Source organism: Mauremys reevesii, linkage group 3 (genome assembly GCF_016161935.1).
Source record: "Mauremys reevesii isolate NIE-2019 linkage group 3, ASM1616193v1, whole genome shotgun sequence".
Lineage (NCBI taxonomy): Eukaryota > Metazoa > Chordata > Testudines > Geoemydidae > Mauremys > Mauremys reevesii.
Genome location: NC_052625.1, coordinates 139,719,631 through 139,791,719, shown reverse-complemented (window position 1 = coordinate 139,791,719; position 72,089 = coordinate 139,719,631). Strand labels below are relative to the sequence as shown.

At 39.7% G+C, this 72,089-nt stretch overlaps 2 long non-coding RNA genes across 6 annotated transcripts; one reads left to right on the top strand and one right to left on the bottom strand.

The window, feature by feature from the left end:
- Nucleotides 1-26,358: 26,358 nt before the first annotated feature.
- On the top strand, nucleotides 26,359-38,785 carry LOC120401586. Its single transcript, XR_005596575.1, has 3 exons — nucleotides 26,359-26,694; nucleotides 38,076-38,125; nucleotides 38,661-38,785. It is a non-coding gene; the product is annotated as an uncharacterized LOC120401586 (long non-coding RNA).
- A 1,800-nt stretch (nucleotides 38,786-40,585) lies between these two features.
- Nucleotides 40,586-63,723, bottom strand: LOC120401585. 5 transcript variants are annotated; one of them, XR_005596573.1, is made up of 3 exons: nucleotides 63,625-63,723; nucleotides 54,723-54,989; nucleotides 40,586-42,049 (listed from the first exon to the last, which is right to left on the bottom strand). It is a non-coding gene; the product is annotated as an uncharacterized LOC120401585 (long non-coding RNA). The 5 variants fall into 5 exon arrangements; XR_005596571.1 differs by lacking the exon at nucleotides 63,625-63,723 and adding an exon at nucleotides 63,457-63,478; XR_005596570.1 differs by lacking the exon at nucleotides 63,625-63,723 and adding an exon at nucleotides 63,423-63,456.
- Nucleotides 63,724-72,089: the final 8,366 nt, after the last annotated feature.

Sequence of the window (72,089 nt, the reverse complement as noted above, 5' to 3'; positions counted from 1 at the left end):
CTGCATGTCTCCTCTTCATCGGGGTGGGGAGGAGCAATCAATAAAGTCTATGCACTTTGATGTTTCACAGTGGCTCATTTCATTTCAGTGGATCTTTTGATGGGCAGAAACTCTAGGAAGCCAGTATTTTACATTAATTAATGCTCCTTTCCTGTCTGATGACACAATTACAGAGGATTACAATGCAAACACTTAATATAACCCTATAACCCTAGGGTACAGATGTTAGCAGTGAGATTAATACGTGCAGCATCCTACAGGCATTTCATAAAGTCTAAACACGAAACACATTCCTATAAACTTACTATCTATTTTACCAATACTAACACACAGGTGAGCCAGTCTGGTTTTCATCTATGTATTGGTCAGTGTTCAGTTGAGGCCTAGGGGCCTTGTCATGAGCTGGCACCTGGCCTGCCAGATCACACCCACTGCTACCTGCTCCCCTCCAGAGCCTAGAATAGAACCCAAGATTCCCGAGTATCACCATTTTTATGCTGTCAGAAAACATCTGTAAAATCTACTGTTAAAGTGTCATAGCCCCCTCTAGTGCTGGTCTACATAAACAATGACAACCTACTACTGGTATCAGTTACTCCATTAGCTTAACTGGAAGAGATCTGTGGATTTAAAGGTGATGACGCATGTGGGTGTCAATATGATTCTATATGATGGACTTTATTTTTCTTTTCTTTTTTTTCCCAGTTTTTTATAAACTTTAGAAATTACATACAAAAATTTACGGCAAAAATAATGTTGAAAGTCAAGCACTCAGAAGTTAGGAAATGCCAAAATTAAGGTTTCTGGAAACCTCAGTTAACCCCTTATTATGTATTTTAATAGATACAATCTTTAATTATATGATCATGTACTATATTTTCCACAGGACTCTTACCACAGTCACTGCACAAGACAAATCTGCTTGGAGATTAATCAAGGTTGCGTAGTGAAGGAAAACTGTTGCTTATAAGACCCCTGCCTTATTTGTTGCAGAAGTTGTAAGTTGTGTAGTGGATGAGATGGACTGCTGAAAGAAATAAAAATGGTCTTGTGCTTAATGCAGTTGAATCCTACCCCAGAGAACTAGATTGTATCTCTGCCTCTGCCGTAGAGTTCTGAGGTGATGCTAGGCAAGACTCTCAAATCTCAAGATGGTCACCAATTGTGTGTCTTTCATTTTCTGAGTGCCTCACTTGATGCCCTGGGGTCTGGTTTGCAGTAATGCTGAGCATCCTCTGCTGAAAGTTAAATCAGTTGGAGCTGTGTTTTGAATATACAAAATGCTACATAATAAAAAGTACTCTGAAGAATCTAGTTCTAGATGTTTCAAAATGGGCAATTTAATGGATATTTCTGACCTTAATCTTTCTGTGCCTCAGTTCCCAATAAGCAAAATGGGAATAATAAAACCTCACCTCAAAGTTCTTGTGAAAATAAATGCATTAATATCTGTGAAGCACTCAGATACTATCGTGAGGAGCACTATAGAAAGGCCAATTAGGAAATTAATGGTTCTGTCTTCAGAACAAGTTTTGAATAGTGTGCATTAAATCAGGCCATTGAACAATGATGAGTAAACAAAATATTGAATAGCTGTTCATTCAGTGAGCACAGTCTCTTCTGTGCACTGAATTAGGTGAGGGCCCAAAGGAAAAAATAGTATGAGATCATGTAATTAAATATTTTATCATAAGGCATAAATATGTAATGCATGCATCTTGTGCTGTTATTGTTAATAAAGTTAGTTCAAGACTAATCCTGTGTTTTTGGTCTCATACGACAACTTCTCATCAAGAAAAAAGCATGCTAATTACACTGTAAAATTGATTATTGTTAACATTGTATTCAGAAAAGTGCAGTTAAGTAAAGTGTCTTTGCTACATATCTAAAATATTGCCTCTTCACTGTAAAACCCTTCTGAGCTAAGTAAATAGAATTAAAATGTAATTGTTATCTTTTGACATGTATACCATAGTTTACTTAATAATGACAGAAAAAAGCAATGAAAAAATTAAGCAAACCTTTACAATAAACAGCTTTAAGTTACTAAGTCAGATGAAAAGTAACACTTGTAGATACTATATAGTTCCAAGAAAGTATCTATCTAGACAGACCAATTCATTTTATTCCTCATCCGAATACTACAAATGTCCAATAGCCTCTTCTACAATCTGAAATTAGACATTAGACACAATTAACCAGGGTACAAAAATGATTTGTAGCTATTAAAATTGATTGCAAGTACAGAATTGGACATTTTAGCAATTATATCACATTACAGAGAGTGTACAGTCACAAGAGTTCTTGCCATGTGGTGTGACATAGGGATACTGTAACAGGACACCATCAGACATAATTATAACTGATAATTCTATGCGTGGTGCCAGAAATAAAGGATTTTTTTTTGTTTTAATATAAATAGCCCATGAAAACATGTATTTGGCTTTGTCACTAAATACCTTTGACAATTATTTACCAGTACAGTAGGTTTTACTGTACACATGCATTGAATTTATAAATAGCAGTTCAGAGGATTTGGACTGAGACACATTCTGGCCTCTGGAAGTTTAAGAACTTCTTTCTCTCTCTGTCTCATTTTGTATAAAGAGAAAACTCATTAACAAAAAGAAGAAATGTGTATAGCACTTGGCAGCTGCACTAGTGATTTGAAAGAAGTACTGGAGCTTTACACCCACTAGGGACATGCCTTCTGTGAACATGTTAAAGTTTAACATGGAAAATAGAGCATTTAGTGTTTTGTTATGTTTGTCTAAATTATGCAATGGAGAAGTTGATATATTGTTGTGTCAGCTTGATATAACCCCCTGCCTCTTGGTACACAATGCTTCTCCTTACATTTAAAACTCAAGTAGCCACATTTGCACTGGTTGAAGGATCTTAATAGTTGACACGGATATCTCACAAAAAGGTCACATATGTGAAGAGCTCCAAAAATATAATAGGCTAAATTATCCTCTCAGTGACACCCAATAAGGTTAGTGTGAGTGAAGAATTTGGTCCTTTTCTGTTTAAGAATATCCTTAAATTGCTATATCTATTCCTTAGCCTGCAGGAATCGGCTACTTCTGTATCTTAAAATTTCTCACATTTCCATGCACATAAGATATTAGAATATCTTTCTAGGACACAGTCAACACTAATGTCCATTTATCATATTTGCAGCAGTTTACAGAGCAATGGATGTAAAAGTGTTAATATTAGATATGTAATGAAAGACATATAATATTGAACCAGCATTTATAATATACTATAACCATAACCTATTCCATTGCATCTTTTTCAAAGAGTTCATAGGAAACATGATCACAGTGCTTGGAGAGCAAATTTAAGCACCTGGCCCATTGTGCACTGGTAAAACTCTCCTTGACTTCAGGGGGAACCAGATCAAGGCACCTTTATATTGACGACATCTGTGTTCGTTTATGATAACTGTATCTATTTGTCTCTGTCTCCTAAATATAGGGCAAAATCTTGACTTAATCTAAGAAATCCACTCAAGGTGGGAATGGAGTGGTTCCAGCCATCTGTCTGGCTTAAGAGCTATCTCACATTTGCATGGCAGGATATCTGAGGGCAGGATAACACAACACACTGCTGGGTATTAGTTATGCTTCCTCTAAGAAGAAGTACAGTGAAGTATACCCGGTTAATGCTGCTAGTGCCTGAAGCTTGTGTATTAGCCAGCTGGGATCCTGAACATGCCTCCCAAATGACAAACTCCTTCTCCATCCCCTAAAGGATGTGATGTATCTTTTGGCCTACTAGTTGGTGAACTTCCTAGTTCTCTCTTCACATGAGAAGGGTATATTCTTTGCCTCTCAGGAAGAGGAAGTGTCTCCCTGTGCCTTTTTTCACCATCTATTTTGCACATGAACATGGGAACAGTTTACACATAGTAAAAAGCCAGAAATAATGGGAAACAAAACAAAAGGCTCAGCCATTGGAATACTTGGGTGCACTGGTTCAGGTTAAAGAAGAGACAATGTATTCTTGAGGTTAGAGAAAAAGGCTGGAAATGAAGCGATATGAATCTTTGTCCTTATGCCATGCTCATTACCAGGATATCCAAGCACTTCATACTTTTTAAAAAACTAACTTCTATATATTTAAGTGATTTCATTCCCTCTGCACAGAGAGATTTTTGATTTGAAGAAATGTAAGTCAAATCAATGTGTTCTGCATTTTGTTCTGAAGCCAGAGAGACTTTTGGTCATTCTAATGTGTGCTAGGAGTGGGTTGCACAGTCATGGGTCACTTGTCTCAGTCTTGCATTTTCCATTTCTACTATTACAGGGAGATGATTCCTCATTCATTTGGGTAAATAAATAAAAAAAAACTTTTTTAGGGACCAACTCACATGTCCATTATGTCATCTTTGAGCCACACCAGCAGTGCTAATGAGCCTGATTGTATGGATAAAGGCCCCAGAAGAATACACCTAGCTCAAGAGAGTTCAAATAGAATAAAGCTCTCAACTTTTCATCCCATACTACAGGGTGGAGTACCACAATGCTCTGGATATTCTTGGCTGTGGAATGGCCCTCTTGAGAAGCCATTCTTGCTGAGTATTGTTCTAAATTGGGCCCTGAGACTGCTTTAGATTAATCCAGGGCCAAACTGGGCTCCATTTGGCTCAAAAATCCAAGAAGCATGAAGGAGGCTTTAATCACCTTTTCCCACCATAGCTTCTGTACCAAATGGAAATGAGACAATTTTTCCTCTCATTCACACCAGTAAATTCACAGTATCTCCACTGATGTCAATGGAGTTACAACAGATTCACCACATTTGTCAAGAATAGTATTGTTGAATAACCTGAAATGCCAGAGTGTGATGGTTTTTGGTAGGTAAATGCATTGCTATCCATATAGTAGCATGTTATATTAATGTATTTTAAATAATGTTTTCTAGTGAAAGCATTTCAAAGTTCTTTGCCATAAAAGTAGATCAAAGAACATGAAAGCACAATCAATAAATCTTTGAAAAGCTAAATTGAATAGATATTTTACATGAGTTTTAAATACACTAAAAGATTTTCAAGGCTGAAAAGACAGAACTTCAATCATAACTTTGGTGCTATACATGGCAGCTCTCCAATCAGTAATAGCAAGTCAAGATATAGGGGACAGCAAGTTATACTAATATTCCTTCAATATTCCTTTATGTAAAAAACGGGGGAGGTGTTTGTTTTTAAGCATTAATATCAAGAGGGGATGGAGTTAATTATTTTGTTTGCAGGCTCAGTTTAGAGTAAGTGTGTCATGCCAACTATTAAATGGAGTTAGGTAAAAAGCAGTTGAAATGAGACAACCCCAACATTGAAACACTGTTTCTTAGAGCAATGCTACTAGCATAATTATTGAGGACAGCAGAAGATCTCAACAAATACAGGCAAAGCAGCTGAAAAGAGATTCTAAGAGAAAAGTGTTTAGCCAAATCTTGCTAAAAAAGTGCTTTCTGAAGAAAAAACACACCACCACCACCACCACTAAAGCACATATGATTGATGATTCTATGATTCTGTAAGATGTAACTTAATGTACACGTTAATTTATTATCCAGTTTGAAAGAAATATCTCCTTTCCAAATACTTTCCACTCTAAAATATATCAAATATTTATATCTAAAATATATATTTGTTTTTTGTTCATTTTCAGTATTAAATTAGCTCTCTGTACACACACACACACACACACACACACACACACACACAAATTCTGATTACAACAACTGGTTGAATACTTTCCTAAATAATAAAAACAATAAATAATGTTTTACAAAAAATAATAATGACTATATTCACAAATTATAGACCTACTCTGAAATTATTATATTATATTATATTATATTATATTATATTATATTATATTATATTATATTATATTCACACACGTGTTTGTGTCAGTATACAAATAGTGTTATCCAATATATTTATTTTTTATTCTTCTACTGCTATTCAGTACTGTACTGGAAAGAATAAACTACAGTCAAACTAGTATCTAGTTTTTCATTATAAGTTTTGCTCATATTTGTCTTCTATAAATCAATGATTTAGTGACATTGTTTAACACACATACCATAATTTGAAACTCATTATCTATATCTATATCTATGTTGTCCCACATAAGTGACATTACCAAGGGAGCATAACAGAGATAAGTAGCTATACACAGATCTATCTATCTATCTATCTATCTATCTATCTATCTATCTATCTATCTATCTATCTATCTATCTCATGATTTGAAACTCATTATCTATCTATATAACTCTTTAATCTATTACCATTATTTAACCAGACATCTTCATGTCTATTGTGCAGGTTATCTTCAGTAGTCCCAGCTTATCATTGAAAGTTTCATTTACCAACAGCATTAACTTGTTGTTAAAACCCTTATATTATTTCATAAGATTTAATTGACCCATAATTTCCTAGACAGACTTCATGAAGGCATTCTAAAGTCCTGAACATTTGTTGCCTTTACTATATTTAGGAGAGCAAATGTTTAGTATTATTATTATTATTTAGTTCAGATTTTATACGAGTTTCTCAACACTGATGTCAGATAATTGACTTCAGAATTAATTTTTGTTCTTCACCAGTATATATTACAGAGAACAGAGATTTCATGGGTGTCCTCTATTTCAGAACAGTTAACCATAAAAAACAAAACAAAACAAAACAAAACAAAGCCATGAACTCCTGAGCATTAAACATTTAATCACAATGTGAATTTCAATGGAGAAAGTAGTGTTAAAAGTTTATTCATTCAGTGCACTCTTTAGAGATGATTAACTGTCTTTATTATATTAAAGAAAACCCAAAGCCATCTGCCAAAGGCGATTGTGTCCAAGCACTGAAACCATTTCATGTGAAAACTCATTTTCAGGCTCCTAATTATTTTTCATTATAGTGGCAGTGTGAAATAGATTGGAATTGGACAGTAATTGCCAGGTCTGAGCAGTGTGGACCATTGCAATGTATCAGTTTAGATGAAGTGTGACAAGGATACATCTAGCTACTATATAACTTCCATTAAGCAACTTCCCTGTCCCTGATCATGTAACACTTCATAGAATGTGGTCAGCACAAGGTCATAATAATGGCTTTCTGACTGACTTCAAGTATTTTGTACAAGCACAAGCTGTTAACCCTCTCTGTTAGTATTGCTCTAACAATGTCCAGTTATTACAGTTGTCAGGGATATTTACAGTATTTCTTCAAAAGGGAGGAGGACTTTAGAAGGTTCCAAAGTTTTAAATATAGTATAGAACTAATATATATATATATATAGTAGAGTTTCATGAAATTAAAATGTTCTGATGTGGAAAACAAACTACGCAGAATGAGAGAAAGAGAAAGAAAGAGAGAGAAAGAAGCATTTCTATAAAATATGAAGTGGTATGGTTATTTATGTCCTGAAAATAATGAAATAGAAATTATCTTAGGTTCAAGCTTGTTCTTAGTGAGAGGGATCTTTTAGCAATATCTTTTAAGCTTATATCTCACTCTTCTACCCACCTTATCCCTCAGGTCTTAGGAAAGACTCCCACTGACTTCAGTAGGCCTCGGATCAGATATTAAATTGCCTTTGCTTTCAGAGTGTAGCGTTTCACTATCCACTCTTTCCTCCCTCCATGGTGTGCACGTTTCTCTGGATCTGCCTCCCCCACTCTCCCTTACCCATCCAGATTAAGTTCCCTTCCCTGTCTTCCCTTTCCCTTTCATACCACTACAATGTTGATACTGTTCCTGCAGATATAGCTACTCATCTCTATTATGCTCCCTTGGTAATGTCACTTATGTGGGAAAACATGCTTTCTCATACATTTAGGCCCACATTTTCAAAAGCCGCCTCTAGTTTGGAGTACCCTCCTACTTGCTTCAAGAAAGGTCATGGCCACTTTAAAAAATGTTGGTCTTAATATCCTACAGTAAGTATGCTTGCTTTTACTACCTCAGTATAACTGTGGCATCAGAGGCATTGAGAAAAACATTATATATGTTTTCTTCATAGGATTCAGATTTTTTTTAAACACTATCCATTGATTCCATGACAGAAATGCATCACATGATGCTCCTTTCCAAAAGGTGAGGCTTAAGCACTTCTTGTCAGTTCTTATAGGGCCTGATCCTGCATACACTGAACGTTTGTGTCTCAGTATTTTTATAATATGAAGGGGAAGCTGTACTATATTAGCAGTTTAGATATTTCACAGAGGTATAACATGTCCAAAAAATACACTCTTACTGTTAGAGTAGTTGTTCTCTTAGCTTGATGCTCTGCTTCTCAGCACTTGAAAACATATACAGACTGCCATTGCAAATGTAAGCTGATTACAAAATTATTGATTTTATCTTTTCTGAATAGTGATAATCTTCTCAAATTCCAGTAATCAAGATATATCACTTTTCTTCCTCAGTACTATTTACAAGAGAGACTTTGGCAAAATAAAATAAAATAAAATATGAAATACAATTAATAAAGTAATATATCATCAATGAACCTGCAAATTGGAAATACTTAAAAATGCTCTGGAAAGCTTGTGAATTCATAATAAGACCTACTAAAATTAGCAATTTGATTTTTTTTCTTCTCTCAGGATTGTGCCAGTTAATTTAACTATTGTAATGATTTCAGACAGTCATTTTGGTAGAAGCTGAACTTAAACAATAATAATACCTTACTGGATTAATAGTAAAAAGGAACTGTAAATTTAGCACTGCTATAAGAAAGTAGAAATATTTTGCAGAAACAAGTCACAATTATTATATCAATTATGAAGGAAAAATACATTCCCTGTACAATCAAATAGCATTTTATAGAAGTGACCTTTTATCTAATAGACATTTTCATAACTTTTCATTATTTTGTAGAAATTGTGTCCTGAATATATAAAATTAAGTTAGATCCATTAAAATAAGCTCACACATATTCAGACAGTAAACACCATTACTAGAGAACATATTCTCTCTCTCACACACAAACACACACCCAGCAAAATGCAATCACCTTTAATTTATGGAGTATCTCAGCTTTAATTTTTTGTGTGTGTACTTTCTCCTAGAGTTAGAATAAAGTCATCCTTAATTACCATTTAAAAATGTATGAATGAATGTTTTGACATTCTTGTCATTTACTTGTCATTGCAAATTAAAAACTTGTATTATGTTGGATTATGAGAATATTGCAAATAAGGTATTTTATTCATTAGAAAAGGATGCACAGGCTTCTGTACTATGAAAATCTGATGATGTCCATACTCAGATGGCTAGTTCAGTACAAATTACAAATATTCCCATTCTTTTCTGCTCCCTTACCATGGTACTCAGTAAACCTGATGATTCTTCAGATAAATACATTCTGGGAATCATATACTGGCCCCACTGAAATCAATGGCCAAACTTCAATTGACCTCAGTAGGATCAAGATTTTCCCACAGGTGCATATTAGCATTTATCATAATGGAACAGATCAATAGCCCACCTAGTGTTTGACAAACAGCCAAACCTCTATTCCTTAGAGGAAAATGTAACTCCAACCGGCCTCCACTGATGCACCAAGTTGTTAAATACTATGATATAAGAAGGGGGATTCCTTCCTGACTCCATCTAGCATTCAGGCTGTTCCTTGAACCATGATGATTGATTGCCCTAGAATGTTTATTCTCACTCCTATAACTGACTCATATATTACTCATGCCTCATGCTTTTCGAGTCTTATTTGACTATATTTAAAGGGGAGGATTACACGTTGGTGTCTTTGTAGGACCACAAGCCATTACCTCCTAAGGATCATAAGATGTCTGCACAATAGGTGTATATTGCATTGAGATGGCTTAAGAAAGTGAATGCAATGTTCTTATTCAGTGCTAAGAGAAAAGAAGCCTAAAGCTAATTCTTTAAAAGCAGCAAAGAATCCTGTGGCACCTTATAGACTAACAGACGTTTTGCAGCATGAGCTTTCGTGGGTGAATACCCACTTTGTCGGATGCAAGTAGTGGAAATTTCCAGGGGCAGGTATATATATGCAAGCAAGAAGCAAGCTAGAGATAACGAGGTTAGTTCAATCAGGGAGGATGAGGCCCTGTTCTAGCAGTTGAGCTGTGAAAACCAAGGGAGGAGAAACTGGTTCTGTAGCTGGCAAGCCATTCACAGTCTTTGTTTAATCCTGAGCTTTCCTTATTTTTAATCTCATATTGTGGAGTATGCATTTTAACTTAGCATTCAGTATGACTGATGTTTCACACACAGTATATTAATGCTGACTGGAACTTTTCAGATGTCTGTCTAAGATATGCTTATTTCCCTTCATGTATTTCAAAATTATTAGCCATCATGTGACTCATGTCTAACACACCAAATGCCATACCTTTGTAAGATTGATTTTTGAACATCATTTGATTTTAGTACAGTCTTCTGTATAATTAGCCTTATTAAAAGGGACATTTTGAGAGAAGCTGGGAGGGGAACAATAATTAGGACCATTTAGTTATGCAGTTCATTGAAAACCTGTTCTTGCTTCCTTATTTATTCTCAAAGTACATTAATCATTAAATGTGATTACTAAATAGCTCCTGACTACTAGACTAGATGTTTATGTCTCAAAGATGAAATGTATCTTTATATAATGAGGCACATCCCATTCTGCAAGCCCCCTGTATGCAGAAATCCCAATGAACTCACTGGCATTGAGAGTTTTTAGTATTGGACCCTGTTACTCACTATAATGCTTTATATTTCCATCCCACCTGCCATTCAAGGATCTAAATAAAAGCAATATTTTTTGGCAATGCTCATATTCAAAGGTGCATGCTATTAGCAGCATACTTAACATGAGTTAGCAGTAGGTTTTCAAAGTACTCTTCTTATGCAATGTTTTATTTTAAATCAGGAGCATGACCTCCTCTTCCTCACCACACCTCCATTTTGCATGACTGCACCTACCTTTCTATTAGTTTACCAGCCTTGTGCAACCCAGAAACACCTGGGGAATGCATGTCTCCATATTTGCTTTGAACACAGAGTGTTGCATATTTGAGGTGTTTTACATTACTGTGCTTTCCGTGTGATGTAACACGCTCTTTTTCTGTATGCAGCGCCTTGAAATGAATAGGATAATCAAGCCCCTGGAGTCTAAAGAGGAGGACACAAAAAGATGAGTGAGAAGGAATAATGAAGATCAGGTTCACTAGCCTTGTACTGCATAATAGCTGTCAAAATGAAATAGAAGGTATCAGAGTGATCATATTAAAGGAGATAAGCCCCAGCCAAAGTCCCTATATATCAGTGTCAATGCAATATCTGCAGTGAAAGTGCAAAAGTCAAGTAATGAGAATTTTCCAAGAATGCACTGATCCTTGCAATATAAGGAAAGAATAACCCCTGTAATTTATGTAAACTATCATCTCCTTACTCACCTAATCTCAGAACAGCTGTGTAGCTATCTGTATTCAGACTCAATCATATAACTGCTATTAATAGTGGAAGAGGAATATAATTTCATGAAGTGTTCTTATAAAACAGGGTGATTGACTCTCACCACCTGTACAGAAGTGTACAGATACTTCTTTCTGTGTATCTAAGCTTCTTCTATTGTTCCCTTCACCATGGTTTATGAGCTCCTCAAAATCTTTACTTTATCCACACCCGGTGATGTAGGGATTTATTGTACACTCCATTTTACAGATTGGAACCTGAGTCACAGGGAGACTAAGGGCCAGATTTTTAAAGGTATTTAGGTACCTAAAGATGCAGAGAGGTATCTAGTTGGATTTTTAAAAGTGCCTAGGTGCCTAACTGCCATAAGCACCTTTGAAAACTTGAATAAGCACTTATCTGCCTTTAAAAATCTGGTCCTACTCTACCTGGGCTGAGGAATGTAAGTCTATTGGCCTGATCCTGAAATGCTTGCTTATGGGAATAGACTTTTTAAACCTGTAAGAATTAAACTACTCTCATAAGCACAGATTGCAAGATCAGACCCTGCATTTGTTAAGATTTTCAGTAATAAGTATCACTCTTGTAAACTTCCCCACATCAGCTGACAATGTGTCTCAATCCTGACTTGGAGAGATCAGCTATTATAGTTAATGTTACATGAGATCTGTGTGTAAATTTCAAAGAGCGGTAATTCCATTATTTAATGGTACCTAAACAAAATAATTGTAAATCAACTTATGGTACACATGCATTGTGTCCTGAATATAGAGTAAATCAGTACTAACTAAAGTTATTGGTTATTGTATAGCAGAACCTTGTTTACTGTTAATGATCCAGTAGCCAATAAAGATAAGTTGCCTCTTTACTGTACATATGTTGAAAATCCCAATTCCATTGCTGCAAAGAACAATTTTATATTTTCCATTTCTGAATTTCCCCAATCTGCTTCCTGTCAGTTATAAGCCCTTTGTGCTTTCAGTTAAAATTTCTCATTGGAATTGGGGGAAAGGAAAGTGCTATTGACCCCTCCTCCTCCCCCGGAGGAGAAGTTTTGTCTGAACTTCAAGGGAAATATTTCAACTGGAGCCATAAGCACCCAGTGATGCGAGGCTGACAGCAGCAATAGGCATGTATATAAAGTAATTTGTACTGGTGAGGTTTTAATTGTGGCTAAAGGGAAAGCAGTATTAAGGACATAAGAGCTAAAACATTGGGATGTATACTAGATCAAGAAGTAAAATTAATCTCTCGCATACTGGTAAGGATCCTGGCATTTGTCATAAATTATTTTAGTTTCTAAAAACCCTCACTGACATCTGAAGGGAAAGCTGTACCAAAGTCTTATAAAATTCCAAGTGTACTAGGCGCTTTATCGTTACACCAGTGAAACTTAGAGGAAAATTTAGCCCAAAGGATTCAGTAAAACAGAAGAGAAGCCACAGAGCACAGAGTAAAGGTGAGGATGGAGCGGTCCACAAAATGGGGTATGTAGAATAGTGCAGAATGTCAACTTGAAGATGAAGGCCATGAATTCACGGGAAAAATAGGCAGGAAATCAGTGGAAGTATTCAAGCAGGAAAAGTGATATGATCAGAGTGGCATGAAAGGAAGATGATTTTAGCTTACCATGTGTTTTATGGGTTGGAGAGTTTGGAGGTGGGGAGGACAAAGTAGAGGAGGATGCACTAGTGAATGCAGGAGATAATGAGAACATTGACCAGACTTTTAGTAATGGTTATGGAGATGGAGGGAGGATTTTGGAGATACTGGATATATTGGAGAGGCAGATGTGACAAGATAGGATGAAAGCTGATTGAAAAGAGAGAAAGCTATTGGCCTACAATCCTAGTGGATGGTGGGGGGAAGCAGTAAATATGAGATACCTTGATTTGAATAAGGCTTTAGATATGGTTCCTCGTGACATTTTCCTAAGCAAAGTAGGGAAACGTGATCTAGATTAAATTGCTATAAAGTGGAGTGCACAACTGGTTGAAAGATCATATTCAAAAAGTAGCTATCAATGGCTTGCTGTCAACTCTTCCTTTAAATTTCTGCTTAACTAGTCTCCTCATTTTTTGTGTAGTTCCCCCTTTTGAAGTTAAATGCTATTATGGTAGGTTTCTATGATATTCCCCCCCCCCAACAAGGATGTTAAATTTAATTACATTATGATAACTGTTACCAAGCATTTCACCAATATTCACCCCTTGGACAAGGTCCTGTGTGCCACTTAGGACTAAATCAAGAATTGCCTCTCCTCTTGTGTGCTCCAGGACTAGCTGCTCCAAGAAGCAGTCATTAATAGTATCTAGAAATGTTTCTCTCTTCATCCCTTCCTGAGGTGACTTGTTCCTGGTCATTATGCAGATAGTGGAACTCTCCCATTATTATTTGTGTTTTCTGTTTTTGTAGCCTCTCTAATCTGTGTGAGGTGCTGTACAAACACATAACATATAAGGTGGCCCTTGCATCAAATGATTTATAATCTAAGGCCTGGTCTACACTAGAAACTTATGTTGGTACAAATATGGGTTTTCTGCACCCCAAGCAACACAGTCAGTCAGTCAGTCTAGGCTGCCAGGGACCTCAGGAGGTCATCTAGTCTGATCCCCTGCTCAAAGCAGGACCAATCCCCAGATTTTTACCTCAGCTTTCTAAGTGGCCCCCTCAAGGATTGAGCTCACAATGCTGGGCTTAGTAGGCCAATGCTCAAACCACTGAACTATCCCTGCTCCCCCCTTGGTAACCTAACTCCTTGTGTAGACAGTGCTTTGTTGGGGGCTTCTCCCATCAACATAGCTACCACCTCTCAGGGAGGTGGAGTACCTATGCCAAAGGGAGACACTGTCCTGTCAGAATAGGTAGCATCTTCACTAAGCCCTACAGTCATGAAGCTGCAGCACTGTGAGTGCACGCAAGCCCTAAATAAAAGATAAGAAATAACCAGTGAAGACTGATAGATGGGATTGTAGGAGGAAATCATGAGACAATAATGGCCAGCTTGCCAGCAAGTGGGAAATTTTATGTAGTGGATTCATTCATTATTTTTTTTTCACACGTTTACCCATAAAAGCTGAGCAAACTGCATGGAAGCTGTACATTTACAATGATTATTTACCACATCCTCATAAGCACTCCTGCAATCTGCATAGTGAAGTCAAAAGTTGAGTCTTAAATATTTGCCACTCATTTTATTACATACAACCACATTACAACATAATTATTATTAAAATAATACATAGGTAGTTGTGAAATTGTCTTCTGAGAGTATGTAAAGTATGAATTAACGATAGAAACTATGGTTATTATTAGTTCAATACTAGACTGAACCGATAATTTCAAATAATCTGTCATTACACATCCTCAGAATAATTTCTGCACTTTGGGTTGTGGTGGGACTGTGGAGTTTCAGAAGTCCTTATTAAGCAGTGCCAATTGATGTATTATCACACAGGTTGTGAACAGATTGTATTTCCATTTTCAAATACTCCATTATTACAAGAGTTATACTAGCAAGCTGAATAATTAACACCCATACTTCATGTTTATTACTTGCCTGCATAAATTTTAATTAGGAAGCTGTTTTAATTATTCAGGCAACTACTGTATAAGCAAAATAACAATTAAATACCTGATAATGCAATTATAACCCAATTATCTCTTGTAATTAAACGAATTAGTCAATATTAGAAAAGTGAGAATCTCTTAGAAAAGCTTCTCCAAAATTTGTTATAAGAGAGTTCTGTTGAACAGATTCCAAAGGTAAATCAGCAGTATTGACTTCAAACTTAGTTAAGCTATTCAGTGCAGAAATATAAGAATGTCGTGGTACAACAAATGGGTGAATTCTGCATGAAGGAATTGTTACCTATTAACAAATATGTTTGATTAGAGTTCAGATGGTAACGAGTTGTCAGCACCTTTCAACCAACACTAGACATTCAACATAAGAAAGAGAAAAACACCATTTATGGGGAGACCAGAAGAGATCGCTTCGCTGACAGAGATGCACAAAATGAGATATTTAAAGAGAGAGAACTGGAATAACTGGATATGAACTATGAGAAAGATGTGACACAAAGGAAGAAATCCTGGTCCTGTTAAAGTCACTGTCAAAACTCCTATTATCTTCTACAGGGCCAGGATTTTACTCCTCAGAATTTATATATATGTGACTACAGTGGTTACCCTTAAACTTTATTCCCTCTCCTTCAAAATTGGAATTAATGATGGAACTTCAAAGTATTTTTATCTTTTGAGAGATCATGTTTTTAATTGAAAATACTGAGTGGGGTAATCTTTTTTTTTCTCTTATGTTTCCTCCTCTGTTACATCAATATCTTATTTCTGATAATATCGATAAATGTATTAGAATTTTGAAACAAATATTTCTTGCTAATCTACATTTTCACATATTACAGCTATTAAAAAGATATTGCATTTGCATTTTCAGTATATGATGGATATATTTTATTACCACATTATAACTTATTACAAATTATTGTTGATTAAGCAGCAAGGAGTCCTGTGGCACCTTATAGACTAACAGACGTATTGGAGCATGAGCTTTCGTGGGTGAATACCCACTTTGTCGGATGCGTTGTTGATTACTATGTTTCATGTAGTAGGAAAAATGATATGAAATGCTGTGTGCTTGTGTTAACCATGGTAACTGATCATTTTGTTTTCCTTTATATATATTTCTAATGTTTAATAAGGTAGCATAGTGTAGTGGCTGCGACCTTAGGTTAGGAGTCAAAAGACCTCTATTCTTCTCACGGTTCTGCCACCAGCATTGTGATGATTCATTTCCAGTCTTTGTTTCCCTCGTCCCCCTCCATTTGTCTTGCCAATTAACACTGTAAGCTCTTTGGAACTGTCTCTGACTATGTGGTCTATGGTGCCTAGCAACTTACTGACTCAACATATGATTTTTCACCAATCATGAACCTGGATTTTTCTTATGTATGTAGCAATAATATTCACTAACCTCAATACGACTAGTTAGTGCAACATTTCTGTTTGTGACCACTTGCTCACACATATCACCTCCCCCATTGACTTCAATGGGATGTTTCTGTGGGAAGGTAATATTCCGTGTGAGTTAGGGTATCTGAATCTGGCCCATCGGCAGGATACGGTTTTAAGGCCCTTATTCAGCAGAGCACTTAGGCATATGATTAACTTTAAGCACACACTTAAATCCATCCCTAGTCAGTAAAGCATCTAAGCACATGCTTAAGTCCTACTGAAGTCAATGGAGCTTAAAGATATGCATTATTTTAATTTTATGCTTACGTGCTTTGCTAAATAGGGTTGGATCAAAAGGAAGGAAGGTCAGGAGGGCTGGTTTACTAGCATGTGCTTAAAGTAAACCACATACTTAATTATTTTCCTGAATCAGAGCCAAAATAATGACTGTTTGTGCTTTGGGATGCCTAGATGAAAGGGTCAACATATTTGAAAATTATGTTTAGTAGAAGATTCGTGAGTAGAAATATATACGTATTAATAAATATTGTGTTAAACCCAGGACAAATAGCTACAAAGGGCGACGGGGGTGTGTGTGTTGTAATTAGTCCCAGGGGATTAAAAGGCCTCTCCCAATTCACTGAGGAGAGAGAACCACAGAGAAATAAGGTACAGCTGGAACAGGGGTTCCTAGGGAACTAATTAGGTTCAGCTGGCTCCAACTGCTTGTGATCTTTTTAAACCCTCCCCTGCATGGAAGGGAGGTTGGGGTGGGGGGATGAGAGAGAGTGAGAGAAGCAGGGAAGCTGCCAGTAGGGTGGATGCAGCAAGACACTGAACCCTCCCAGGAAGGAAGGCTGCACTCCCTCCCCAGGAAGGAAGGAAAACAAGCACAGGGGACGGACTGGGGAAAGGAATAGCCGGACCCCGTGCTATCATTAAGGATTTGCCTTGCCCAAGCCTGTGTCTCCAAGGCTAAAAAGTACTGAGCCTGCTGAGGAGAGGAAGGTACTTTGCCACAGTATATATTTAGTCTTCTTCTTAGAGGGTCTTCCCCCGACAGATCAAAAGCCCCGATGTCCTCAGTCAACAGTTTCAATTTCTTTTACCTATTCTTTAATCTGTTGAGGATAAAATATATGTCTCCTAAATCAGAATTAAGCACTGAATGTGCTGAGGTGTAGGAGCCCACATCTTTTCTGGTGCTCGCACTTGAGGAAATCCTGTTTCATGCTGACAAGAGCCTGGAGAAATTAAAGTCTAGTCTTATGAGAAGAAACATTTCATGAAGACACTGTGCAAAATTGCCCCTTGAACCTAGGCTAAAGGAGGTGTGAGAAGGTCTCGGACTAATAACAACATTAAAGCCCATCACATTTTCATGGTTGATCATCTAAAATTTTAACTAGATAAAAAATGGAAATGGTTCATTGATTTCAAATGATTCCTTCACATAAATTGGGTTGGCAAAGAGAAATTGTATGAGATTATTATACATTGGATATATATGAAACCCCTCTTTTAAAGCCCTTTCTACACTACCTTCTTTTCATTTTGCTCAAGGGTGCACGGTCATAATTTTAAATGCCACTGTGTAATTATTACATACAGACTGTGCTGCTGGCTCTGTTTTTTTTCTTCATCTTCACCTTTCCAATTAAACAACCAGTGAGGACAAATGCATTCAGAATTTGCAAATGTCTGAAATCTAATTTTAGTTATCTGATGCTGATATAGTATAAGAATATTTGGTCTATTTAAAAAACCATTTTCTACTTGCATCCAGGTGCCTCAAGGCACAAGTGCCTTTCAGAAGAGCTCCTCATTCTTTTGAAGGGTTATTCAAATCAATTCTGCATTTCTGTGGTGTAAGCATGGCACACAGTAGTTGTGGCATTTGGCCTAGCAGTAATTGGTGTGATTAATAAATGCTGATGGAGCAGCCAAATTGTTTACTCTGTTGCAGTTCAAGGTTTTTGAGATTACTTCCGAACTCTTGGGTGCTATCGGTGTAATCAGTTCAGCACAAAATAAGGCTGTGAAGATGATAACATAGCAACACTTTAAAATAAATTATGACACATTATTTTTCCATAGCAACAATGCAGGTTCGCTGAACTCCTTGATGAAGCTCATTTGATATTAACATGCATATAATATGTAACAACAGGAATTTCATTTTAACTGAGTTTTAATGAATGTACACTAATCAGAACAAGCGCTCCATTTTCTTCTGAAAATTTGAGGCATCAGTGGGTTTGGATCAGGCCCACAGCGAAGTTCTGAAGAAATTGGGTATTCTGCTTTGGTTCCTAGCCCCCGAGACCTTCCTTCATAAAGTAAAAAGGAAATTTCTTATATAGCCCAATGACCGGGAAACTTTCAATAAGAACTCATGAAGAGCAGGCTGTGTTCTGATCATGGGAATTTTAATCAACTCCTCAGAAAGGGTTCAGTTAAACTTCACAAATGTTTTATCTTGGTTTTCTCTTATTTTTGTTTAGATAGTAACACTGCTAAGATGCTCAGCCCCTTGAGGAATAGATCATTAATTATGGCAAAATTATATAGCATTAAGTCTGACTATTCTCAATGGCATGTAAAATATTTGTTGAGCAGGCCTGTCTTAGCCACCTGAGTGTGAGCTGTCAACCAACTCTTCCTTTTGATCCTATGTTACTTCTCTATGCTAAACTTAATACCTGAATCACTCCTCCTTTCCTTTCATTCCTTTCCCAAGCATGCAGCCACTATCACAATTTCCATTGCTTTGTGAACATTGAGGAGGCAATCACATTAGTACTATGTTTCTAAACAAGATCTTGCACTTATATACGAACTTTTCATCCCAGGTTGTCAATGCCCTTTACAAAACATGGTTTTCTGCAGATCTTCCCTTGTCTCAGGCAAGGCCAAGCCCGTTATTGGAAGGTGATTATTATAATCTCCAGTTATCTGAGTGTGGGATCCCAAAGTTCTAGTTCCTGTGGAATGTGAAGTGTCTCTTGAACTCAGACTTCCTGCATAGCAGCGTAGGGCAGATACTGTGGAGAAGGTCTTTGAACATTCTGACTTGCTCATTCATCTCCAACTTCTGAATATATAACTTGTTCACTGATCTGAACTGTAGTGTGCAGTTATTAGTTAGTTACCTACAAGAGGATGGCAATTTATGAGACCTTTCTGTGTAAGTGTCGTGGTTGCCATCTTGGCCGACACACCAGGGATTGAATGAAGGACTTCTGTAGCTAAAATACACAATCCACTACACTTTCAGCTAGAGAGCTAAACCTCTGGAAGCATATGCTATAGCAACTCATATCGTCTGAGGATCATCACAGAGAGGCATCTCTAACACACATTCACCAGTGGGTTAAACAAGTAGCCACTATGACATACATATTTTTTAAAAGATATGTCAGCACTCCCATTGACTTCAATAGGAGCAAGTCTGGGCCAATCTAGTTTCATTTTTCCCAGATGAGGATCTGACCATAAGGACCAAATTCATCCCTGGTGTAAGTAATACAATCATTCATACGAAAAGTAATTTTGATTCTGCTACTTCCTTCAGCGTATGCACAATGGGTATTACAAAAGGTATGCTGTTGTTGGCAGTATCTTCAACACATACAACAGACATTTTAAACTATTTTAAGAATAGATTTTAAATTAGGTCAATAAAAAAAAGGTAGACAAAGAAGAGAGTGTGATAGTTAAGAGGGATGGACTCTCTTCTTTCAATAACACTCCTTGAATTGTTAAAGACACCATTAAGATACACACTTTTAATACCTAATTCAATATTGATACCTATATTTAGTGTATAATTAACTTTTCTTTCCCCTCATAGTATTTCAGTGTCCAAGTTTCAACAAGCGAGATTATGAATAAGCAGTGAATATGTCTGAAGCAACTTTCAATGTCCAAACTCATTCAGACTGCCTCTCCCTATAATGCTTTGGGGCTGGGATCAGCATGTCTCCAGCAGTGGCAGCTCACAGTTCTGGACTGGTGGTTGGATCTCTCAGGCATGACTGACTCATGTTTAATCAAACCCTCTGCCACCAAAAAAAGCTGCCAAATTTCATCTTGTACATACACATATACAATAAACCAGTTCACAGATTGTAAAAGTGGAAACATATCCAAGGGCAATAATTCAGAGGAGTGTGAGCCTCAGTAAATAGGTCTTTGCTGCAACCATACACAAAGCTATCATTTTCCTCAGAGGATTGATCCCTGTAAAGTGGCAATATGGTAATAATATATGAGGCTTACTTAGAATTTCAAATATTAGAAAAATAGCTAACTCACAGTCTGTATACTATAAAGGAGAGAATTACACAGGGCAGGTAGTAGAGGATGGTTTCTCTGTTCATTCCATCTGGGGCACCTGGCATTGGCCATTGTCGGTAGACAGGATACTGGGCTAGATGGACCTTTGGTCTGACCCAGTATGGCTGTTCTTATGTTCTTATAAGCTAGTAATATTCAGATTGAGAACCAAATATTGTTTACATGCAGTAAGTACTCTATAAAAGGTATTTCCCTGGTGCCTCAGGATGAAGCCTCTATCTTACTGCAATTTCTCTACCAATGTTTCAGTAGATCTCTACATTTAGCAGTAGGTGAACTAAATTCACTAATGAGGAAATCCTTAAATTTTAACTGAGGCAAAAGTCCCATGGAAGTCTGACCACTTGCAGTAGGAATGGGCCCCTACAGAAGGGCCTCATGTACTCTGTGGCATGAGAACATATTCTGTGCAGGGCCGGCTCCAGACCCTAGCACGCCAAGCGCGTGCTTGGGGCGGCATGCCGCGGGGGACGCTCTGCCTGTCACCGGGAGGGCAGCAGACGGCTCCGGTGGACCTCCCGCAGGCATGCCTGCGGATGCTCCACTGGAGCCGCGGGACCAGCGGACCCTCCGCAGGCACGTCTGCGGGAGGTCCACCAGAGCCGCAGGACCGGCGACCGCCAGAGCGCCCCCCACGGCGTGCCACCATGCTTGGGGCGGCGAAATTCCTAGAGCCGCCCCTGATTCTGTGGCAAACACTACTATATTCACCAGCAAAAACTCCTAAATTCTTCAGCAATGTTATTTTATTGTACCTCAATGAAATAATCTTTGTTCCCATCCCTCCCAAATACTCATTCACAAACAATTCATCAATGATGGGTCTCAGCAATAGATTTGATAATTGATTTATTTAAAATTGTATTTATTTTTTGCACTTCTATGGGTTTTGTACATGACAGTGTTGCCTGGGTGGGCCGACTGCTGCAGAGGAGCACGTGAATCAGACAGAGACTTCTCTTAGAGGAGAGTCTATTGATAGAGATTCTCTAGGTTTTAGTCAGGAGGAGAGGATGGAAGAGGATAATCTAGGGGCCAGATCAGAGGAGAAACATTCACATAAAAAAGAATCGGACACATCAGAAAAGGGCAGACAAATAAACAGTGAAATTTTTTTAAAGTGCTTGTATATAAATTCTAGAAGTCTAAATAATAAGATGGGTGAACTAGAGTTCCTCATGATAAAGGAGGATATTGATATAATAGGCATTACAGAAACCTGGTGGACTGAGGACAATCAATGGGACACAATCATTCTGGGGTACAAAATATATCGGAAAGACAGAACAGGTCATGCGGTGCAAGGGGAGGGAGTGGCAATATATGTGAAAGAAAATGTAGAATCAAATGAAGTAAAAATCTTAAGTAAATCCACATAGAATCTCCATATGGATAGTAATTTCATGCTCTAATAGGAATATAACATTAGGGATCTATTATCGACCACCTAAGGAGGACAGTGGTAGTGACGATGAAATGCTAAGGGAAATTAGAGAGGCTATCAAAATTAAGAACTCAACAATAGTGGGAGATTTCAATTATCCCCATATTGACTGGGAACATGTCACCTCAGGACGAAATGCAGAGACAAAATTTCTTGATACTTTAAATGACTGCTTCTTGGACCAGCTGGTACGGGAACCCACAAGGGGAGAGGCAACTCTCGATTTAGTCCTGAGTGGAGCGCAGGAGCTGGGCCAAGAGGTAACTATAACAGGACCACTTGGAAATAGTGACCATAATATAATAACATTTAACATCCCTGTAGTGGGAAGAACACGTCAACAGCCCAACACTGTGGCATTTAATTTCAGAAAGGGGAACTATTCAAAAATGAAGGGGTTAGTTAAACAGAAATTAAAAGTGACTAAAGTGAAATCCCTGCAAGCTGCATGGATGCTTTTCAAAGACACTATAATAGAGGCCCAACTTAAATGTATACCTCAAATTAAAAAACTTTTAGTAAAAGAACTAAAAAAGAGCCACCGTGGCTTAACAAGCATGTAAAAGAAGCAGTGAGAGATAAAAAGGTATCTTTTAAAAAGTGGAAGTCAAATCCTACTGAGGTAAATAGAAAGGAGCATAAACACTGCCAAATTAAGTGTAAAAATGTAATAAGAAAAGCCAAAGAGGAGTTTGAAGAAAGGGTAGCCAAAAACTCAAAAGGTAATAACAACATGTTTTTTAAGTACATCAGAAGCAGGAAGCCTGCTAAACAACCAGTGGGGTCCCTTGACGATTGAGATACAAAAGGTGCACTTAAAGACAATAAAGTAATCACGGAGAAACTAAGGGATTCTTCGCTTCAGTCTTCATGGCTGAGGATGTTAGGGAGATTCCCAAACCTGAGCCAACTTTTGCAGGTGACAAATCGGAGGAATTATCACAGATTGAGGTGTGACTAGAGGAGAATTTGGAATTAATTGATATACTTAACAGTAACATGTCACCAGGACCAGATGGCATTCACCCAAGAGTGGCATTCACCCAAATGTGAAGTTGCAGAACTATTAACTATGGTTTGTAATATGTCCTTTAAATCGGCTTTTGTACCTAATGACTGGAAGATAGCTAATGTAATGCCAATATTTAAAAAAGGGCTCTAGAGGTGATCCCGGCAATTACACACAGGTAAGTTTAACGTCAGTACCAGGCAAATGAGTTGAAACAGTAGTAAGATTGTCAGATACATAGAAGAACATAAATTGTTGGGCAAAAGTCAATATGGTTTCTCTAAAGGGAAATCGTGTCTTACTAATCTATTAGAGTTCTTTGAAGGGGTCAACAAACATGTGGACAAGAGGGATCCAATGGACATAGTGTACTTAGATTTCCAGAAAGCCTTTGACAAAGTCCCTCACCAAAGGCTCTTACATAAATTAAGTTGTCATGGGATAAGAGAGAAGGTCCTTTCATGGATTGAGAACTGGTTAAAAGATAGGGAACAAAGGGTAGGAATTAATGGTAAATTCTCAGAATGGAGAGGGGTAACAAGTGGTGTCCCCCAACGGTCTGTCCTAGTACCAATCCTATTCAACTTATTCTTAAATGATCTGGAGAAAGGGGTAAAAAGTGAGGTGGCAAAGTTTGCAGCAAATGCTAAACTGCTCGAGATAGTTAAGACAAAAGCAGACTGTGAGGAACTTCAAAAAGATCTCACAAAACTAAGTGATTGGGCAACAAAATGGCAAATGAAATTTAATGTGGATAAATGTAAAGTAATGCACATTGGAAGAAATAACCCCAACTATACATACAATATGATGGGAGGCTAATTTAGCTACAACGAATCAGGAAAAAGGTCTTGGCGCCATAGTGCATAGTTCTCTGAAGACGTCCACACACTGTGCAGCAGCAGTCAAAAAAGCAAACAGGATGTTAGGAATCATTAAAATGGGGATAGAAAATAAGATGGAGAGTATCTTATTGCCCTTATATAAATCCATGGTGCACCCACATCTTGAATACTGCATACAGATATGGTCTCCTCATCTTAAAAAAGATATACTGGCATTAGAAAAGGTTCAGAGAAGGGCAACTAAAATGATTAGGGGTTTGGAACGGGTCTCATATGAGGAGAGATTAAAGAGGCTAGGACTTTTCAGCTTGGAAAAGAGGAGACTAAGGGAGGATATGATAGAGGTCTATAAAATCATGAATGATGTAGAGAAAGTAAATAAGGAAAAGTTATTTACTTGTTCCCATAATACAAGAACTAGAGGCCACCAAATAAAATTAATGGGCAGCAGGTTTAAAACAAATAAAAGGAAGTTCTTCACACAGCGCACAGTCAACTTGTGGAACTCCTTGCCTGATGAGGTTGTGAAGGCTAGGACTTTAACTGTGTTTAAAAGAGAACTGGATAAATTCATGGAGGTTAAGTCCGTTAATGGCTATTAGCCAGGAGGGGTAAGAAAGGGTGCCCCTAGCCTCTTTCTGTCAGAGGGTGGAGATGGATGGCAGGAGAGAGATCACTTGATCATTGCCTGTTGGGTTCGCTCCCTCTGGGGCACCTGGCATTGGCCACTGTCGGTAGACAGGATACTGGGCTGGATGGACCTTTGGTCTGACCAAGTACGGCCATTCTTATGTTCTTTATTCAGATATTTCTTTTCACCATTCCATACAAGCCAGAGAAGGGGAAACCTGGTACTCAGCTGCAGCAGTTCATCTTCAAATGTCCTTAGAATGTTGCTCTATTCTTCAGGCAGCCTAGCTACCCAACCCACAGTTCTTGCTCCCTTGATCTCTGGCTGCAAAATTAGATCCTAGTCCAGGCTCTCTAACTTCCCTCCTGCCTTCTTCTATAGAACAGTGAAGGGAGCATATACTGCAATCCATTTAATTCTCCATGGAGTAGAATGAGGTGAAAGAGCAAGAGACAGCCAGAAGCAGGTCCCAGCATGGCAGAAAGACAAAAAAACAGAATTCTGGGTGCCTGGCTACAGCAAAATAATTAATTATGTCACAAAAATGTTGAATTCTAATGTAAAAAAGCTAAATATCACAGCTGAAGCATCATTGAGGCCCTGGGGCCCTGAGAGAGGTGGCTGTTGCTGTTCACACCTCTTAGAGCAGGGGTGGGCAAACTTTTTGGCCCGAGGGCCACATTGGGGTTGTGCAACTATATGGAGGGCCAGGTAGGGAAGGCTGTTCGTCCCCAAACATCCTGGCCCCCGTCCCCTATCCGCCCCCTCCCACTTCCTGCCCCCTGACTGCCCCCCTTCAGAATCTCCAATCCATCCAACCCCCCTTCTCCTTGTCCCCTGACCGCCCCCTCCTGGGACCCCCTGCCCCCTATCCAACCTCACTGCTCCCTGTCTCCTGACTGCCCTCCCAACCCCTATCCACACCCTCGCTCCCTGACAGCCCCCCCGGGACTCCCACCCCCTATCCAACCACCCTCTGCTCCTTGTCCCCTGACCACTCCCTCCTGGGACCCCCACCCCAACTCTCCCACTGGGATCCCACCCCCTATCTAACACCCCCTGCTCCCTGTCCCCTGACTGCCCTCCCGACCCCTATCCACATCCCTGCCCCCTGACAGGCCACCCGGGATTCCCACTCCCAACCCTCCCTGTTTCCCATCCCCTGACCGCCCCCACAGAACCTCCACCCCATCCAACCACCCCCTCTTCCCTGACTGCCCCCAGGACCTCCGCTCCCTTACCCAACCCCCTTGCTAACCGCCCCCTTACCAGCAGCAGGAGTTCACAGCCGTGACACCCGGCTAGAGCCAGCTGCGCTCCCCATGCTGCCCAGTGAGAGTGGCGGGCCAGAGCGCGGCCCGTGCGGCGGCCTGGCTGCGGGGCAGGGGTGGAGGGGCTGAGGACTAGGCTCCCCCATTGGGAGCTCAGAGGCCGGGCAGGACAGTCCTGTGGGCTGGATTTGGCCCGCAGGACATAGTTTGCCCACATCTGTCTTAGAGACATTGTTTCAGGCTCTCTGCTGATTCAGACAGGCATCATTTTACACATTTTCAAGGTTCTCATTCTCACATTGTAATTTGTTTTCTTTTAGAATATTACCCTCTCCTCCCCAGCACCCTTTCATCTCCTCATCTCTCAAGGGAGAAGAAGGTTGCAACTATTTGTGTACTTTTTCCAAGTAAATGTGACATATCATATCTGCTCATCTCTGCCATCTTGCCAAATGGCCCCATTAGAGACAGGTCTGCCTTGGAGATGCTATGAACCGCACCACCCAAGTGGAACTACTGAAAGCATTGGATGAAATCCTGGAAGTTATGCCATTTACAATGGGACCAGGATTTCACCCATTGTGTCTTCACAGGGGATACTTCTGTCCAGAACTCTTGGGGAGTAGCTGGAGTGCCAACCCAGGGAGCATGGAGTGTGCTCTTTGCCTCTGGTCTCTTTCTCAAAGTCTACCTATTTGAGGTAATTTATTCAGGTAACATTTAAAAAAAATGATGCACTCAGTAGATTTTAACCTTTAGGCATAACTTAGCTGACAGTCACACCTAAACACATGCAGAAATGTTTCTATTTCACTAAGCTGCACAGGTTTTTATTTATCTTAGCAAAAAAAGACAATCAATTTTTTCTGGCTATATTTTTTATGCAGACACCACCGTTCTGTAATGGTTCAGCTGAACACAGAACGCTGACTGCCTCCCTTGGACAGCTTTAGACCAAGTTCACAGTTTAAAAAAAAAAAGCTGTTATTTCACCTGAATTCCAATAAAAACAGCCCTGTAATCGGTTTTTATTCATAAAGCACATTAATAGGCATTGCTTCTTCAGCAGTGTTCTGTAAACCAAACAGAAGTTCCAATAATTTTTCAGAGGCAGTAAAAATCAGATTTTGACAGACTAAAATCAAACAGTGATGGCCTCAATCGCCAATGCCATTCTTCAAGTCAGACCCAACAGAGTCTATTACCTTGATTTGGCTGTATACCCACAAACATATTATGGGCTATCTGAGTAGATGACTGAATGTGAAAAAATATCTCTTTTAAGACAAAAATTGGGATTTTGGACCTGAGTGCCTGTCTATTAATGACAAAAAGTGCTGACAAGCAGAACAAATAGTGAGAAATGTAATGTCAAGGCCGCTGGTGAAATGAAGTTTCATAACTTCACTAGAGTTGATGGATGGGTAATGAGGATATTTTCAACTGTAAAGATATACTGTATTAGGAACTGCATGAGGTTTTCTATCACAGTGTGTTACTGTTTTGATGCTTATAGTATATGGTTGTACAATTTAAATAGTCATCTATTTATAAATCTTTAAACAGACAAATACTCTGTCACTCTTTAATATGCCAATGTATTTCACATTTCTGTACTTAAGAATTTAGGCTAGTATTAATTTAGACAGTGAAAAGGCAGTAGAGAATTCCACAGCATCAAAGACTCAGAAATCTGACATTAACAGCATTGTAAATCTGACATGAACAATTTATCAATTTTGCAGTGACTTCAGAGGAAAACTTTGCTAAAATGCATTCCCCTGGGTGTTATCTAACTAGGAAATAATCCTTTAGGTCTCTGCAAAATGTATCCCACCTGACTTGCCTTAGATTACATTGCAGATATAGCCATCATCTTTAAACCAGTCAATTGAGAAGGAATTGTATGTCACTAAATTATTTCTTATCCTCAAAAACAGATTGCAGAAAACATGAGGGAAAGAACTGATGCTTTTTAGTAGATACATGTTCTCTTCTGTTTAGGCTTAAAGAATAGACTGGCATGTCTTGGAGGGTTTCTCCTCCTGGCCTCAAAAGGAAAGAAATGCCAGCATCAAAACACACATCAGGGAACTCAGGATCACAGTTTATTAAAGCTATTTGTAGGAGGCTTACGGATATATTTCCAGCATCCAAAAACACATCAGGGAACTCAGGATCAAAGTTTATTAAAGCTATTCCTGGGAGGCTCACAGATACATTTCTAGCAGAGTGCTTGGGAATTAGAAGATCCATTTCCCTTTTGGGTACATGAGTTCCCGGGAAACATTCTGGATATGAAAATGTACAAGACGTGGGGGTGTTCACAAAAGAAAAAAAAATCCCCCAAAATAAGGATAACAACCAACCCAAATTATCAGTACCTTTTCCAAATTCAACCGTACTTGTCCTGGGTTCACCTTTTACTAGATGACTTTGCAAGTAAGGTGTAAGATTTTCATTCATGCATTTGTCATCTTGAGATCAGTCTGTGACCAGTTCTCTGGGATGGACCATATTGAGAATGCCACATTCAGGGCATACTGCAAGAAACAGGGCGGGCAATCCTCCAAAACTGGTGGTGGTTCTATAATTAGATTCACCAACCAGTAATTAGATCCACCAAGCCAGCTTCTGCAGTACCAGACTGGTTAACTAGAAGCCAAACACAATCTGCTGTGACTTGGTTACAATCCAAACAAACAAGTCTAATATTCTAGTGCAAGTGTAATTGACTTTAATGAGATTTTGATCAGGCCCTTTATATATACCAGAAGATCATTCAGGAACTTAAGTTAGTGCAGAATATGGCTGCCCACTTATCAAGCAGTGGTTCACATGGAAAGAACATCACAGAGAAGGCAGATTTGTTTACTTTCCAGGCTTTAGTAGAGAGATAGGAGGTAAGTGAGGGAGTTGCAATTTTCTTGAGTAATTTATATTTTGGGAATGAGGCTTCATTTGGTTGGGTAAATAAGTAATATTAGGTTGGGGACTTTGTATACTGTATACTTTAGGCAATTGTACATATATTTAGAGTTTTGGGGAAAGTAGTTTTAAAAGAAATATACGATATATACTCATTCATTAGCCCGTTCGTTTATAAGCCAACCCCCCAAGATGGTTTGGTAAAAATAGCAAAAGCTGTATGACCCTTTCATAAGCTGACCTTATATTTCAGGGGTTGGCAAACTTTGGCTCCTGGCCTGGATATTTTCTTTACTTGGAGCGTTCACAGGCAGGGAGCCCCTCAGCTCCTAGTGTCCGCGGTTTGCCATTCCCAGCCAATGAGAGCTGCGGGAAGTGGCACACCACTTCCCGCAGCTCCCATTGGCTGGGAACAGTGAACCATGGCCACAGGGAGCCGCGGAGCTCCATGCCTGCAGGCGCTCTAGGTAAACAGTGTATTAGATATTCATTTAAATGCTTCCATAGAGTTTAAAATCAAATTTTGATATTGACCCATTTATAAGCCGACCCCCTCTCTTTGTTGCATCATTTTTTTACCAAAAATATTTGGTTTATGAACAAATATGTACGGTACTCTCTTATGCAGTCACCAATAAATATATAACTAGTGTTTTTTTTGTTTGTTTGTTTTGTTTTTTACACATTGGCTGCTTAGTTATCCTTGGGTCTCTCAGAACCCGGTAGTGCTTATAAAATGTTAATATCTTGCGTGTTTTAATAAAAATTCTACTTGGACCTGTGTGCTGGTGTGCTAATGCATCTCTGCCTCCCTTTGGTCAGAAATACTGTGGCACAGAGTCAACTCAGTCCGGTGGGGCAGTCAGTCAACCCTTCTTCCTTGAGTCTGTATGGTAGTCCTAGTCTGGATTATAAAGGGTGTTAGTTTCAATGCCTCTGGAGTGCATGGGGTTTCTCATCATACTTTGCAGGGTCTAGCTGGAAACCTCTTTTGGTTCTTAAGTCCCTGTTGAGGGATTGGTGGGGGAACCCAGGCTCACTCACTCCACTGGGTTCCAGATCAAGGCTCTTCAACCAGGTAGGAAGAATCAACCCTCAACAATTTCCCTGCTGTACCCTGAGTTCCTCTCTTGGTTCTGTGGTTTTATTCATCCAGTAGTTCCAGTCACCCTTCTCTGGGGTGTGGTTAGGGTGACCAGATGTCCCAATTTTATAGGGACAGTCCCAATTTTTGTGTCTTTTTCTTATATAGGCTCCTATTACCCACCACCCCCTGTCTGGTCACCCTGGTTTGGTCTCTCTGTGGTTTCTCACCAGTTCACTGGCAGGACACTTCTCTAGCCTGTTTGCTCCTCTGGCAGTAACCCCACTTATCTGCTCCTCAGCTCTTTTATTCTACCAGCTGTGGTGAAGTTGCCAATCAGAGCTGTCTGATAGTCACTTCATTAACTTCTTAGTTGCCAGGCCAGCATGGGCTATATATACCCCAGGACACTGCAAAACATAACAGATGATATGTGAAAAATATATCTATAAACATATGATTCTCCAAAATACTGCATGGAATTTCTTTAAGGGAAATTCAGGAACCTAGAGTGATCAGCATGGTTCTTTCAAACTCTGTTGGTTTTGTAATAAGAGAGGCCACCATTAACATCCAATGTATAATGCCAAATCTTCCTCTTCTAGTCCAGGGAAGAAATATAGAATGCCCTAAAGCAGAGTTTCTCAAATTGGGGCCGCCGCTTGTGTAGGTAAAGCCCCTGGTGGCTGGGCCGGTTTGTTTACCTGCCGCGATCACAGTTCCGGCCGATCGCGGCTCACACTGCCCTAAACACTGCCCTAAAGTACTCATTACATCTACCAAAGTCAGCATTAAATAGGTCTACATTTTTAACATATAGCACTCCCCCTCTTCCAAAAACATGGTATGCCCTGTCAACTTCCATACATTTTACAGTAAATTGTTTTAAACTGCTACATCCTGCTTAAAGAAATTAGACACTTTCTATGCTCAGTCTGGAGACATGTGGAAGGCTTTCAATTTTTCTTTTCAATGAAATGGAATCCAAAGAATTAAGTTAATTGGGGGATTTTAATTAACAATGAGAAAAAATCAAAACACAGGTAATAGTATTAGGTGTATTTAGATTTAAAGACATATATGAGAAATTATTTTAGAAGAAGGCATGAGGCTTGAACCCTCTCCCATTGCAGCAACTGGCAAAAGTCCAACTGACTAAACTGGGAGTGGGATGAGGCCTAAGGGATGTTACCATCACTCTTCTTAAGTCTTTTATTGCTTTGTTAGGATTTCAAGTTGTCTGTCTACCTCAGGAATGAGAAGTGTGTATTTTCCTAGTAGCTAAATGTATATTTCATTGATTTAAAATGTGTTTTGAAAAGCTGTCCCTGTCACCATTAGACTGATCTATTTATATGCACTTTCCCCTCCTGAATTCTATTTAGAGAGCTATAGAAATATCCTTCTATGCTACCATAGCATGTTATATAGCCAGACATGGTTTTACTTAGTATTGTCACAACTTCAAGACTGTTTTCTGAGAGGGTTACCAAGTGATAAATTAATCTCAAGGCACTGAGATTGACATCACAACTGTGGAATGACTGAAAATATTCTTCTTTTAAATCCTTCCTCAGAATTCTTCTTTATTGATGCCCACAAATGCTAAAACCCATCAGTAAAAAAAATACAGTCATTCATCCAACATCAAGAAATAAATGTATCATTAAAGCTGCTTTTAGTCAGAGCCACCCTTCTGGGTCTCTGAGGCCTCCTACATTTTTGGTTGCCTATCTGTTTAGACTCTACATTCTTCAGGGCAGGGACCCTGTCTTGTTCAGTGCTTAATAAAGTGTTGATCCTTAGCAAGCAATAAATAGTGGTAGAATAGCTAACCAAAGTGGTTCTAATTTCCAATTTTTTTTTTTTTTTGCAAATGTGATACTACTCTAGCAACACATTACCTATGCAGTTGCCTGGAAGTACATATGATATCTTATAAAGCCATTTGGCAAGCATAAGGCACTATTTCCACTGATACCCACAGGGAACTGAGAAAATATCACACTTCTCTACTTGGGAGCTTGGCATAGGCAGTAATAACACTTCCAACAGTTATCCTACCATATTGTGCTTTGTATCTTCTACAATTATTCTTTTTGCATGTTAAATCTTTGTGGAGATACACATTGTCTCTAGATTTTTTTGCTTCCTTCCTACATTAATTAGAAAAGGTTACCAGAACTGGGAAGATGCTCAGAGTAATGCGTACTACAATGACAGAGATATGGGGTTAAAGTGGCAAACACATGACATAACAATATAGCAAAATGAGGGTCAGCCTTGGAAAATGGAAACTAATAACTTACAGCAGCATTTCTCAAACTGGGGTCTGCGGACCCTGGGGGTCCACAGGAGTACTCTAGGGGGTCCATGGACCCTGCTGATTAACTCCTCCTCCTCCCTCCCTCAATTCCTCCCTCTCCCTCCCAGCATCTCCTGCATGCTGGGGTACAGCTGTTCAGCAGCATGCAGGAGGCTCTGGGAAGGAGGAGGAGGAGCGGGGATGGGGCGCACTCAGAGGAAGGGGAAGAAAGAGGTGGGGCAGAGGAGGTGCAAGGGCAGAGAGGGTTGGGAAGAGGTGGGGTGGGGTTGGGACCTCTTGGGGGAAGGAGTGGAGTGGGGCAGGGGCTGAGCAGGGGACGTGAGAAAAATTAAATAAAAATGGGGGTCCTTGGGTTGCTAAGGTTTGAGAAACGCTGGCTTAGAGAAGTCCTCATTCCACAAGAGCCCATTGTTTTCAGTATTCCTCTGAATGAAACATATATTCTTAAATGAGGGTGAAGTTTGGCCCAGTGTATCCTATATGGAAGAACACAGTTCTTGTTCTGAATCAATAGAGTGTTCACATTTAAGTTTGTTTTTTTTCTTGTTGCCCAATTGATGTAGGACACAGTCACGTTAGAATTTTGCCAGTGACTCCAGTGAAAGCAGGATCAGGCCCACAAACAGCTTATGTACTATCTTTTAATTTGACCAGTACAATACATTTTTGAAGTTATTTGTTCAGTTGTCAAGGAATTGTAATCTGAACTAAGCAAGCAAAAAGTGCTAAAATAATAACAATAAAAAAGTTTCCAGGCCAAAAATTATTTCACATATTTTATATAATTTGAAATTCTGATGTGAAGTGTAAGATAAAAAATTCTCCAAAGAGCAATCCCTAGGAAATATCATGTCTGCTGTTCAAGATAAATATTTAGCAAAAAGCTTAGAGCCAGTAACTTTTTCTGCTGCTGAGAAATGTGAAACACTTTCCTGTATCTGTCAAGCAAATACATCAGCTGAGAACACCCCCAGTTGATCTTCCAAGTCCCCAAATATTACACACAGTGGTATATGAAGCAATCAAAATTTTGAAACATGAGTTTAATTCTAATTTCTCCATTATTGTATTGACAGAAGAGCAATAAAAACAGCCCTACTTGGAACCTGCAGTAAACTCATCTGGTAGATTGAAAACACTGTGGCTCAAAGGTGTCCCCACAGAGAAATAAAAAATAAACCAGGAAATGTTAGAAGGGACATACTCATATTTCTTCACGTGTATAAGGATTTGCCTGCTTTTCTGGCAACTAATAATTATATATGCTGGGCCTGATCCAGTGGTAAATACAACTATATTTCCTCTATGTAGTGTTATTAAGGAGTCAAATATCTTTCTAATGTCCTGGGACCGACACAGCTACAGTAACACTGCATATGCAGTGGTATGTGAAACAGTGTACAAAGAGGTAATACTTAAGTATTGTAGTAGGCCACTGCAAGATGTCTTTTCTGGTTGTTGTTTCCTACGTCCACCCATAGCTTTCTCAATAAAGGGTCCCACTTATTTCAGTAGGATTTCTGGTGAATAAAGTGACACTCAATGTAAGTGTGACAGGATTTGGCACTATGTAAACAACATCTTTCCAGCACAACCTCCTGGGTGTGGTGTTCTATCCCATCTAGTGGCACCAAGACCACTTAGAAAGAGCTGATCACCATATGACTTTTAGCTCATGCATTCAGCTCCAGAGGTCCCAAGTTCAATCCCACCCACCAACAACCAGGGTATGTTATAAGTGGGGGCTCATCCAGGATTTCAACTGGGAAGTCTCTGAAGCTCAGGATACACTTCCTCAGCTGGGGGAAGTATGTAACCCACACCTCCTGTGGTGTTCTGTCCCATCTAGTAGCACTGAGACCACAGAGAGAGTGTGAGTGAGAGAGAGATTAATGAATCTGCTCTATAGCTTTAGCTAATAGCCATGTGGCTTTTAGCTCATGCAGTAGAGCAGGGATCGGCAACCTTTGGCATGTGGCCTGCCAGGGTAAGCACCCTGGCGGGCTGGACCGGTTTGTTTACCTGCCATGTCTGCAGGTTCAGCCGACTATGTCTCCCACTGGCCGCAGTTCACCTCTCCAGGCCAATGGGGGCTGCAAGAAGCTGCATGGGCCGAGGGATGTTGCCGATCTCTGCAGTAAAGGCTCGTGCATTGAGATCCCAGGTTCAATCCCACCTGCTGACAAACAGAATCTGTTTGTGATACACTAGTACTACAAAACATGATGGATGAACCTCAAAAGGTTTGGGTTCACAAGGGTTCACATCCTAAACTGTCTAACCCAATTATCTGTGCTCTAGAATCAAGGGGGGAACTTTGGATTCAGTCCTGTGAGGATGCAACAACTCCCACTGCTATCAATCCCCTCAGAATCAGCATCTGCATAAACCTTTTTGTTCTAGTAGGATTAGAATTTTTTGGATTATTTCAGTTTTACTGCTTATCCCCAGCCCAGAATGGGAAGAACTAATATAAGCTGTATTTTTGATTGTTTTAAGACTAGACATTTTGGCACTTCAAAAAAAGACTTATGTTTGATTTATTTTGAATTTTGTTTGGGGCAAAGGCTTACATCAGTTCTTTGGCAATGGACTACAGCAGGTGTCATAATAAATCTTTCCTGTTTTCATATTCTATGATTCTTTTTCTGTTTGAAATTCATTCTATAAATCCCTAGTAACAAGTACAGTTGGCAAATCATTAACTATTAAACTAAAAAGCTACATAGATTTTCAACTGGGTCCAAAATGGACCCAAGCTGAATAATTTTCATTAACATTTTTTGTGGGTCTCTGCATATCCTGGCTATGAAACCCAACAGAAGCAGAAGTACCAAGGATAAACTTGATGATTGTATGTTTCTGGTGCCATATTTCTGGTATGATTAAACCAGGAAGGCCGAGAAATCAGAAGAGGAAGTCTGTTCTCATGAGATTTCAAGCTTGTAATATAGACCAGAGAGGTTCAAATAATTATTCAAAATTCCTGGATACTTATCTGAGCCACACCAAACCTTTTCATGTGGTGTAACTACTGTACCATTCATTAAAAGGTGTGAAAATCTTATTTCTTCTAGTTAATATTTAACAGATAAAAAGTCGTTGCCTCTTCACTGAATTTCCGCTCTTCACCATGATTACATATTTAAGGCTATTCTGTGTCTTAGACTATATACCCATGTCAGGGAATAAAAACCTCAGTTATATTGCTGAGCAGGCTACTTGCACCTTGTGTCCGAGTGCATAGAAATAAGCAAACACAGAGCTGTTCCTAAAGTTGTAGTTTAGCCGTTAGGAGTTACAGCTAGACAATTAATAATGGTTAGGTTGAGGAGCATTTGGGGACTATTGATTTTTTTGACAGATTAGTTTAAATGATTCACATTTGATACCTAGTAGAATTAATGCTAAGCATATATTATAAGTCCTGCATCTTTAAAAATGAATGAGCTGGCACCTCCAGTTGATATCTCCAACCAAGACCATTAATATGCAAAACCATGGTACTTAGGAGAATGAGAGAAGACAAGGAAAAAGGCACTACTAGACTCATGATAAACATCTGTACCAGGGAACCAAAGGCGTTCATAACTACAGAGCAGATGTGACTAACCCCCTTGCAGTATGAGATGAAGACCATACACACACACAAACCATTTGAAGACTACTTTTTGTGTGCTGAGGAACCCACTTAAGGGATGATATCATACCAGATCAAAATGCAGATGTCTGGTGATTTCTACCCAGGGCAGTAGTAATTTACTATGTTTTTTTTTCTTCAGTTAGTTACACAATTTTCCCAGGATATCATACATAGTAATATAGCTGGACCCTGATTTCCTTTTTAATTTCCACAGGACACACTCATTTCTGCTTTATAATCTTTTGACGACCATCAGCACAATCTTATTTTTTGTGTTATACCACTTATTAGGTTTTAACTTGTGTTCAAGATTTCAAGGCAGTTTTAGTGTTAAATGCCCATGATTTTAATGCACATGCCATTGAAACATATGGCCCAATGTTTATATTGTATACCATATGCAACATCAGTTTTATATAATGCGTTATTTTCCTGAGGCTATTAATCTTATGAGACTATGCTTATTTTGATATTTACTTACTCCAACATTTTGTGGGAAACCAGTTTAACATCAATCTGCATAATGATTGTGAACTGTTATTGCTTTGCTGTTTAGCAATCACTAGCTCTAGCCTTTAGGTTTAGTCCTGAGTAAGGGCTAATGCATAACTGTTTCACCCAGCAGTAGCCCAAGGAAGGATCTATGTGAAGAGTCACAATTCCTCCCTTGCCTTCTTGACCCCAGGACAGCATTGTTCCCTTTTGGTCCAAGGGCAGCCCTATCCCCTACTCCCACATAGCCACCTACTCTAGCCAGGAAGAAGGGGTTATTTTCCAGGCCTCAAACTATTCTACAGCCCACCCTCTTGTTGACAGTGAGGAATATCTAGGAAGCAGAGGCTGCACTCCATGCCAGACCCAGATCCAGGTAGTCTGAGGAAAGGAATTGGGGAGAAACTTACTCCCCTGATGTGTACCCGAGTAAGATGAGATCACAATCTAATCATTAGTAAATTACTCCTGCAACCATATCATGTAATTATAGAGCAACATTGATAAAGAACTTGTTGCATATCTGCCTGCCTGTACAAGAGTTTGCTTATTTGGATTTGTTTGTGTCTGTGTTTCATTTCTTGTAGGAGAGATGGAAGAGGGAAAAGAACCTTAACTTTTTAGTCAATGTTAATAGATGATGTGATGATTACAAATCTTCTCTCAAATAAAGTCAGAAAAATAATAGTATACTGACTTCTGACACAATCCAATACCGTGACTGTTGTAAAGTTTTTAGAAATTGCTTTCATGTTTCTCTGCATTAAGTGCTCCAATTTTGGAGAATTTTTAATAGGCTTAGGCTATCCACATAAAGATATGAGGAAATTTAAGCTATCAATCTAACTCTCCCTCCAACCCCCAACATGCTACTGTTATGCTGGTAAAACATTCTAAAAGGATAAAGAAATCTTTGATTTCATGTACACTGCAGTAAGACATGAAAATCAAAAATATAACTATGCTTTTAAAATGCAAGAACATGATTACAACAATCTTTGGTACCATATATTTTGTACGTGGAAATATCATTGAACTGGTAATGAATATTTAGATGACTAAATATTTGTAAAATTTGTTCTATTTTTCATTAACTCTAACAAAGCTATTAACTGAGAGTTAGAGATGTTCAGAAATATATTTTTAAAAAATATATAGGTATATCTTCAAAGTTGCTGTTACTTACAGACAGAGCTGGCACTAGACATAAGCAGACTAAACAGCTGCTTAGGTCCGTAAACAGCTTAATGCCCCCCATTCACTTTTTATTAATTATTATTACTGGAGGGAGATATTCATGCTTGGGGCCCCAATGGGCTATCACCATCTCTAAGTTTCAGAAAAGTATCCACTTTTAACTATGTTTCCTGTTGATCTTTGTGCACCGGCAGGCTTGCAAGTCTCATTTGAAGTCTTGCTCTATCTGCTTTTCATATTTGAATGATGCAGAAATGACAGTGGGGGAGATGCTCTCTCTGCATGTTATCAGTACATACTACTAAATAATACATAAAATAATACTAATAATTAATAATAATATTTAGCATGTTGTAGAATTCTCAGAGAATCCTAAAAACATGAGTAAATATTATCCCAATTTTCTTACAGATGGTGAATTTGAGGCACAGAAGGGGAAAAGATATTTCCAAATTCACATAGTAAGTCAGTCATGGAGTGGAAACCAGAAGACATGTTTCTTGCTTCATGATCCATTGCTTGAACCACTAGTTGACACTGATTCTATATACTGTTTGTAGTGTTTATAGGGTTTACTTACCTTATACATGGTTGTGCTCAGGATGTAGTAAAATGTAGTAGCCACTGAATAGTACCCTCACTGTAACTAATGGTAGGTGAAGCAAAGTAATATGTGCATTTGAAAGATTTTTCTGTGATTAACAGCAGCTCTAAAAATGTAAACCAAAATAAGTCTCCGCATGCTAATCTGCGACTAACAACTGTGTTAGGTTAAAAGGTGGATAAATGTACAAATATGTATATTACAGAGTAGGTCTGCTTAGGGCCAAATAGGCTGTGAACCAATCATCCAATGGAAATGCTGCCATTCATGGCAATGGGTTTTGGGGATTCCACAGCTACCCTATCTAGCTACCCATTGTTATCGATATTAATCTCATCCTCCCTCCTTGTTCCCTCTCATTTGTTACACTTTTTCATTTTATCTTATCTTAGATTGGATTGAAATTGCATTGAGGCATGGACCATCTTTTACTCTCTCCTTTTGTTTATCTATGTATTTATTTATTTATTTATTTTTGTTACTGTTGTCAGCACAATGGAGCCTGAGTATTGACTGTGGCTTGAGAGTGCTGTCAAACTAAACACACTGATTAATAATAAAGACGTTTCAACAGATCACAGTTCTGAATGAAAAAGTATATCTGATTTGTTTTACCGTATTTCATGTAATTAATAAAAAGAGTTTAAATATGAAAGTTGGGTGTTGCCCTAATAAACTTGTTTTTTGCAAGCACAGCATATCTCAACAGTATTGACTTATTTGGTCTGTTATTGTTTAGGTTTTTTTCTAGGCAATACAACAAAACGATGTTAGGGCATGTAATAATGTTATTTTAACCAATCAAAATTAAGAGAGAAAAAAAATCTCTCACACATGTACATGTGTATGTTCTGTAGCACTGAACTCTACAACTCCATGCCAAATCTTGCCTGCGGCCATAGTTATAGCATCATTAATAGCAAATGGAAGTGTTGACAAGCAGAAATGTAATTGCAATATCTTCTGATTATGTAGAAAATACTGTAGCTTATGGCTAAAATCTGCAAGAGCCCCTGAGTTATGTAGGAGCCTATGACCTTCTCTGTGTGAGAATTTGCACTAGTTTAACAAAAGGTATGATTTTTAAACTGGTACAAAAGGATGCACAATTCTGCTTATTTCTGTTTAAACTAAACTGATTTCATTGCAGATTAGGGTAATTAGGATCATGTTTAAATTCAATTGAAGGAAGCCATTTTTAAACTAAAATAAAAGTGTCCATACAGAAGTTTACACCTGTTTAACTTAACTTACATTAAACTGGTTTACATTAAACTGGTGCTGCTTTCTTGGGTAGATAAGGTCTAAGACTCATCAACTTTCAACGAGACTTCAGGCTCTAAGTGATTTTGAAAATTCAGCCCTATGTGTCCAGTGTACATATTTATACCTCCCACACTGTTACATTTTATAGGAAAATATTAGGCTTAATCACATCCTGTAGGAGGAAAGGAGGCCTCTGTGCAGATCTCTCCTCCTGCACATAAGGCGTAAGGGGCAAGATACCTATGTAGCAGCATTCCCGCACTGAACCCTAGGAACAGGCTCCCAAAAATATTTGTGCATGGTCAGGGAAAGGTGGTGAGTGATCAGGCCAGGGGCAGGGCTAGGGCTAAGGGAAAGGAGAAGCATTATCATCTCACTGGGCTTGCAGATTAAGGACTGCACTGGGGATCTCCCTTTGCACGGCCAAGCCCAGGGCTGCAGCAGACCACATGTCAGCAAAATTTCATTAGAAGTACACTACACAGGCAAATTGGCTGCTGTTGGCACAGAGCCAACACAGAGGGTCCCAGCATAGGTTGCTTCCTCTTGATCCCCAGGGATATATGATGGTCCTGGAGTTCTGGCTGGCTACCCCTGACCCACTGACTGTTCATCTGGGGCCACACAATATGGGTAAGAACGCCACAGGGAGAACTTAACAGAGATTTTCTTCTCTTTTACCACTGCCTAGTGGTTCTCTAGTGTGAGAAGTGATCCATCCCTTTGCCATTTAGGATTTATGGGCAGACAGTGGGTGCTTAGATTCTACAAGTATGGGTGGTAGTATAAAACCTAAGAGACATAGAGCAGCTGCTGCAGAAACTGATTTTCATGAAGTTATTCTTAGACAAGATCTCATCTTTCCCCTACCCTGACCTACATTATAAGGTAAACCTACTTCCTCTGCTGCTAAAATAGTATTCTCCTGCAGAGGAGAAAGACCAAAATGAAAATCATGTGACAGGCCAGCAATCTCTCATAATGAAATGTGGCACCATTTCAACAGAGGCTAATGACCTTCTATGAAACATTAGATTTATTTGCACTCATTTGGTCTGGATACTTTATCTATATACACTACAGCTTGGTTTCACTCCACCACTAATGGAATTGGCATACAATTGTGTAAATAAATTGTAGGGTTTTAAGGAAAGCCATGCTACATTCCTTATACACTACATTTCTCTGCATTACACAAGCCATTATGATTACTATTCTTCATAGCTATGCAGAGTAGCAGTAGAGACTCTTTTAAAAATGACCATCTTCTTGTCTGTCCTCTAGAGGAAAGTGCATGCCTGGGGCAGTTTCTGCTGCCTTATTGTAATTCTGGTCTTGCAGTGTAAGGGCTCATTTACAGTGTTAAAAATGTAAGATTCTAGTTTTCAGTGTTATGCAAATTATATTGAAATCAAACCTTGGACAACCTCAGCTTAAGTGCCAAATCTCACCTTCTCTAGTGATTCATTACTGGGGTCACGGTAAGCGCCTCCTGAGGGACTACCCACTTTTGTCCAGTCCAAGTAAGCTTTTCTGAAACAAGGTCTGAATTATACATACAGCAGTAAACACTTGAATTGGCCTTTAACATACTTTAAAAGAAGATTTAGTGCAGACTAAATAGTTCAAAATTTGAACTATCTTGGAAGATGAGATTTTATTTTAAAACATGTCACGGCTATGCTCTGTGCTTGTTAAGAATCTGAAATCATATTTTAAAATATTCCAGCTAGATTACAGATCTGGGGGCAGTAAGTGGCAAGCTTGCAATATTTTGTTGAGACACTGCATACAGCTGGAACAACATTTCTCTCACAGAATTCATTACAAGTGCAAATGTGACTAAATGGGGACGGGGTTGTTTAATGTGAATGCATTTTAGTAGCTGAAGTGTTTTGAAAAGAATTACTTGCTTGAATTTGAATATATGGATCAAATTCACCTTCAATTTCACTACAATTAGCTGAATGAGCCAGATGCTGCCCTTTTTTACACCAGTTTTGTATGCTGTATGTCTGAGTGGAAATCAATGAAGTTGCAAGGGTAGTGTTAACACCAGAATCTCATCCAATAGCACTTGCTACAGCATGGAGTTAGAAATCTTCAATATCTCTGTAATCTCTTTGCAACTTGTTAACCTCATTTAAAAACTATGTTAATCAATTTGGTTTTGGACATTATTCTTCTGTGGATGAAGATGTTGCCTACTATATTCTTTTTCCAGGAACTTATTTGTAGATCTTTTTTCATTGGTGGAAGAATTTCTTCTTCATTGCTGAAAGGTTCCCAAAGGATATTCAAAGTCAGAAGTAGGTTATAACTGAAATATCCTTTAAAGGTCACATCTCATGGCATGGGAACAAAAAGTATTCTCCTCCTTTGCTGGAAACAAGTAATCTTTTGCAGCCTCTGAAAGAAGTTCACTTGGTTGCTGAGAAGAATGGTAACCATGCCACAGTTATTTAAAACCTTGTCTTCAGTCTGCTGCCCAGCAAATCAAGCAGTGATGAGCAATCTAAAAGAGAAAACAAACAGTTTGTCCCTGCACACTGAAAGTGCCGTGTAAGCACCAAGCTGGTAGATTCTAGTGTCATTAATCTTTTTCTACGGGGCTCCCTGTCACCATCTCGGCTCTGGTGACATAGTCAAGTCTGCATTGAAACTGAAGAATCACTTTGCATTGTTTTGAAATCTGTCCAGCTTCATGGTTGTAAATGCCCTCTTTTTTTTTTTACCCTGGCAAAAATCAAAACAAGTCCATGATAACACATCACAAATTTAACTGGAAGAATCTCTCTCTCCCCACAATGCAACCTAGACCACTTTGTGCCTGTCTAATGTATATGCTCTGTGACTTAACACAAATTTACATTAAAGTTTGGCAAACCTTCAAGTAAAGACCTTCAGGAAAACAAACAGTTACAGCTGTTTCATTTACTATATAAACCTGAAGCACTTTATCTCCTAAATCCCCCCACTTGTAAATATTACCTAAAAATAAATACATAAAAATGAAGATGCTTTGGGACACCTCACTAATCTTTCTGCATGACATGATTAAACATGTCATGTTTGAGTGTTCTGCACAGGAATCATCATCTCCCAGGATACAGTGTAATTATTGATCAGCTATGCCACATGGGTGTGGGGTTATATGGCAGCAGCATATCCTTTTTTTAATCCTGGCCCCAAGTAGAGATACTCCTAACATTCCACTGAATAAGCAGCAAAGAATCCTGTGGCACCTTGTAGACTAACAGACGTTTTGGAGCATGAGCTTTTGTGGGTGAATACCCACTTCGTCGGATGCAAGACTTTTGCTGCTTTTACAGATCCAGACTAGCACAGCTACCCCTCTGATACTTGATTCCACTGAATGTCTTTTATAGGGGAATCAACTATCCTCCAGCAGACCCAATCAAGACTCTTGATACAGCACAGGTGAGCTGGAAGAGTTCCTTTAGTAGTCAGGGTTGACTGGCCCCAGGCCTCCAGCCCTTAAGGAGAAAGGCATTCTGTAACTGAAGGACCTCATCCCCTTAACACCCCCTAGTAGGCCACCACAGAACCACCGTTGTCCCTGCCTCAGTTTTCCTTGTCTCATTCAGGCATGGAACCTATATCTCTCAGTCTTCATCGATATCTCCGTTCCTCAGCTGGGTTACTTGTCTCTCTCCTCTTTCAGGACTGAAATGAGTCTCATCCCATCTGAAGCTCTACCAGTGCCTTTAGTAGACATTTGCTCCCAGGAGCTTGAGGCTTTGTCTCAGGGCCTTTCCTAACCTCTTTTCTAGAGCTGCCTGCTTTATAGGTTTCTATCCATCTTTCTTCAAGAGGGCAGAAATAACCTAAGTTAAAGCAGGAACACAAAGGAAAAGTCCTACATCCTTGTTATTGTTGCCACCTCAGATCAGGATTCTCAGCAGTCTGTAACCCCATCTATGCATCTCTCATTTAGTTCCCAGCCCAGGGACACTGACTACCTGCCTGCATCTAAAGGCCCCTTTCCCAGCCTGAGTGGAGGAGCCACTAAGCCCAGGGCTGAAATGAGATTGGGGCAACTAATGAAAAACATGGTCAGGAGTGAGGTCATAGGATCAAAATCAAAATTAGGGAGCTTGTGGACACAGCTCAGAAGAAGTCTGCCCAGATATGTGACCTGATGAAGGAGTGGAAATATGCCCCACATTCGCAGAGCACGTACCCACCCAACAGTCGCCTCCTGGTATGATGGATGACCACCCTGGCTAGTGCCAGGAGCAGGTTGACAAGGAGGTCTTGCAACTTCACGGGGCCATAGATGGGGTGAGTGTAGATCTGGAGATGTGGGGAAAAGTGTAGCCAGAACCTAAGGAGAAAGCTCTGGAGGAGCCAGAAAAAGGGGCTGCAACCTGGTGCACTTAATGTAAATGTGTGTCAGGGTCTCCCTCATGCCACAAAAGGGGCAGGTGTTGGGAATGGGGGGGTGAATCGCACCAGGTACACACCTGTGCTCACGGCTCTGTGAAGGAGCCACCAACTAATATCCCTGGTGGGTCACAGGACCAGACTGGCCCACCACAGCTCCTTTTCCTCCACGGATGGTAGAAGGTCCCACTGCTTGGTGTCAGGGTGGAACCCAAGTGCAGGGCCGGCTCCAGGGGTTTTCCTGCCCCAAGCAGCCAAAAAAAAAAAAAAGAGCCGAGATCACGATCTGTGGCAATTCAGAGGGAGGTCCTTCGCTCCGAGCGGGAGTGAGGGACCCTCCGCCGAATTGCTGCCCAATACCTGAAAGTGCCGCCCCGCTCCAGAATTGCCGCCCCAAGCACCTGCTTGATAAGCTAGTACCTGGAGCCGGCCCTGCCCAAGTGTCAGGAAATGAAGGATATGGAGCATGAGCATGTACAGCTGTTTCCTAGGTGTGGCTCAAAAACAAATAGGCTGCAGGTCATGCAGCCAGCTCAGGTGGTGTGGAGGGGGTGGCTCGCAGGGCAGGGGCCAAATGGCAAGGTCCAGAGAGCCAGGGGAGGCAGGCAGGGAATATCCTCCTGTAGAACCTGCTCAAGGAAGGCCTGCCAGGGGGGGAATTAGAGGATTGGGCCAAAAGAAATCTGATGAGGTTCAACAAGGACAAGTGCAGAGTCCTGCACTGCTACAGACTAGGGACCGACTGGCTGAGCAACAGTTCTGCAGAAAAGGATCTAGGGGTTACAGGGGATGAGAAGCTGGATATGAGTCAACAGTGTGCCCTTGTTGCCAAGAAGGCTAATGGCATTTTGGGCTGTATAAGTAGAAGCATTGCCAGCAGATTGAGGGACGTGATCATTCCCCTCTATTCGACATTGGTGAGGCCTCATCTGGAGTACTGTGTCCAGTTTTGGGCCCCACACTACAAGAAGGATGTGGAAAAATTGGAAAGAGTCCAGCAGAGGGCAACAAAAATGATTAGGGGGCTGGAGCACATGACTTATGAGGAGAGGCTGAGATTGAGAGGAACTGGGATTGTTTAGTCTGCAGAAGAGAAGAATGAAGGGGGATTTGATAGCTGCTTTCAACTACCTGAAAGGGGGTTCCAAAGAGGATGGAACTAGACTGTTCTCAGTGGTAGCAAATGACAGAACAAGGAGTAATGGTCTCAAGTTGCAGTGGAGAAGGTTTAGGTTGGATATTAGGAAAAACTTTTTTCCCTAGGAGGGTGGTGAAGCACTGGAATGGGTTACCTAGGGAGGTGGTGGAATCGCCTTCCTTAGAGGTTTTTAAGGTCAGGCTTGACAAAGCCCTGGCTGGGATGATTTAGTTGGAGATTGGTCCTGCTTTGAGCAGGGGATTGGACTAGATGACCTCCTGAGGTCCCTTCCAATCCTGATATTCTATGATTCCAACAGCCACACTGTTCTGGCTGGGCTGTGACCTTTTATCCTTGCAGTGGTTAGCCTACCCACAGGCTGCAGCTGGGGAGATGATTGCTCCCTTATAGGGATTTTAAACCCCCTCCACACACCTTGTTGTACAGTAGCATGGCTCTTCTCCTTGGTCCCTTGGAGGCAACTGCCTGTGGTGTGTTTTATGATAATCTAAAAAGCATAATCCAAAGCTTCCTTAAATGTCATCTGTATAGTATGTGCTGATCAACGCCTATAGTGGAAAATGAAGATGATTAAGCTATATCACCTGTTGAAAGCAAAAAGAGAATTGTGTGCTGAGTATTTAAAAAAATCCAGATAAATGCAAAATGGGCCAAATTCTGTTTGCTTTACTCATGTGAGCAGGCCTGTACAATGCATGTAGTACATTTAATATTTTATGGTAGAATTTACACTATTTTGAAATTGTGCTAAGAAACAAAGTGGCTTAAATTAAAAAATGTTAAATGTTGGTGTGTGCAAAATCCACATTTCACTTTGCTTAATTTTGAGGAAAAGAAGGGAAATACCAGATGTACCATTTCAATTTTTAAAAGACATACTTTTGCTAAAACATACTCTCCTTGGTGCTTCTTTCTAAAGTGATGGGTACATTAGAAATACATAGAGAGCAGATATTTAGGTCAGCCACTATAAGGCTGATGTGTGCAAATGCTGTGCACTAGTTTCCTGTTATAAAACAAGGAAACACATACGATTTTGTTTATTTTTAGTAGAAATTACCAGGTGTTCAGCAAGCCCCAGATTTCTTTTTCTCTTCCTCTTTCCATTAGTATATCCCTAACTTGGGTTGTTGAGTTCAGTACTTGTTTTTCTATTATTTCTTTTTGATGGCGGTGTGCATGTATTTATAACTATTGCAATCACCAGATTGTACAGGGTGGGTTCTGTTATTTATTTCTCTGTCCTAACTGCTAAGAACCCCAGGAACAAGCATAGCAGCACTAATTAAAAAGTAGTGAGACCTATACAGCCAGGAGTATGACATCATGGTTAAGCCACTAAATGAAAATGTCTGATTGATCATCAGTAGTAAGAAGGAATGAAAAGAAGTGTATTTTTTGTTAATCAAAAGCAAATCAAGTTCAGATTCTAATAGTTGGCACTATTCAGCTTCTAGGTGAAAGCATAGAAGCAACAATTGTAGAACCAGGAAAACTACTGTACGTACAGTGAACATACCTGGCAAGCTATTAAAGCCTCTTTTTTCCCTAACCTGGCCTTGACCTAGTGAGGGCAATACTTTTGAATACTTTACATTCAATACAGTTAATTAATTGAGAGTTCTCTGCATATAATTAAGATTTCATAAGTCAGTTGTATGCTAAATGAATACTGATTGGTCACTGAAGTGACATTTCTTGAGGATTAACAACTACAAAATACGTAATACATCTAGCCTTGCAGAAAAGTCCTATGGACTTCAATAAGGATACAACCAAGAGTTTTCTATATAAATTAAGTAGTGTTCTAAAAAAACTTGCTCTGCAAATCTATAGAACTTAACAGCGATATTCTTTCTGTGGAAACGAGAATGTTTAAATCTCCCTACAGAATTGAATGGAGGGTTATACTCTTTCTATAGAATTCTATGGGTTGGTTTAAAAATTCGATAGACAGGATATTATTGTCCATGAAATTGTATAGGATGTTTCCATGAGATTATAAATATTTTATTCTGTAGTGAACCGATGTTAAATACTCATCAAATAACTATTCAAAACATAGCATTGGCCCTGTAAAAACGAGATTGTAATTTTAAGTATTTCCATTTGACATGCTTAGGGGAGAATGGTCAGGATTTCCAGACTACAGGAAATACTTCAGCCTGTGCCTTTTTTAGACCATGAAAGTCAGATGAATCCAACTATCCCCAGATTAGCCACATTTATTTTCCAAAGCTTTCCCAAGTAATGAAAGTAAGGTCAAGGTCCTACAGCTTTGCAGGTCACATGTTCCTGCCCTGATGTGGCTGTTGGAAGCTGCATCAGCAGGACTGGAATTGGAGAAAAGAAATTTCAGACTAATCACCTATATGCTTTCAGCAGATTGTGGCCTTGTAAAACATAAGCTTGGCCCTGACTGGTCTATTAATGTTCAAACTCCAACAAATACTGAATCCTGAGATTGTCTATCTGCATGTTTCATAGTGGTGCTCAGTCATCACTGTAGTCTGAGCATAGTCCTAAACCATAGCCTAAGCCTAATAACCCTGCTTTTCCTCTGACTAGGGCTTTTCTGGCAGAAAGAACAGAGAAAATGAGAGGCTTTTGTAAATATAAAGCAAAACATAAAGCAGGACTTTTGTGTGATTTAAATGTTTCATTCTCTGATATTTATTTCAATTTTATTGTATCTGATAAAAGTCAATGAAGCTAACGTGAGTTGTTCCCTTCAAACAAAAGCAAAGCTATCAGCTCCCCAAATGTTTTAGTCCTGGACATTTTGTTTTGTTACATATGGTACCAGTCAGGAAGGTAAAGTGTGGTAAAAGCATTAACCTTATTCTGTGCATTTACATTTCTGCAGATAGGCATCACGGTCTGAACTTAAAACAAATCTGTAGAGAGGAAGGCTGGTCTTGCAGTTAAGGCTCTGGAACTGAGGAGATCTGAATTAATTTCCCAGCTCAGCCATAGACATCCTGTGTGATGTTGTGGAAGTCACTTACTCATTCTGTGCCTCAGTTTACAGATCTGTAATAGGATACTTCTTTCTCCTACGCTTTGTCTGTCTTATCTATTTATGGCCTGATCCTGTTCCCACTGAAGTCAATGATCAAATTCTCATTGATTTAATTGGGAACAGTAGTAGGGCTTTTGATTATAAACAATTGTGGGCAGAGACTTTTTCCTAATATGTCTATTACTCCTAGCCCAGTGGGACTTGATCTTGATCTTGATCAGTACCTTTAGATGATATCATAATACAAATAAATAATTATTATAATTATACAGTTATAATCAATGATAAAAGTAGAACTGCTGTTGTTCTGCATACCTCTGGCATAGTTTTGGAAAAGAGCAATTAGTATAACAGTATGGGTACATCATCAGTGGAAATTAAAAGAAATATTGAAGAAGAGAAACTTAAAAAATGACATACCTAAAAAAGAAAACTGACATGCCTAAAAAAGAAAACTGCTGCTCTCTTCTGTGTTTCTGAGCCAGCTCAGAAGAAGAAGAACGAAAGACTTCATGCAAACAAAGGAAGTGTGCAAATGCAGTTCAGTGTACTGTACCGGCAGCTTGGTGGTCATGCAGTTGACTAACTGTGGCACTCTGTACCTCAAAGCAGCACCCTGAAACCCCCATATTCACCACTATTATATAGTTATTGTAAGTTTTGTAGGAAGTATGCCTTGTGAGGTATCATTTTAAAAGTCTTGATCTGTTGAATATTAATATCCTGTTGGATTGTATGTGCTATCATTGTATGTGAACTAATGAAGTTTTGCTATGTGTGAGTTACTGAAATATGATGTGAGGTTAGGAACATCCACAACCAGTTTTTCAGGTGCGAAAATGGAGTAGCCAGATGTGCTGATGCCGCATTAAAGAGAATTCCCTTTCACAACAGCCATATCTCAGGAACTGTATACAATGGAGTGTGGAAGTAGAGCAAGAACTGACAGGGATTTGAAGGGGATTTCAATGAATGACAATCTCTGTTAGCAAGTCAGGCTAGCTGTAACCCTAATAACACAAGACTTGTAGAAGTGAGGATTGTGTGAGGCGTATGGGAAAGAACTGGGTGAGAAGTTGTTGCGACCTTGTGTTAGATATGGAACGTAGACTGTAGTCTAAATAGAAGTGAGAAAAATAAGATATCAAGATGACCTATGTATAAACAAAATGCAGCTGTTGCTTATTATTGTATGTAACAAAAGGTAAAAATGCTTGCTGTAATTGTTTACATGGAGAGAGACCTGCCTAGGAGGGGGAAACCCTGTGTCCTAGTGCACTCTCTCCCTCTATGCAATTTGCTTGAGAAATAAAGTATCTGACTTTACTGCACCCAACCAGAGAATGAGAACTATGTTTTTCTTTGACAGGAGACTTCTCAGAGAGAGCATGTGGACAATGGAGACTGCTTGACCCATGCATAGATATTTCCAGCAAGTTGGAAGAAACTACAAAGAGGGGAAGTGACATCATCACTTGGCTTCACTCCCCCCACAACTCAACATCTGGAAACAGGTCTGGAAGACAAAGATTTTGAACTGAGGACGGTGGTCTCAGGCTGGAGGAGAGTTCCAGCTTCTGTACTGAAGATTTGTGACCTGTTTGTACCATCTATTGGAGTGAGACACTGCTTGGTTCAAATCCTGTTTAGTTTCTAGAAATCAGATTTGTGATTTTACTTTTATTTCTTAGGCAACCCACTTTCATCTCTACACTTAATACTTATAATCACTTAAAACCTATCTTTCTGTAGTTGATACTTCTCTTTTATATTTTAACTAAAACAGTGTATTTTGGTTGAAGTGCTCGGGAAATCTCAGTTCAGGTTACAATGGCTTCTGACCAGGGCAAGACAGTACAGTTCTGGGGTGCACGACTGGGGATCTGGGGGGAATTGGCTGAAGACTCTCTATTGTGGGTTCATGAGTGGCTGGGAGAAGCATTCATGTAATTCAGTTGGATGTATCCCTGCCTGTGGATGTCTGTGTAAGTGCAGTACCTGCCAGAGGTTTGTAGCTTGTCACAGCATCACAATGTGAGAGGGATGCCTAAGGTTGGTGGGACACAGGGCTCAGCAGTCCCACAGTTCAGGTTGCACCCTGGGAACCCCATCAAACTCACATGCCCACAGGCCTACCACTTAAATCTCAAGACATTGCCTAAACAGTTATCATTAGGAGCATCTATAGGGTGCTTATCATCATGATATTTGAGTGTACTTTAACAATTAACATTAGCCAAGTAGATCAGATGCTAGAGATTCTAGAGAACAGTGCAGCAAAGTGAATTTTGCAACAAATTCCCCAATCATGAAATTGCAGAATTCACAGGACTCCTAGTCATATGATTGACATTTGGATTTATCCCTGCCTCTCAACAAAAGTCTGGAGTAACTTAGACTCTCCAACATTACAGACCTTTGGTTATATTTGGAAATCGAAAGCAGCACAAAAAGAATAGAGGAACAGAAGAAACTGAAAAGTGGCAAGGGGGAAACCCAGCAGTGGAATGGAGAAAGTCACACACTAAGTTAAAACACACTAAGAAAGAAAGACAACCCTTATAGTCCAAGAACAGAAGGCATTGATGACTGTGTACAGATCTGAAGGGAGAAAAGAGTCTATATAAGGATGCAAATGCTTTACCTTGTTTCCCATGCTTACTTTCTGGAATTCAAAAACTGAAAGTCAATTTCTAAAAATCTAAGTTTTATAGGCAAGAAGTATTTTTTCACTTTGGCGTGAAAGACATTGTCAAAACTGTATTGGGAATAAGAGTGCTGTAGTGTGTCCAAATCGACATGAAAAACAGAGACAGAAAAAAGCCAAACAAAACAAAAAAAGCCAGAAGGGTCTCAGAACTGATATTATTAAACTAGGAGAAATTATAGAGAGAAGAACTGCATCACTTGCAGAAAGGAAAAAAAGTGTCATTCTGTCCAGTGATGAGTAGGGATAGAAGACAAGAAAACTTGCTATCACAAGTAGTCAACAGGGATGGTAGGGAAACCCAATAAGCTTTTTTTTTTTTGCCTAACAAGAAAAAGAAAACCAAACATATCTTCTACATTGTCAACATGGACCCTGGAATCACATAAGATTAATATTCTGTATGATTCCAGAGCCAACTGAGAAAGAAAATCCATAAATTCATTAAGAAACTTGTGATAGCTCATGGAGGGCTGTAAATCGAAACTATTGTGAAGGTTTCAGAGGTAGTACATGAATAAAAAAGATGGAAGAAACCCAAGCTTGGTGACTTGTTGATTTGAGTGAAGTATGTTAAGATGTCTGAGAATTAGATGCCATACATCTTCCAACCCAGCTCATAAATCAAATGTGTTGTGTATATAAACTCAATATGTCTAGAACAGAATTCAGTTTATATAGTGGCTTTTCTACTCTTTCTATTACCAAATGTGTTTAATATAGTGTGTTAGACACTAGTAGTATCATGACTATGGCCCAGATGTAGGAATGTATTTAAACATGAGTTTAAGTCTAACCCTTTTCTGGACAGAACTTAAGCTTGTGCTTATATCCCATTAATTTTGTTGAGACTTTAAGTTAAGCAACTTCCCAAGTGCCCTCTGGAATAGGGACTCTTTCCTGAATTAGGGTCAATGTGTGTAGGTAGATGTAACAGCGCATATTTTTTAAGTGCTTTTTGTCTGAGTATTTTGCAACTCTATGGTCATCTTATGTTTATCTCTGATTTGGTGTTTTGAATCTGGAGAAGCACTCTGTCTGTTTTAGGTATTATAGTGTCACATTTTCAATGAAACATTCTCTCTTCTATAGGGTGCAATTTGCATCTGCAAATATTCACCTGAATTTTTGCACACACAATTACATGTATCTGAAGAAGTGTGACGATTTGGCGAATCTGCCTGAATCATTTACAAATTCTGGTTGATGCTGTAAAATTATTATGAACATTGCAGTATTACGGACCATTTACTGCCACCATTTACTGAAAAAGGTGTCTTTCTTGGACCAGATACAATGGTGAATTGTTAAAACTTAATGGCCACCTATTCAAATAGCAGTGATGGGACATTAGGACAATGAGTTTAGCTGAAGCCTAGGAGAACTAGTTATTTTTTCCTACTAGGGCTGGCATTTGGAGAGTGGAAAATCCACAAATGCAGAACAAAGATCTCAGAGTGTTGATGCTAACCTTTAACAACCAGAGAGGCTGGGTGGGTCAGGGGAAGATTCACAGAATCACAAAGTAAGTTTGGACAGGAGAAAGGAAGACAGAGGCATGCTTTTGTAGCAGGGGGTTTCTGTATAACTGCAGGACCAGCTCAGGTCAGAAAAGGCTAGCTGGGGGAAAGAAGTCTCTATATTTTGGAAGAGAAGTCATGATCTGTAGGGAGAGGATCCTAGATACACCAGAGGATTCTGCCCAAGCCCAAAGAACTCTCCAAAGTTGTAAGAAAACCAAGACAAGGGAAATGTGTGTAGGTGTGTTTATTATTTTGTCTAGATCTGTGTATCTCTCACGCTGTTAGGTAAAGAACAATAATGTTTTAGAATCCTGTGCAAATTCTATATATGTATCTATTGGCTTTCTCTTATCATGTGGCCCTGAAGGTAAACTGTAAACCAGAAAGCTCACACCTTCAGTGGCATTCTGGGAATGTGCAAATGCTGCTGGGATAGATGGTGGTGACAGCACTAGTGTAAAGATCTAGGGCGACAATTGGATTAGGGGATTCCCACTGCTGATGGGGTATTAGATATGAGGTTTGCATCTGGAGTGTATTCCTACAGGCCCAGAGCTAGGTATAGTGATTAAATTCTACCCAGCTCCAGCAGAGGGATTCAGTGTTTTGATTCCCTAACATCTAACAGGGAGAGCTTGATAAGATTTGTGACAGGGGCAAAAAAAGTAAATACTGGTGCAGTTACTCAGAGCTTTGTAGCAATATTTTGCATCCACAAAAGTGGAAGCAAGGTCTCTACTCTTTTGAATATTCATCACCTAATGTACCCAACAGCATAGTACCTAAATGTGTTCCATATCTGAGATTGATGATGTCATGCACTGAGTACTGAAGGTTTATTGCATATGACAGCATGAAACAGAAACAGTTCAAGAGTGCAGATTCCCCTTTTAGAGTATAAAAAGAGTACTGAGGACATGTTTAATATAGTAAAAATCAGGCCATATGATTTGTGTTATGATTCATGTCAGTAGAATAAATGAGAACCTGATTTCTTGCTGATATATATGATATGATCTTCCAAATATACCCTATCTGAAGGAAAATATCTTATTTTGGGCCCTTGCCTTTTATTCACTTTCAAAACATTAAAAAATAATCAAGTGTGACAGCAGTTAATACCTAGCATGAAAACCTAGCAATACTGTTTTGGTTACCTGGCAACAAAACAGATGAATGGAAGCATCAGGTGAATGAATGTGTGGTTTACCCAGCTTGTTACAGTAATTGATACTGGATCAGAGCACCGCTGGTAGCTAGATAGCTATTACTCTACCCTTTCAGACTGTACTGCCTTTCCAGAGCGATGTCCAAAAGATAGAATGAGCTAGCTAGCTAGCTATCTGAACTTCTTTGCTTTTATCATTCTTACAATGGATATATAATTCTTTTTAGCAGAATAAAAACAAGCAGATAGGATTACTAAATGTAGTGTAATAATTCACACCTAGCAGGACAATTAGGCAGTTCAAAAACAATCTTGCAATCAGAAACAAAAGCTCCATTGGAAATTTTGTTTGGGTGAACCTAGGTTAACAGATCTTTTAGGGGGAGGAGGGGAGTTATGAGTCTTTGACATTCTCCAGAACACTGCCTAGTCAGAACTTGCAAGGTAGTTATTTTTAGCTTGCTTTGTTAGAAAGTATTTATTACTTTATATTTTATTTTATATTTAAATGTATTAAATTACTAAGTGTACTTAGTGTTACTAAAGCAGCCAAATGACTAATACATAAATGTTATGTTCTAATCACATAGCTCAGTGGAATCACTCTTGCCTTACTTTTCTTGGAGCAAATGTGTTTAGAAACCCCTGCAATTAAGGAAAGAAAAAATATATTTCCATTTAGTATAGTTCAACTTAAATTATTGTAGGTCCTTTCAGAGTTACATGTATTTAAATTGCGTGGCACTGTGGACCACAAAACTTCAGTAACACCTACTCGTTGAAAGTGAAATATCACTCACATTAACAACCCCAGATTTCAGACCTTTCAAAGAACTCTGCATTTGCTTGTTAAGTAATTTATAGTCATTTCCACTGACATTCTGAAAGATGGAGCTGAGGCTATAATCACAATTTCAATAAGGAACACAAAATATGGAAGACATCAGCTCTAAAGAAGAAGGAAGAAATAGCCAGTGGAAAGTTACTGACTAACAACTTTTGCCATTACAGAACAATCAGTAGTTTATGTGCAAGGGAAACAAGCAGTTTATGTGCAAGGGAAAATACAAACATTGAATATTCTTAAACATCTTTTTTTTTTTTGGTGCGAAAGCAGCAATCCAGTCAACTCATTGGAACTAAATGTCAACATTTCTACTGCCTTTAGTCAAGAAAACTGCCAAGAAAGATTAGGGGTATACCTTTCACTTTTCAACTCCATTAAAATGTTTTACAGTTGAATAGAGGAAAAAATCAGGGTCCCTCATCTCCTATCCTTTTCAATACCTTCACCACCAAGCTTTCAGCGATGCATAGGCCCAGATTCCTCTCTTCACTGGTGACAAGGACTGAGAGGAAATAAGTTTCATCTCCTGTAATTAGGTGTTCTGTGGCAGTCCCTGGTGCAAGTTAATGAAGTGTTTAAAGAGTTTGTTTGTATGGGGGGCGCTTCATAAGGGGTTGCAGACCTAAACAAAAACAAAATTACAAATTGACCCAAGTTGCTGAGGGTTACACTTTAAACACTATCTTACCAAAACTGCTGCCCCCAGATTTTAATAGACCCCCCATGACACTAAGCACCCTTTTATTCAAATCCTACACATTATTGTAGTAAACTTTGTACAAAATATTCTCTGTGAGATATCATTTGAAAACTAATAACTCATGATCACTAATATTATTGCATTAAGTATGTGTACAATATATTTGAATGATTATTAAAATGAGTTTAAACCAGTAATGCCAGGGGACTAGTAAACAGGTCTCCCCCAGACAAAGGAATGTATTTTCCCCACCTGGATTAATTCCTAAGTACTTTGAAAGACTTTTAAATTTTAAAGAATAGATTGCAAAGGTTTACTGGTCTATAAAGATGGGGGGCGGGGGGCAGGCTGACCCTCAAGTGATAAACAATTGAATCAACTGTTTGTGTACAATATTACTGTATTATAGAAGTGTATATATTGAGGTCTTTTCTGAAAGCTAATGAAATGTTGTTGATTAATATCATTGTGAAATGTATGTATTAACATTATGTAAGGAGGAATTATGAATACTCATTGATATTAGGCCATACAACCTGTCCAGACAGGCAGGAATGTCACAGCTGTCTACATGTCTCCAATGTAAATTAAGCATGGTGGAATCAGAAACAATGGATACCCATATGGGATGGGGGGGCTGGGAAGCCCACAGGAAGGAAAGGACAGCATGAGGTCATCCTTCCTCTCAATACAAATTCATTGAACTTTAGAAAATATAAGCAAAGACAGACGCCACCTTTGGTGCCCATTAGTAGACAGACACAAGGGAACAGTGCTCTTGCAAGCTGAGAAATATAGGTCCTTCAGCCCATGGGGGCGTTGAAGTCTCTGGAACTGAATATAAATGAGAGACCTGCTTAGGCAAAGATGTTTCATCTAAGAAAACAAGGGAAGCCAGGATCTTGTACTTTTGTGGAAGGTTCAGATTGAGGAACAGTCAGCCATGGATGAGAAAAAGAATGATTGGTGAGAGAAACCACTTTGAACAAAGCCTGTATCTTGTTAGATTGTTTTAGACTTTAGATGCATGTTTTCACTTTTGTTTTACTTGTAGCCCTTTAAAACTTTATTCTTTTTATTTGGCATCACTTAACCTATGTCCTTTTGTTAATACATTAGTTATATTCTTACTATAATGCTGTATTTAAATGGAAGAGTGTATTTACTCCAATTCAATTAAAAAGTTGAAAAAAAAATTTGTGCCTTTAGAGGAACAAGTTAACATTATTTCTCAGAACTGTCCAGGAGATGGCTGGACATTGCAGGGCACATGGATTAGGGGAAATTTAGTACTGGGAGTATGCTGGGGTCATGTTGCTAGTTGTCACCAAGGCTGGTGGAAGCTAGATTGTAGACAGGCTGCTGGAGTCAGAGCTGCTAAACTAGGGCTGTCTAGCACATAGACAACTCAGGGTGTGACCTTCATTCTTGTAGGCGGATTGTGAGCATCCCAGGCTGGGCGCTCCAGTAGGAAATCATTGTAAGGCACCCAGGGCTACAGGGCAATTGGTAACACAACCCCTCACTGGTTTGGATTGCACCTCCAAGCCATGAGTGAACTGGCATCACCCTGCCCCCCAACACATTTTAAAAGCATTTTAAGCACTGGTTTTACCAATATTGTGCTTCCCACATAGCTCTTACAGGGCTTGTGGCAATCAGGAACTGGCACAGATCTGTGGTGGGAATGTGCAGAATCTCTGGATCTTCTTCACTGCCATCAGGGGGATTTACAGCTCCTTTGAGGTGCTTTTTATTAGCTGAATCAGCAGAAAGTGACTGCAGAAGTGCTGATTTTGCCCATTCATCTCTGTAATCTAAACTAGAGACAGGACCAGATATAAATCTCATATGTGCATGTCTTTAAATTTGTGGTGTCTTTGAATTCGAGGTGTTTGAAATCCAAACCAAGCTCTGGAGACAAACGTTGCACCACACCGTAGTTCATTGGTTTGGTTCGGTTTGCAAAAAAGGGAGCAAAATGAATATGTACTTTAAAATATGTTCCATTTGCTAAATCACGTTTCTAGTGAAGAATTGTTTCAAGTGATGGGAAGTTGGGAGGGCTTTTCTTTCCTATTCTGATAGATGCATCCCATCTCCGGAGACTGATAAGTCATGCCTTTCTGGGATCGTTTCTGTCCCTGCCCCCAAAAGTGGCTTCTGTAAACCATTTTCTTTTACTCTGAAATTCCCAAAATACCATGGATTTTCTAAATTATTTCCCAGGGGAGGAAATTCTTGGACTCTCCTATAAGATAATTCCCCTTTGTCTTCAGGAGGGAATCACCTAATAAGAGGTGGTGTACAAATGTAGTGGCTATATCCTTGAATGGGGAGAGGTATTTGTCCTCAAGCCTTTGCTGAGCCAGCCACTCAGAAAACCTCTCCCATGCTGGGTTAAGGCCCCGAGGCTGTGAAAGCAGCAGGCAGAGATGTACAGATCCCTCCCAGCTTGACTTTACTCTGCACTACCAGTGCAACAGCAGAGGCAATAGTAGCACCGAGCAGGGCGCCATCTCCATTTCCTCAATCACCTCACCCCATTGACAATGTTTTCATCAATGTTTTAACAGCTATAAGGTGGAGAAGCTGGTACTGCAGGACAGAGGCTGCCTTAACTTGCACCCTAAGGAACTTTTGTCTTTCTGACCTTAAACCTGTAACTTTATTACATAAGTGAAAGTCAGGGGACCAGCCAGAAAGATTATGTGTGTGTGTGTGTGTGTGGTGATGAGGGGCGGGTGAGAGAAGCATGAGAAGGACTAGAACAACATCAGGGAATTTCATGGAGTGGCTAGTAGAGACAGTGAATCATTGAGAGAGTTTGGCATTTGAGAAAGGTCCTGGGAGAATTAGAAGAGAACAAGAGGGGAAGAAAGGATAAACATTATATGTTACTTCATGTAGTATATATGGAACTCCTGTGGAGGGTTTTGTGCTGGAGGACTAGGAAACATAGATTACACCAGACACAAAGGTATCCGTCACAGCTTACATGAGTGCCTTGGCATACAGAGACAATGAGACAGAAGTGGAAACAGAGACTTCCATAGACTCTATCACATCTCTGGGGTGAGCTGCTGCACAGCACAGCACAGCCAAGCCATGCCTTAGATTTCAGGAGTGTGTTACTCAATTATCTCATGGTAATCATCCCCTCAGGGCTGTCTCTCTGCTATTGGAGAACAATTTCATGATGAATGGAAAATATATATTTTGGTAGTAATAGAAGATGCTGTTTAGAACAGATAATAGCCACAGTTGTTTTGCTGAGGTGAGGAAGAGAGACAAAACAATAGTTCCAACTTCTATTATCAATAGCCATGAAGAATAATACTTCAGTGTAGCAGTTTTTATCATTTTAACAAATTCAGACAAACTTTTCTGAGAGTAGCCTCAATACAGCCTTTAAGAAACCCATCTTCTTACTGCGTGGCTATGGGCGCCTAGGGAGCTAATCTGCCAAAAAGTGATTATCAGTGGCCATTCCTAACTTCAAACATTCTGGGAAACAGAGGCGGGGACCCTCAGACTCATCATTCTCACTAGGCAATGTGTGAAATAGAAGGTATAATTAATCAGGTGCTGCATTTTCCTTACAATTTTTAAATAATTTTAATAGTTTTAAATAATAAAATCACCACCACTGGCACCTCTATCAATTTAATGGATTACGCTTCAGAACCTACAGACAGAAGGGGAAGTATTATCCCCCATACACAGATGGAGAAACTGGGGCACAGTAAGGTTAAGTCACTTGTCCAAGATTGCAGAAAGTCTGTAAGAGAGAATGGAACATAACACAAATCTCCTGACTCTCATGCCTGTATTTTAGCCACAAGATCATCTTATCTTTGCAGTCCAGCCTTCCCATGAAAGTTATATTTAAATGCGGATTTGGGTCTGGATTTTGACAATCCATCAACTTGCCTATTCAGTTTGGGACAGTTCAAGTCCAAAGTTCTGGTACTCATATAGGCCTCAATACTGGATTTAGGATTGTGGTTTGGGCCATGATCTTGTAATGTTCTCCCTATCCCTGCAGTTTGGAGTTGGCTGGATTTGGGTTCGGGCCCCTCTCTAAAACAAAACAAATAAATTCCAATGGCATAGTGCTCCTAGAGAAACAGGTATATAAAAATAGAAATACTATATAAGAAATTTTAATCAAACTATACCAGCACAGTATGCTTCCCATTTCAACCCAGGAACAGAAATAAAGTCAACAAAGATTTATTATTAATTACTGTTACATTTTAGATTTATTATTAATTACTGTTATTTAAAACCTGAAGTTTCGCAGCCCACTCTGTTTCATCCCAGACCTGCAGCACTATGCGGTCCCCCACAAGTCCGCTTGTTTCCCGGGCCATCGCCGCTTTCCACACACCACCATGAACCCATTGCCCACACACCATCTCCCGCGGCGCGGCGCTGCTTGCTTTCTGAGGTGCTGTGCCTGACACTTCACTCATGTGCTGCTGCGGCTGCGGCTCCTCCTCCCGATCAGCCAGCTGCTGAAGAGGTCAACGCCATAAGTGCAGCGATGATTGCAGCGGGCTCTCCTAGAGACAACTGAATCAGCACACATCAGCTATGTCCATCTCTCATTTGCCAGTGCATTCCTCCCGTCATTTAACTCCCACCTAACTTCTCAGATCCATTCAGGAGAAAGCCCTCTGTAAATTACACACTGACGCAGCATCCTAGGCAACAACTCAGGAGTATTTCTAAATCTGTATAGAAATCTAAACTCTCCACTCGCCATGTAGCTTCGAATCCCTACTCAGATTCAGTCAGCACACTGGTCAACCACAAGGAGGAGGCTGGGAGGCCCTCAGTTATCATGGAGTTAACTATGATATACAGTATGTGGAAGCTCTTGACATTGCTTTTTGTCATTTCCCTGCTCAATAACAATGCATGACAAGATTTAGACTGGCACAAGTATATTGTCTGTCAAAGGTGCTTCAAGATTTTATTTGGCTGTTAGTCAGCTCACATTACATCAGGCTGTTTGATACACAGAGCACAAAGCAGCTTAACACTGTTGCTATTAACGTTCAAACCACACTGAAAACACTTCATTAAACAGCCTACTGCAGTGTAATTGTTTAATAATATTTTGATTAGGTTGTTTAGTAGACAATCTTCGCTGTAAAACATTCTCTTGCTGTCAAGTGACTCGTTGGAAAAAGGCAATAGCAAAATGCTCAAGATAGTTTTGGTTGTTCGTTCGTTTAATAAAGGAGTCGAGAAAGCTTGCTGGGGTATTTTTTCCCCTCAGATTTTATGAAACCTGTTTAATCTGTGGGGATTTGTGTGTGTGTGTGTGTGTGTGTGTGTGTGTGCGTGCACGTGTGTGTGCGTGAGTTGTTTTTATAGCGTAACTAGAGAGAGGCCATGGGATGACCACTATAGGTTTCCCTTCACCCAGTTGGCCATATCAGGATCTTGAATCCAGAATCATGCCCCTTCTGAGAAGGACTGATAGAGTTTTGACCAGTATTTTCATGGATGGCAACTAAGGGCTAGATTCTCAAGGAAGTTATAGCCTTTTTACACTATTCAAGTGGTGCAAAGGGGCTGAAAGAGACAATTATGCTGGGGGTAGATGTGACAGATCAAGACTGTGCCTCTGCTCCCATATCCCTGTGCTATAGGGGGGATATCAGGGACTGGATTATGGCAGAGTAGAGGTGGTTTATTAATGAGGCCTACATCTGTCCTTCACTGGAATAGGGCCAGAGCTTAATGGCAACAACCATAAGAGGCTGTGAAGCACAGCTGACCCTCAGGATCGGAGCAATATAATTGGATCCATGATGCTACACCCCTCTCTCATGCACCAAGTGGAGGTCAGGTTCAGGAGAGAATCTGGTTCTATATCCATTAATGAGTGCACATCAGTGGCCAGAGCAATGTAACTTCATGGGCATGCAGCTTCATGGCTAGATGGCAGAGGTCCAGCCAACATTATTTCCAGGCTAAAGTAAATACCCAAGGTGTTTTTGTAAGTGATGTAAAATGCACTCTTCCCTTTAGATTTCAGGAGGGGATGAGCATGAGGTTGATGTTAGCTTTGAGTCTGGGACTGCACCTTCCACGGACCCATCAAAATCCACACTAGAAACTAAATACTTTGAGTAACTACTGAACTTTCTTAGTTTTGATAACAGGCCATAAACTAGAGCTGGTCGAGAATTTTTTGATAAACTGTTATTTTGCTGACAAATGCCAAGTGAGTGTGAAACAAGTCTGTTTTGATGAATCTCCCAACTTGAAACACATTTGGATAAAACAAGTTTTAAAATCGTCAAAACAGTTTTGAACTGGAAAGCGGGAAAAGGATGAAAGCAAAATGAAATGATTAGTGATTATCTTTAAAAAATGTTCCAATAGACCCAATGTTTTTTTTATTATTTTGGTTCGTGAACATTTTTTGAGATTTTTTACTCAATTTGGGCTGGCAAAATTTGATATCTGAAAATTTTTCACAGGACAGGAGACAGGACTAGACACACTAGACACACCCAGCTGTGTTGTACAGCATTCCATCTCTAGCTTGCCAGAACAAATGCAGCCCTGGTTAGTTATTTACAAAAGTTTTTTTTCTCCCTGTCTGATGGCTGTTTGATGACTGATGTGAAATGACTTTACCAGTCTCAGTCCACTTCCCAAGTGGCAAGTATCTACCTCACAACAAAACATAAGTGCCATCACAGTTGACATCAGTTAGCAGTCTTGCTAGCAACCTCAGCAGAGATACCAAGATTGAATAGGCATAGAGAAAGATTGTTAGCTCTCTTCATCTTTGTACATATCAGTATGATATATTTGTATAGCAGTGGTGCTAGCTGAATAATACAAAATAATAATCCTCCCTTTTACCTCTAGAAGTGTTCTCGCCTGTCATGATTGAGGCACATTTGTGGGTAAAGCTTACATGACTACTGCTTGAGCTAGGTCTGTGCAGGGGTTAAACAGAGCACTTTATAAGGCATTTGTTCTTACATTTTTCAAGAATACTACCTTCAAATACATATACCGAGTTTAAGAAAAAGAACTTCAAGATCTTTTCTGATTTCATTTAAGATATAGATTTAAAACTGAGGTTCTAGAATTCTGAAGCTCATCCCTCCCCCACTCCAAATGATATTAATTTAAAAGAAAGAAATGACTATCAGCCAAGCTCCTTCATTATGTCATAACTGACCAGCTTCCTACAATATCTGGGGGGCATATTGCAAATAAATGTGTAGTGAGCTATCCTGTTTGCCAGGCCAGTGAATGCCATGACACTTCCATGTGTCTTCTGGATTTAACCAACTTCATTTTCAGCAGGTATCTGATCAGTGTTTGTTCACCTTTTCTTTTAACTGTCATGTCATCTTATGTTGCATCTTATTGACTACCATGCTGATACAGTAAGATGGAATGGTCCATAATATGTGACAAGATGGTTAGCAATAAAGGAGACACCTCTTTCCTCAGTTTAAACTATATCTCCTCTCAGCAGCTACTAATGTTTAAATTTTAGAAAGGTGCAAAAATTACTTCAAACAGGAGAAAACATGATAAATCCATGTGAACAGCTAGCACTGTACTCAACTTCATACTAAAATCTTGTTACAACATTTCATCTGCTGGTTTGCAGATAATGCTCTGTACTCCCATACCAGAGCTCTAGGTTCAGTTACTTTTCATTATCTAGTATTTCTCTACTGGGAAAATTGCAAAGGAAGCACATTCATCACCAGGGGGCTCTCACCTGTGCACTTCACCTGCTTGTTTGGCTGATTAATGTGGGAGAGGAAGCCAAGGTTCTTTGCACTCCCCCTTTCTTCCTAGCCTATTTGTTCATAAAAAGGAGTAACCCCTCTTCTTCCAATATGGCTGGAGTCAAAGGAGTGCCACACAGGCAAGCAGTAATTTACACTTACTCCCCTGAATAGCTAAGTAATGTGATAATTTAGCTCTACATAACAACAATTAATATACAGGCAGGTGCATTTTGCTCCAGCTGAAATTTCTGAGTTATCTAACTTGCCTCTGTGGTGTCTGAGCACTTTCATGAGGCTGAAATTAACATGGTAAAAATATCTCACAGAGATTATATATTAATGAGTGTACTCCAGTCTTGATGTGATAAAGGATCGCTGTGGTCAGGTCCACATCCTAATAGATTGCAGCCTTGTTGTGGATGTTGGATGACTAAGAGGCACATGGTGACTGCCATTGTTTGGACATCAAAATGCAACAAAGTTCCAGTACAAAGCCAAATCTCAATGCACCCTCAATTGCTGCCAAGCTCACCCCTTATCCACCCAATCCTATTGTCCTTTCACCTACTGTTATTGCTTGGTGTCTTCCCTTCCCCACTTACCAATGTGGCCTTTCTTCTGACCTTTGTGATGTAATGTTGCTGGCTCTGTGTCACCATGGAATCTAGCAGTGTCACCAATACCATGATAACATCAAAAGCGCTACTAGCTCAGAACCATAATAATACAGTAATTACAGATGGATCTGAGCTAAAATCAGAATAGCTGACCTTCACAAATTCCAATTCCATACAGGGACAAAAAGTTGAACAAGCAAAATTTTTCATGGAACAGAAAGTTCAGAGGAGATCTTGATCAGAGAAGAGTCCATAGTATGTCATAGAAGATTAGTAGAATAATAGATTATAAGGCCAGAAGGGACCATTCTGACCATCTCTATAATACTGCCATTGAACTTCCCTGAATTAATTGCTGATTTAATTAGAGCATATCTTCTAGAAAAAAAATCTACTTTTAATATAAAAATGTCCAGTGATGGATATTCCATCCCAACCACTGGTAAATTGTTCGAATGATTAATTAGTGTCACTATTTAATAACTGCACTGTATTTCCAGACTGAATTTGGATCAGTCATTGGATCTTCTTATACATGTGTCTGCTAGACTTAAGATATTATTTTTGTTCCACATGTAAGTACTTACAGACTGTGATCAAGCCACTTCTTAACCTTCTCTCTGATAAACTAAATAGATTGAGCTCCTTGAGTCTTTCATGGTAAGGCACGTTTCCTAATCCTTCTCATAACAAAAAATGTGAAAATGGTAGAGGTGCTTAATGACTTCTTTTGGTTTTCATCAAGAAGGTTGGCGGTGATTGGATGTCTACCATAGAGATATCAGTGAAAATGAGGTAGGATCAGAGGCTAAAATAGGAAAAGAACATGTTAAAAATTACTTAGCCAAATTAGATATCTTCAAGTCACCAGGACCTGATGAAATGCATCCTAGAATACTCAAGGAGCTGATTGACGAAATATCTGAGTCATTAGCAATTATCTTTAAAAAGTCATGGAAGATGGGAAAGATTCCAGAAGACTGGAAAAGGGCAAATATAGTGCCCATCTATAAAAAGAAATAAGGACAACCCGGGGAATTACAGATCAGTCAGCTTAACCTCTGTACCGGAAAGATAATGGAGCAAATAATTAAGCAATCAATTTGCAAACATCTAGAAGATAATAAGGTGATATGTAACAGTCAGAATGGATTTGTCAAGAACAAATCATGCCAAATCAACCTGAAAGCTTTCTTTGATGGGGTAACAAGCCTTGTGGATAAGGAGGAAGCAGTACACGTGATATATCTTGACTTTAGTAAAGTTTTTGATACTGTCTCACATGACCTTCTCATAAACAAACTAGGGAAATGAAACCTAGATGGAGCTACTATAAGGTGGGTGCAAAACTGGTTGGAAAACCATTCCCAGAGAGTAGTTATCAGTGGTTCACAGTCATGCTGGAAAGGCATAACGAATGGGGTCCCGCAGGGATCAGTTCTGGGTTCGGTTCTGTTCAATATCTTCATCAATGATTTAGATAATGGTATAGAGAGTACACTTATAAAGTTTGTGGATGATACCAAGCTGGGAGGGGTTGCAAGTGCTTTGGAGGATAGGATTAAAATTCAAAATGATCTGGACAAACTGGAGAAATGGTCTGAAGTAAATAGGATGAAATTCAATAACGACAAATGCAAAGTATTCCATTTAGGAAGGAACAATCAGTTGCACATATACAAAATGGGAAATGACTGCCTAGGAAGGAGTACTGTGGAAAGGGATCTGGGGGTCATAGTGGACCATAAGCTAAATATGAGTCAACAGAGTAACACTGTTTCAAAAAAATGCAAACATCATTCTGGGATGTATTAGCAGGAGTGTTGTAAGTAAGACAGGAGAAGTAGTTCTTCCGCTCTGCACAGATTAGGCCTCAACTGGAGTACTGTGTCCAGTTCTGGACACCAGATTTCAGTAAAGATGTGGAGAAATTGGAGAAAGTCCAAAGAAGAGCAACAAAAATGTTTAAAGGTCTAGCAAACATGACCTATGAGGGAAGACTGAAAAAAATGGGTTTGTTTAGTCTGGAAAAGAGAAGACTGAGAGGGGACATGATAACAGTTTTCAAGTATGTAGAAGGTTGTTACAAGGAGGAGGGAGAAAATTTGTTCTTCTTAACCTCTGAGGATAGGACAAGAAGCAATGGGCTTAAATTGCAGCAAGGTAGGTTTAGGTTGGATATTAGGAAAAACTTCCTAAATGTGTGGCTGATTAAGCACTGGAATAAATTACCTAGGAAGATTGTGGAATCTCCATCATTGGAGATTTTTAAGAGCAGGTTAGACAAATACTTGCCAGTAATGGTCTAGATACTACTTAGTCCTGCCATGAGTTCAGGGGACTGGAATAGATGACCTCTTGAGGTCTCTTACAATCCTATGATTCTATGAAAATGTTCTTTTTCTATTGTGTTCTATTCTATATAGGTGTTTATTCCATGCTTATCACCATAGTATCTGGAGTGCCATCCAGTAGTACATTAAGCCATATGACTACATATTTTTCACGTGTTGTTTGTTCCCTGATTCTCTCCCCATAAGGAAAATCAAGACCAATGGGGTGTCTCAGTTGGGTTGGATGCTTCTTGCTACGTGTCTATGTTAGATAAGACAAGGTCACCTTGTACTTGAAGCAGAAAGTAGTGAGATTTGTGATGGTCCTTAGTTCCTGGGGGAGTTCATTCCACAGTCTCAGATTGCCCCTGGAGCAGATTCTGACTCCTGCATAAATTACTTTACTCTTATTGTTGAGAGTTCCTTGAGCTAGAGGAGCAGATTTGTCAACCACGGTCTTCATCCCAGAGATTTAGAAGGTCTTTTCAATATCTTGGGCCCAGGCCTTTGAGCACTTTGAAGATAAGGATTGAGACCTTCAACTTGATTCAATATGGGAATCCAGCCTAGGGAATGGAGGACAGATATGATGTACTCCTGGTAGACTGTGTTGCTAAGGCGGAATTCTACAATATTCTGTACTTTAGGTGGAATTTCCTAAGTGTTGAAGGCTTCCTGCTCAGCTATACTGCATTGCTGTAATTCAGCCAAGAGGTGATGAAGGCATCATGAATAATTGAGGCCAGGTCTTCATCCACCATTATGGGATGGAGTTCCTAGCCAAATGGAGTTGGTAGAAAGTATTACGCATGGATCCTGCTACATGAATGCTCAGTGTCAGTGAAGAATCCAAGAGTACTCCAGACTACAGACTGAGCTGACCAATTGTGGGTCTGTATCTTCAACCCACACAGGCTGCATCATGGGTGTAAGCTCCTCAAAGTACTTTCCTCTGCCCACCAACCTCACCTCTGTCTTCCTCGAGTTCAACTTCAGCCAATTGTTCTTCATTCAAGCTGACCTCATCCATCTTGGTGGTAGCGGTGTGGAGAAGGATAGGTAGAATTATGTATCATCTGCATATTGCTGGCACTTGAGTCCATGTTGTCTGACCAGTTCACCTAGTGGTTGCCTGTAGATGTTGAAAAGGACTGGAGAGAGAATTGATCCTTATATAACTCCACAAGTGTGTAGTCTAGTAGTTAAGGTGCAGTTTTCCATCATCACTCACTGGAAGCATCTTTCCAGGATGAACTCAAAACATTGTAGCTCTTTACTCTGAACCCCTACTATCTTTCTTAAGTGAAAATATTACAGAGAGGTCCAGCAGAATGAGAACTGATGTCTGTCCTCTATCTGCTGACAGGAGATCATCCATCAGTGCCACTCATGTGGTTATGGTTCTGTGAACTGGCCTGAATCCAGATTGTGCTGTGTCTAGAATGTTAGGTTTAGTTAGATGAGCTTGTAGTTGGCCTTTTGCTAGCTTCAATATGAGCTTTTTCTATATGTTAGTTGTGACACTTCTCTATCTATTAGGAGGTAGTTGGCTAGGACTGAAATATCCAGGGTGGGTGTTCAATTGATTATCCACCATGATCCCCCTGTTTTTTTTTCAGAGTCACTGCTTCCTGGGATGAAGTCCCAGGGTATAAATATGCCCTACATTATTTGTTCCTTGATGTATATCTTTACATTTGGCCATAACAAATTGCATATTGTTTGCTTATGCACAGCTTACAGAATGATCTGTATTGGTTAGTATCAGTGTCCTCTTCATTATTTACCATTTCCCCCAATCATTATGTCATCTGCAAAGTTTAATCAGTGATTATTTTGTTTTCTTCCAGGTCATTGATAAATATGTTAAATTACAAAGGGCCAAGAACCAATTCCCGTGGGACCTACTAGAAACACAGCACTCACTGATGATCCCCAATTTACAATGATATTTTGAGACCTGTCAGTTAGCCAGCTTTTAATCCATTTAATGTGTCTGTAGTGAGGTGGTGTAGTTTTCTGCCGTCCCGGAGAGAGAAGAGTCCCTCCGGACACCAGAGAGGGTGGAGCCAGGGAGCTTTGAGCCCACCCCCCGGAGGGTCAGGTGTGGCACCGGAAGTATAAAGGCCTGACCCCAGAGCTCACTGGGGGAGCAGCCACTGGAGAGGCCAGATGCCTCTGGCCTATCTCACGACTGGGAAACCGCAGCGGCCTGCGGTAAACCCAAGGACTGGTCCGACCTGCCCCGCGCCAGCTAACCAGAGGAGTTGCCGAGCCTGCCCTGTGCCAGCTACCCAGAGGAGTTGCTGAGCCTGCCCTGTGCCAGCTACCCGGAGGAGGTGCCGAGTCTACCCCTCACCAGCTATCCTGAGGAACCCATGATGCTGGACCCCCCTGAGGACACAACCCTGACCCAGGTACCTCAAGAGGGGGAGTCTGGAAGTAGCCTGGGGGCAGCCGACCCTAGTCTGGCTGCAGCACTGCCAGAACCCATGTCAGTGTATTGTGGCCAGGATCCCCACTGATGTAGCAAGGGCCTGGGCTTACTGTTTATATACTGAGGGCCTGAGCGCCTGACTCACCATTGCCCGCCCTGACCTAGGGCCTGGGCTTACTGTGTTTATTTCTGCCCTCACAAAGGAAGACTCCCATGGCTGAACTAATTCCCCCTCAAGACATCTTCCCGAGTTGAGTGAGGCAGTGTGGTTCCCCGCTGCCCCAGAGAGAGATGAGCCCTGGCTACCCCCTCTACAGTGTCCCATGTTAATTTTGAATCTTTCTAGATTGTTTTTAATCAAAATGTCAGGCAATAACAAGTCACATGCCATATAGAAGTCTATTTCATCAATAGTATTACCTTTATCAACCAAACTTGTAAACTCATTTAATAAATAAAGTTTGTTTGACAGTATCTGTTTTCCACAACTCATTTTAAGAGACATTAATTACGCCACCCTCCTTTAATTCTTTATTAATTGAATCCTGTATCAGCCATTCCATTATTTTGCCCAGCTGTAGAGATGTAGTCCTGCTAAGGCACCCAGCCCATAGTAAAGAATGAGGCATAAAGTACTCAAACTACAATGCCTATATGGCATCACAGCATCCATAGGCAGATGCAGTTTTATGTTGAACTGATGCTAAAGGAAATACTTTGGTTCAGTTCAACAAAGCATACATTTTGAAAAAAATGAATATTTTAGGGAAAAATGTTTGAAAAAAGACATTTTAAAAAAGGTTTCAAATGAAAAATTCTAATTAACACTAATGTACAACAACACTGAAAATGAAAAGTGCAATCTAAGAAATGCTAAGCATTATTCTCCATCTCCTATTAGATTTAGCTGTTACTATTTGATTTGCTGTAAGCCTAAAACATATAAGTTTATGACAAACTGTGTAACGCAACAGAAGTTAACATTGTTGTCAGAGTGGTACCGGTATGGTGCTCTGCTTTCTCCAATGTTGATATCACTCGGCTGCGTGCATGTGTTCCCTCTGTGTGCTGTCCCAGCTCTGCACAGATAGCTGACACAGCAGACCTGACGAGAACCCCCAATAACCACAGAGTCCAGTAAGATGTAAAGCCATGTCGGCTAGATTTATTGCAACCTCAAACACAATTGCAGTTCCCTGTAGGTTTCTTAGCCTAATTTAGGGCATACTACGAGAAAGTGCCTCTTGGCAATGGACCCGGCTCAGTCAGTGGCAGGACTTTCCACTGCCCCCTCAGCTGGACAAAGACACTGCCCCAGGTATCAAGTATCAGAGGGGTAGCCGTGTTAGTCTGGATCTGTAAAAGCAACAAAGAATCCTGTGGCACCTTATAGACTAACAAACGTTTTGCAGCATGAGCTTTCGTGGGTGAATACCCACTTCTTCGGATGAAAGTGCCCCAGGTATGCATTCTTATACACAGATACAAACAAGTTACACATCACACCTGACGTATTGAGGTGCAACCTTTCTACGTAGCAAGGTACAACCCCTCTAAGTAGTAAGGTGCCGCCTCTCACCTTGTACATGTTGGTTCGATCAAAACAACTCTATCCATCATTTTACCCTTTTGCCCCTGTCATTGGGATGGGCCAGCCTGTTCTTTGTTATCTGTGTGGAATGTGCAAGTATGTAAATGTTCTAATATCTAGTGTTCAGTACCTTTTAGGTACGTATCTTCTTGCAGCATCAGCCCTTTCCTTGCCAGCTTCTGTGAGCAGGGCCTGCCTCTTGCTCACAGCTTAACTTTGCTTTATGTTAGCAAAGTCTTGACCATTACTTTAGTTCAGGCCTTAGGCCTCATACCGGGCCTCTGATACCAAGGTTTATATCCCAGGGCCTCCTCTTACTACAAACATGATTATCCCAATCTAATGAGACATATAGTTGGAAACACTGTCTGCACAACTATATCTTCTCTTATACATACAAAGTAAGATTTTTTTGTAATAAATAATGACAGTTAACTGGCTTGTAAATAAGTTATGTTTATTATAGAGATCAATTGCTGAAATTTTTATTCAGTTCTTGCTTAGGCAATATTCTGACTAAAATCAAAAGTAGCTTTGCCTGAATAAGGATTTGGTCTATACATTTAAATAATGAACCTGTACTAGCTACAAATACTTAAGACCCAAATTCTAGATGATTGGGTTTTTGTCTAGATCAGTTGATAAATACAACATGGGCTTATTTTTAATCGTGCTACTTTGCCTCCAATATTTGATGAGGATGGTGGTCCTCTGGATAAGGCACCAAACTCTGACAAATATGGGTTCAGTTTCCAGTTTGGCCACATACCAGCTGTGTTATTGGGCAGGAGACTTAAGTGTGTGTATCTGCTGCAAAAACAAGGCCCATTGCCATACTATATTCACAGGACTTAAGACTGTAGCAAATGATCCTGGCTACATCCTCTCCTTAAGTACTCCTGTTTCTTTTCAAAACCACTTGCTTTGGAAGTGCTGGATATAGAAATTCTGAAAAGAAATTGAATGCTTTTAGTGCTCACATGTAATACACAGAATGCTCTTCCAGCAAATAGCCATCTTACAGCAGTGCTATCTCAAATTCTTGGAACAAACTGAAAGGTTTTTGGCCTGCATGTGTATGCATTGAGCTTTGTGTAGCTGTGCAAATCTTAATTGTGGAGGTTTTTCCCACCCTGAGCATCCCTATGGGCAGAAATTTAGCCATAAATTTTAAATAGCATAAAAGAACCTCACATTGTGTTGACAAATACTATAGTAGGCTATGTAGTTTGTATTTACATATATAGTGTTTCTGGGCAATGCAAAATGCATAAACATGGTGGTGTGTTTGCATCAAAAGTTGTCAGTCTTCTGGGGGCCACTAAAGATATATTTCATTGAGTTCATTATGAATGGTACTGAGAAAAATACTTGAGGAAAAAGAAAAGATTAGTGGCTACCTAAAAGTTATTAAACTATTGGATGCAATTTCATTGTTCTCATTCACCCATGCACAAGTGCACACATACATGCTTATCTTTAGGCAGTATCCTCTCTACTGAAAACATAATTCTGGTTCAATGGCAAAATTCTGAGTCAATGGCAAAACTCCCATTGGGTTCAATACAACCAGGATTTCACGCATGGTATTTACCTCCAACAATGCACTGTTCAGAAAAATAAAAGTTATAATGAAGGCAACTGTAACAGGATGGTCTACCCTTTTAAGGGCCAGGAGGTGCGGGGGTGGTAGCTAGGTCTGTCTGATTACCCGACACAGCTGGAAAAGGATCATGGGCATCTGAAAGCCAGCAAGTGGTTCAGCTGGGGAGGTGAGCTTCAGGAGGAAAGTTGGTTTCTGTAACTGGCCCTGGAACAGAGAGCTTGAGAAAGAGAGTGCCTCACCAAAGGAAGAACCTCTGGGGAGCAGAGCGAAACAGAGTGAAAGGCCTCTTGGCTCCTGAAGATTATGTTCGTCAAGACAATAGCTTCATAGATATGTAGGTCTACAAGTGACCTCAAGAGCCCATCTAGTCCATCTCCCTGCACTGAGGTAGGATTGTGTGTTACACTGATTTTTTTGCTTGAATTAATAAACTGTGCCCAGAGGGAAGGGTTTGAAAGAGAGGTGGGTGTGGTGTTCAGTCCTTCCTTGGCTGGGGAAACAGGCCAGCAGTGTGCAGCAACATGTTTGCCTCATGGGTAACTTATCCTGAAACCAAATCAATGCTCTAGGAATCTCTGGGAAACAAAAGGCCAGATTTCTGAGACCCCATTGGTGAGTAGTTATTCACCCAAACAGTTCCATTGAAATTGG